This window comes from Hevea brasiliensis, chromosome 8 (assembly GCF_030052815.1).
Source record: "Hevea brasiliensis isolate MT/VB/25A 57/8 chromosome 8, ASM3005281v1, whole genome shotgun sequence".
In the NCBI taxonomy this organism is placed as follows: Eukaryota; Viridiplantae; Streptophyta; class Magnoliopsida; order Malpighiales; family Euphorbiaceae; genus Hevea; species Hevea brasiliensis.
In genome coordinates, this window is record NC_079500.1 from 69142711 (window position 1) to 69214799 (window position 72089).

The window sequence follows — 72089 nt, forward strand, 5'->3', positions numbered from 1 at the left end:
TTTCGAGTTTCGGTCAAAACTACAAACTTGTAGATCTATGTCTTATGGAACGCGGGCCAAAATTTTAGGTCATTCTGAGTTATGTAGACCAAGTTATGGTCATTTTACTATTGCTGGTCAAATGGCCTCAAATTAGGTCATTTTAGGTCAAATTTGGTCAACTTTGGTTCGGCTAGTTTTTGGACCCGAACTTGTGCAAGCTGTTTGACTTGCTTATGGTCATTTCTGGGCTTTGGTGTCTTCATAAGACTTGTAGGTATGGGTCTTAACTATTCATGGTTAAAATTTCAGGTCAATTGGACCTGTTTTGAGTGAGTTATGGCCTAAACACTAACTGCTGCCCAATTGGTCAATTTTCAGGTCTCAATTGTACTTAATCCGAATTGGTCATTTTTTCATGCTACCTTGCAAGCAGAATTTTGGTATGCTTTCTCAATGAAAGTTGGCACATTTTGTGCCTAGTTTCACCTCCAATTGGTCTCATACCAATTGGAGTTACATATTTAGAGTTATAGGCTAAAATGCAAACTGCCCTTAAATACATTGCATAAACATGTATCAATTACACATTTGCCTTGCTACAAATCCACCTCTCAACCCCATTTTGTTTTGGTACATTACCAAAACCATTTACCACTTCACATTAAAATCATTTCGGGTAGAATACAAACATCCTTAATACACCAAATAAAACTCTAATTCATAAAGTCCAAATACAACCACATATACACATAAACATTTCTAATTCTTACATACACTTTACACAACCAATTTACATACATAATCATCAATCCTCAATATCACAATTTATCCAATATCTCCATGAATTCAAACATTCATTAAGGAGTCCCAAAGCTGCCGAATTGCTCCACAATGCCAAATTGTCCATAATTTCGTCAACTTCATTTCAAGTGCACAATCACCATATACATGTGGGATTAACTTACTAGAACATTAAATCACCCTACTCAACATGAATCTACATTAAATATATGTAAGAATACTTCATCAAATATAGAACTCCATGGCTGTCCAAAATTGGACATATCAAGAACTCCTCAAAACTTAAAAATTCCTTCACAAAGCAAACACCCATAACATGTATACAAACATTATCAAAGAAATATTCAAAAACTCAAACTTACCTATTGTTGGGACTTGCTTAATCTTCACTAAAACTTCTTAATATTGGTATCTACTTCTTCCTTGTGATGTGGAGGTAATCTTTAATAAAGAAACCTAGATGATTGGAGGTAAATTGAAGGAGTTAATGGAGCTTCATGCAAACGGCAATGGAGGATTCCCATTCTTCATTTCGGCATGGATGGAGGACTTGAAGAAGATGATGTTTGAGTGGGAGTAATCTGCCCACTTATGATTATATTTAATCCATATTATAATTCTTAGTGGTCCACTCACATAATTTAAATCATTTTATAAGTTTAATGTGCTAATTACAAAATTTTCACTCCACTTTTGGCTATTTGCATTAGGTACCACCAAACTAATTTTTCATTTTATTTTCTAAGTGTAATATTATTTATTTTTAATGAAAATTTAGGTCAAAAGACAATTCGGGGTGTCAAATGACCACAATGCCCCTGTTCGGGTTGCATTCCCGATTTTTAGGTAACATTGGATTTTGTCTATTTTTCGATTTCTCACTTTTCCTTGTACTAATACTTTAATTTTTCTTTGATATTTCTAATGATATTTATACTTCAATTGATGTCTCTTTAAGTCCTAAAAATATTTTTCAGGGTTCCCCGCGGTCCAAGCCTAGTCAACGGTCCACGCCGTGACTTCCCGATGCGGTCACCCATCGCTAGGGTTCTCGACTCGCTTAACTTGGTTACATTTCTTTGCTATTATTTTTCCTTTGTTTTTCTTGTATTTTCTTTTCTTGTATTTTATTATTTTATGTCTCCTCACTCATAACGAAGTGTAGTTCTAGGCATCCTAGCTGTCCGGACAACACTGGTCACTAGAACAATAGAACGCACTACCGAACTTAGGGGTGTTACAGTGGTGCCAATATAATATAAAAATAAACCAAATAAATAAATATGCAAACATTATGTTGATATACTATGCAAACTGAAATTTTTGGTAATTATTAATAATATTATTAATTTAGTACTTTTTATGTTCATTAATTGGTAATAATCTATTAAGATTTATTTTAGTTGCCCAAGTAACCTATACTAATTGACTGGACTGGATAAATGGGTAAACTAGCACTGGGCACCAAGTACCTCAAGCTGTCACACTATCGGTCACAAAGTGTCTCCAGGTGTGCAACAAAACGGCTAATAAGCCATAATAATCATCGGGCACAAGGTCAAGTATGTCAAGTGTATCAAAATGGCCAAAAGCCATAATATCACAAAATGGCCATAAGAGTCATAAATCATGGAATGGCATGAAGCCATATACAGTGTTGCTATCGGAACCCTATTGGCATGCCAACCCATCCAAACCAATCATACTAGGCATACTAGGGCATGTTACAAAGTTAATTGTTTAATTCTTTGCATTTGAGGTTTGGTAGTTACTATTCACCTTAATATTCATGCAAATATATTGAATTTTTCATAATTAATAGGTATGCTAGTTCTCATTACACCAAAATACCATATTTTGGATTTTACATTTGTTGGCATTAGTTGCCAATTTCAATTCAAAGCTCATTGGAAGAAATTCGAAAAATTCATATTTGGTCACTTACGTTTATTATTCCATTGGACTAATCTACAGCAGTAATTTGGCTAAATTCTCTTCATTAAAGTTATTCCTTAATGTGTCTTCTTTAATTTCCTTTTTGAATCACTCCATTTGGAGATTTGTAGCTCAAGTTATGCCATTTTTACTAAGGCTGGCCGGATTGGTTATTGCCCGGAATTTCTGGGCAAATTTGGTTCTGGCAGTTTTAGTGTCCTGAATTTGACTAGAAATTCGGATAGGTTATGGTCAAAATTTGGGTTTCTATTCTGCATTAAAGTTGTTCTACATTGTTTAAGCTTTCCATGGCCACAAAAATCAGGTCATTTGGACTTCTCTAGAAAGAGTTATGGCCATATGAACAAATACTATTCATATGATCAATTTCCAAGTCTACATTTTTGGTTACCCAAATTTGGGCAGCTTTTAGGTCATCTTAAGTTGGTTTTCTGGGTAGAGTCCCACCATTAAAAATGTGGTTTAAGGTCTTAAATTTCACCTTCAATTGGCCTTCAACAATTGGAGTAACATAGCTCAAGTTATGGCCAATTGAACACTCTAGACATAAGCTGTCCATAATGAGTCTCATTGCACAACCTTACATACCTTTAATTGTTTTGTTATCTCAACAATATATATCAACAAACACATGCCAAATAGTCTTAATTTAGGCTTAAATACATCAATTAAATCATAAGACTTCAAATCCCCAAATTCAGAAAACCCTAACTCCATTTGCTAAAATTTCAGAATCCAAAAGATCTAATAGCACTAACCTTATTTTCTAGGTTCAATCAACCTCAAATCACCCTTCTAATCAACCAAAGCTTGAATCCCTTCTTGGTTCCTCTTTCAGCTGAATTCCTTGCTGCCCAAATGCTCCAAATTCCCTTCTTTTCTTGGCTGGATTCTTCAAATTGATGCTCAAAGTCAGTTTTTCTCTCAATTTCCTACAAGTTTGGTGGTGAAAGACTAGGGTTTTAGAGCTTGAATTGTGTAACAATGGAGGAAAGAAAATGAGTGAGGGAGAGAGAGAATTATGAACGGCTAGCTACTTGAAGAAGACCAAATTTTCTAATTTTTTTGCCTTTTAATGATATTTATATTATTTAATAACATAATGGCATACTTGTAATTAAAGAGAAATGACAATTTTATAATTACCTTGAATTTCCTAATCATTTTTGTTTGACTATTAATTTAATTATATTTAATTTTTTATAATCTTAATTAATTAAACTAATTTAGCTTTATGACATAATAAATTTCATTCTTGGTTAATGTGGGGCTTCAAAATTTCATTGACCAAATTTTCTCTCTTATCGAGTTGTCAGTTCGCCTTTTTCTTTAATATCAGATAAGTCTTTCTTTTAATTTTTTTACTTAGCTTTTCTTAGCATTCTATTATCATATAAGCCTCAACAATTCTTCACTGGAGTCTCAAAAATTATTTCACAGGGTTTCTCTTGGGTTTAAGGTCGGTAACTGTCTTCACAATCACTTCTCATTAGGGTTACCCATCGCTGTTGCCCTGGCTCGTTTAACCTTATTGCATTTCATTGCTTAATTTTTTTTTTAATTTTTCTTATTATTATTTGGGTTATTTATGACTCTTCACTATAGTTTAAATATAGTTCCAAACATTCTAGCTGTTTGGATAGATATTATTTACTGGAACAGTAAAATGTGCGAACTATCTAAAGTGAGGGCATTACAAAATAGGGAAGTAAGTTAGCAGATTTGTAAAACGAATTGAACTTATGTCTTTGATGATTTAAAGATGACATATGAAAGATGATATCACAACATATATACTGATTTTAAAAAGGGCATGTAAGACGACACCAAAGAGAAAGTGTTGCAGTGATGAAAAGGACACGTAAGACAACATCCGAAAGAAGATGTTGCAGTAGTAAAGAGGAAATATAAGACGACATTTAAAAGAAGGTATTGCATTAAAATCCCAGTATCAGATATAAGGAAAGTCATACTAGAAAGAAATTGGGATATTAAGTGGAAATAATGAAATGACTAATATTCAGGTCAAATGAGTTACTCTTTTACGAGTTTGTTTGGATCATACATTGGTTAATGGATAACTTGTTTCTATATGCATATGTCATGAGCAAGAAATGTTGATTACATTTAAATAGTTACTATAACGTCCTGAACTTCTAAGCTCTGAATAGTGCCATATTCAGTCAGTGAATAGTACTATTTAAAGCCAGGTTAAGGACTAAAAATGAGAGGAAAATAAAATGAAATAAGTAGTATAAAAATTAAAGGAACCATCGGGTTATGGACTTAATCGGTATTACAGAAAAAGATTGACTATAACCCGATGAGAGGCATTTTGGTCATTTGACACCCAGAGTTTACTTTTGACCTAAATGTCCACTGAAATGAGTGACATTAAAATTTTGAAAGTGCATTAAAAATATGAAGTATATATGGAAGAAGTAAAAGGATATAGGTAGAATTAATGAAAAAGGTTAAAATTAAAATTATTATAATTAATACTTATATTTTTAATATGGATAAATATGACTAAATGAAGACAAAACTCATTAAATAAGAGTCATCTTCTTCCTTGTTTTCCTTAATGGCTGAACCACATGGAGCTTCCCTTTCCACAATTTTCAATTCTTTTAGCTTGATTTCCCATGCCATTTCACCATAAAACCCATATTTCCCTTCACTAAAACTTGAACTTTCACCTTGGAGAAGTGTTTGAAGTTTACAAGCTTGGGAAACTTGAAGAGATTAGTGTAAGTACTACTCTTTTCCTTTCTTTAATCCTTGTAAGCATGTTGAAATGAGTTGGTATGACATGAAAATTAAAGAAAATGATGAATATATGAGGAGATGAATTTTCAGTAGCCATGGGAAAGGTTGGAGTTTAATGGTTTTGTTTGAATTAAATTTGTTTAGTAATGGTGATTGATGAGTATATAAGTAATAGAAGTTATATGGTATGAGTTTGCATGAGTTGAGAATTTGGAAGTTAGGGTTTTGCATGAGAAAATTGGGGATTTGATGATATGATGCTCAAATGATGATGTTGAGTTTTTTAATTGACCATTTGATGTGGATTGACCATGATTTGAAGTTGGTAGTTTGGTTAAATTGAGAAATTGGGAGTGTGATTTCTTGTGCAGGATTCTGGACCCTGAGTCCAGTATGATTAGATAGCCATAAGTAGAGCTACATTGCTCCAATTGGTGTGAGGCCAATTGGATATGAAACTTAGGATATAATGCCACATTTTTCATGAAGAGAGACCCTACCCAGAAACTAAACACAAAATGACCTAAAATTAGCTTGAATCCTGGTAACCACATGTTGGACTTGGAAAAATGACTATATGAACAGTAAATGTTCAAATGGGCATAATTCATTGTAGGAAGCTCCAATTGAGCTGATTTTTGAACCCATGAAAAGCTTACACATAGGAAAACATTTCATATAAAGAACTTAGAGCCAAATTCTATCCCTACCTCAACCAATTTGCTAGACTAATTTAGGTAAGCAAATCTAACCATAACTAGAACTTGACCAAAAAACCCTAGACATTGACCTATCAGACCAGTTGTGAAAAAAGCCCATAAACTCAGTTTACAAAACTACAAATGTAATTATTCAAAAGCCAAAGTATTCATAAGACCTAGAACTACAATTTTGGTGTTTTGACCAGAATCCAAAACCAAATGCAACTTGGAGAAATTGCTAGGACAAGTCAGTATTTCTAATCCTGGATTTCTTGAACCTGATCCAAGATGCCATTTGACCCTTGGATAGTAGTTATACCATAACTTTCACTAGGAAATTTTAATGAGGATGAACCAAACCGACTTGGAACCCTAAGAAATAGAGCTATAACTTTAGCGTGTTGACCAGAATTCAAATCTTAAGAAAACTTAGGGAAATTGTTAAGAGAAGTCAGAATTCCAAACTTGGAATTTCTGAATTTGAGGTATTTGGTCATTTGACCCCCGGATAGTTAAGAGACCATAATTTTCTGTAGAAAATTTCAATTGGCATGATTCAAAATGATATGAAAGCTAAGATGAAGGCTTAAAACTTTGTTTTAGGGACCTAGACCCAATTTTAAGCCTAAATGCTTGGAAATGTATGGCAAAAAAAATGGAAAATCTTGAAACTAGTAGACTTATAGGGTCTAGCACCTTGGATAGTCATTGATCAATTGACTATAACAAGAGTTATATCACTTCAAATTAAATGATTCAATAGGAAAATTAAAGTTAACACATAAAAAAACAACTTCCATAAAGGAAGTATGGCCAAATGGGCTATGCATCTTGGCCAAATTGCTAGAGGAAATTACGGTATAAAATTTGAAATCTATGAAATTTTCATGGATAACTTGGAATATGAATGGTACCCCATTTAAATGACTTAATGAACACCTAAATCATGTGAATAGGTAGTTGGGGCATTGCCAACATAATTTGAAATATAAATTGTAATCACCATAAATGAATTGTTGAATGTGTAAATGATGTGAAAATGTCATTTGGGACATATGTTCCCATTATGAGTAAAGATGAGAATGCTCAAACTTGAATGATATGTGAAATGGTATGATAAATTAGATAAGAAATTGTAAATTTTAAATATATGATGTGATTGGTAAATTATGATTCATATAAATGAAATCTATGAATACATGCATTATGTGAAAATGAGATTAGGCATTATGTTCCCACTAGGAATAGAATTAAAATGCCACAAAATATAAATAGAACATATATTGAAATAATGAAACATATGAACACTTAATGGTATTATTGTGCTCATGTATTGCCTAGACATGTGTGTCAGATTGGATAGATTGGCATGCCAATAGGGGATTGATTTAGCAATACCGCGTAAGGCTTTATGCCCGAATCTAGGGCTTTATGCCTGAATCTAGGGCTTTATGCCTGTATTTATAGCTTTATGCCTATTCATGGCTTGTATGCCCAATTATGTGTTACTATGGCTTCTTAGCCAAATTTATAACACCCCTATTTGCATAGCCTGGTATATCTCACTATTCCGTTGATCGGTGTTGGTCCAGAAAATTAAGAGAATTAGAACCACATCTAAGACACCTAGATAAGCCCTGAATACAAATAATTAGTAATTGCCAAATAGTTAAGTATAACGAAGAAAAACAAAGCATAAAAAGTTAAATGAGCCAGGAGTCACAGCGATGGGTGACCTTCTCGGGAAGTGACTGCGAGGTCAGTCTAAACTCAAATTTTGAACTGAAAAATTTGATGCCGCGGTCCTTAGGACTATTGCGAATACAATGGAAAAGAGAAAATCACAAAAAAGAGTTGTTAAGCAGGTCAAATAATTAGGTCAGGGATCCATAAGAAATATCGAATAACTTACAAACCGGATCAGATCGGCGAGGGGCAATTTGGTCAATTCACCCCTAGAGGTGATTCCTGACCAAATTGTCTAATAAAATTTGAGAAATGAAAATTTTGAAATATAGAATGAAATTAAAGAAGTGAGGAAAAAGAAAGGAAAAAGAAAAGAAAAGGAAAATTGAATTATGACATCACAAAGATGATGCCAAAAATGAGGTCATAAATAAATTTTCTATTTAATTAAATTGTTGACTAAGTGAATTAGAAAATAAAGAATTAAAAATTAAAAAGGGAACGGGGTCTTCTTCTCTTCATTTTTACCGTGGGTTTCTCTCACTAAACCTCCATTGGAGCTCAATTTTGAGCTTGAGTAATCCCAAATTTAACCCTAAAATCCCCCAAAATTTCCCATTAAACCTTGTTAACTTCACTTGAGAAGAAGATTGAGCAAGAAAGAAAGAAGGAAAGACAGAAGAAATTGGTTGAGTGAACTTCAAAGTTGAGGTAAGTTATTTAAAGTGAAATTCTTTAGTTAAAGCTTATGATTTAAGTTAACTTAGAAATTAACTTAAAATCAAAAGAAAACAATTGTTGGTGGACCAAACAAGAATTTTGGCCAGCCTTATATGAGGTGTTTGAATGGTTGTTTATGAAGGAACGGAACCGTGAAAAACACAGGTTTATATCATTGAATTCAAAAAATTTTACCTAGGGTCACATGCATCATGCAAGATTTATTTTTAACTATTTGATTTCAATGATAAACAACATATTAAAACTCTTTTAATATGTTTTTGGATCTGTATTTGCCATTTAAGATTTTAAAATTAATCAGATTAATTTTAGAACTCTAGATTAAATCAAGAATAAACACACTAACCTCTTGATGCACTACAATGTATTTGCGCCTGTGAGATTCATCTTCAGGACACCAAATGTTGTCCCTCTAGCTTGTCCATACCAAGAACACCTATGACAGCCCTTGAACAGCTTCTAAAGCTTTTTTTATTATTTAGAAAAATAAGTTCTGCTTTTTAAGAGATTAAAGATGTAAACAGGACACTAGAAACAATTTCTGGTATTCTTAATTCAAGAGATTGTTTGCTAATCTCTTGGATTGATTAAAGAAGAAGAAGAAAAGAAGAATGAGAGCTTCTAGGTGGCGGCACCAAGGGAGTGGCTGCTACTTGTACTAATTTTCTTTTTATAACAACACTTATATAGCTTGGTCAACACATTAAACCCTTGCCACATGTTACCCTTTGATTGGTTGTAGGTTTAATTGACCCAATCACATTGTGCCAAGTGTCAAACCTATATTTACTCTTAATTTTAATCATCTTACATGATTAAAAGACATTTGGCAAGCTTATGTGTAATGCCATGTGTCACCATCTCATGATGCCACATGTCATCCTGCGAAATGACCAAAATGCCCTTATGTCTTAATTTTGAGTTCTCAATCCAAAATAATTGTTTCTCTTCTTCTAATCAATTTATATGAAATATAAATTAATTAATTAATCTTTATTAATTAATTTCTCATTAATTAAATTCATATTTAAACACTTTAAATATAAATTTAACTTATACTGTACATCCAATAATCTAGATTTGGTTTCAAGTCATGCTAGGGACTTTGCAATCTAATTGCAAACCAAACCTATTTAATTAATCAATTAAACTCTTTAATTAATTTATTAAATCATATTTAATTAGGTGATAACTTGTGTATGTGTGTGACTTACTAGGCTCATCACTAATTGGCAATGAGACATGATATCAACTCTTAATATAATCAGAACTCTTTCTTACCATAAATGATTTCTCTAAATCATTTTATGCACCTCATAGACCATAGTTAACACCTAGCATAGTATGCCATGGCTACCCAATTAGTAATAAGGTTTACCTTAAATGAACCTATAATCATATGTTACCATGCACTAGAATCTCTCTGTTACATAATCCCAACTCAAGTTGGAGTCATGGTTTATGTCAAACTCCATTTGCTATGAATATTATATTCTCTTTTAATTCCAGTTCTTGATTAAAAAATTTTCTCATCAGAAACTTGAAACATCAAGAACAATTAAATGAACATAAGATTTTATCTCTATTTACTTAGAGGAATAGATTCCATCTTGATCAACACCTACTTCCATATATAACTAGTAGGAGCCGACACATGCCCATATACCCATACACAGTACAAATATGAAAGTAGTATCAAACTCAAACTACCTATATACAAGATAACTGTGCTATCTCAGGTATAAAGACTATATGAACTGATATGATTTATGACAAAACATTGACAAGAGTAAACTCCATGTGCTTGTCATAAGTGTCACTGGTTCGGCCCACTTATCATATATAAGTGCCTATCATGTTTGTCATATGGCATGAGACTCACCATTCCATCTTATTTATATCTCATATAAATAACTTGGGAACAAACATGAATACAATCTTATGTAAACGAAAAAATAGAAATGCCTTTTATTAATAAAAATATGTACAAGATACATACTAAATGATATGCTCTAGGGCATACTACTAACAGTTTAGGTTGAGTTGTGTATGTGAAGTATGGATATATGTTTTGAATGCATTGGATTTGAATTCTATGTAATTAGGGTTTTGAGCATTTTGAAAAATTAGAGAAAAAATTTTGAATTGGTCAATTGATGTAGTTGACCTTATTTGAGTTGAGATGATTGTGACCATTTGTGTGTGTGTGAATTGTTAGAACTAAGTTTCAATTCGGATTGGTTAGGGTCATTATGCAGACAGATTGACCTAGGTCCCTTTCAGGGATCAAAATTGAAAATTTACCAACCCAATTGGTGTGAGGCCAATTGGGAATGAAAATAGACACAAAATGGCACATTTTTCATTTGGGAATCATGCCCAGAAAGTGACAATAACTTAGTGAACAATTAGGCCAAATCCAGAATTGGGCATGCTGACTTGTACAAAAATGACCAAATGAACAGCAGTTACATAAATGACCATAATTTGCCCTAGGAGGGTTCAAATGATCTGAATTTTATACAGATAGAAAGCTGAGACATAGCCCTACAACTTTCATGAAGAAAATAAACCCAAATTTTGATCGTAACCTGTCCAAAAACTCACCTGTAATCAGTGTACAAAAATTGCCAAAATCCAGGAAATGCCCAGAATTCTAGGTAACACCAAATCCGGCCAGCCATGTTCAAATGGCCATAACTTGGGCTACAAAACTTCAAATTGAGTGATTCAAAAATAAAAATAAAGTTAAGACAATAAGGAACAACTTCTATGAAGAAACCTTAGCCAAATTACTACAACAACATAACCAATGGAACAGTGCAAAACAGGATACTAAATCTGAAATTTTGGAAATTTCACCTAAGAGACTTAAAATTTGAGGAACCAACCAAAACCAACAAATTAGGTAACCAAAATGTGGTATGTGGGTGAAATTAAAATTTCCATACCTATTAAGCATTAGAAAGTCAATAAATTGACTTGAATAATATTATGAATAGTAACCTCGAAATACAAATTTTAAAGAACGTCACGTTAAGCATATTAAAGTTAGATATAAATAGATTTTAATTTATTTTTAGACTTATGATAAATTATGATACTAAAACACTGTAAAACTGTGTGTTTCAGTTGAAAAGAATACCGAGAAAGAACCAGAAGCATCGAGTCAAGGCCACGAGGTGACTCGCATAAGGTTTGTGCACAACATAAATATTCTTTAAAATTCCTTTGCAAAATGCATGAAATGAATTGTGTTTTACTATTATTGCAAAATGGTGATTGAAATGTATATTATGCTTTTGACTTAAATTATTGAAAGTTTACTTATATGTGTTTGAATAGGCAATAAATGTTTAGTAAATTGCTAAGATAGTTTTGAAACCACAGTGTCATGACCATATATTTAAATGCCTCTCTTGCATGACTAGTGGGAGGAATTTTGATTCCCTCTCTAGCTAAAGTGTTGAGGTGTGGGCTAGTAGAGGAAGAAATTGAATGGGTACCCATAGTTTGAGCTAGCTAGCCTTGTGATTTCTCATAAGCCTTCGGCTATTGAGATGAATATTATTCTGAATGGCATGATATAATTGTGTGTTTTTATGAAATTCATTTTGAGATTTCCTAAATGAGATTGTTTGGACTAAAAATTTATAAATTATGTTTTGTATCTGTTTTTCATGTTTAGTACCATATTTGAATAAATGTGATTTGAATTATGCATAAAAGGTTATTTATAATATGTTGTGCACCACTGAGTCATAGTACTCAGTGATGGCTGTTATTGCTGTTGCAGATAGAGAGACTAGAGGAGTAGCAGAGTGAGCTACTGAGGATCCTGGAGCTACATCCCTGAGCTTTTGTCGGTATAATTTTATACTCTGATTGTAATATTTATATTTGCATATGTAACCTATGTACATGTATAAACTGGTCTTGAGCAGTTGTATAGAGTTTATAATAATATTATTTTGGATTTGCTAATGTAAAGTTTGGTTGATGAATGCAAATTGATTTTACTTTAATGAAATATAAATGAAATTATTTAGTATTATTTTGAAGACAATTGAATTGAGAATTATTTTGAAATATGGAATTGGGAGAAATGATATTGATTGTGTTGTGATAGTAGTTGATTTTGATGAAATAAATTATTGGAAGTGTTTTTACAGGTATTTGAAGAACTGTTTTTCCCAAATATAGACGGCACTCTGCCAAAATTTTTTCAAAATTTACGTGAAAATAAAATGGATAAAAATTTGAACTAGTTTTTAAACTTCAAGTAAATGTTTTTATCACCTGCTATAAAATGCTCACCACTTCCAAAAAGTAAGAAAATTGTTTCAAAATCCTTTGTAGTGTATTTAATGAGTTATCGGTAGACAAAGTCGATAATTCATTAGATATACTACGGGATCATATTATGCCTTACAGAGGGGTAAGGTGTGACAATATTGATTGCATATGTGGTTGACGTTATGCGTCACATGGTATGACGGCCCGAGGCACCACGGTGTTTAGTGCCATGGACCTGCGTATCCTATCCAGTCAACCTGTCATAGGTTACTTGGGCAGTGAAATAAGTTAAGAATATTAAAAATTAAATAAATTAGTGAGAAAGATCTGAAATGAACTAGATTAGTTCTAAAAATTTATTTATTATGAAATGATCCAAAGCACATAGAAAATGTTACGTAAAGCAATAAAAAGGCTAGCAAAATAAGTGTAACTTAAATGATTATTACAAATGCATCCTCTATAATAATATTAACATAAATTCAATATTTATATTTATTTTATATATTATATATTATTATTATAAACTTAAGAAATAAGCACTTTGAAAGAGCAACAGAAATAACAAAAGATATTTAATATTAAAAATTTTATATGGAATCAAAATAATTCTTGATTACACAAAATATGCTTCATTTTTATCTTTATTTGTATATATTATTTCTTTGTTATATTATTGCATCATTAAGCAGAAATGCTTTGTAACACCCCCGTACTAAGTAGTCTATACATTCTACTATTCCAGTGATTAGTGTCTGTCCAGACAGTCAGGATATTTAGAACCATATCTAAGTCATCCAGAAAAGCCATAAATAAAAATTAATAGAAATCGCATGAAGGTGAAATAGAAATAAGAAAAACAAAGCCTAATCGGTTAAATAAGCCAAGGTCCTGGCGATGGGTGATGGACTTGATAAGCAACTACGAGCTCAATTGTTACCCTAAATTCATGTGAGACCCTATGACACCCCAGGCCTAGGAATAATTGTGAAACTAATGGGAATGTGAAAACCACAGAAAAGAAAAGAGAACAAGTTCAAATAATTAAATTAGCATTCAATGAGTTCTTAAGCACTATTAGAAAATGGATTGAAACCGATGAATGGGATTTTGGTCAATTTACTCTTAGAGGAGACTTTTGACCTAAATGTCCAATAAAATGTGTGAAATTAAAATATTGAGAAAGACATTAAAAATGTGAAGGTGTAGGGAAAGAAGGAAAATGAAAGAAATAGAAAATTCAATAATTTAATTACTTTAATGACATGAGCAAGATATCACTATGAGATAATTAAAAATTTTAATTTCTATTTATTTTATTATGGGATAATTACAACATAAATAAGACTAAAAATTAAAAGAAGAAAAAATTGTCTTCTTCAACCAAAGTGCCCGGCTCCCTCATCTTCTCCCTCTCTCTCACCATTCCACCATTTTTACACTATTAAAGCTTGAAACACTCATCTTTTTCCCCATGATTTTTATAGTCCATTACTTAAGAACTTCTAATTAAACCTTAAATTGAAGAATTGGAGGAAGAAACTCAAGGAAAACTAGAAGGAAATTGAAGTTGGGAAATCATCAATTTGAGGTAAATTCTCTTTCTAGTTTAAATTAATTATAAATGCATGGCATGGAGTTGAATATGGGTAAATCATATGAAAAAGCATGAAAATCATGCATAAATCTTAAGGGAGCATTTTTGGCCAGGCTAGGGTATATTAGGATTTGATGATACTTAATAAGTGCATAATTTATTAATTTTACTCCCATCACATTTAGTGTTTCTAGTGTGTTTTTATACATAATTCAATTGATTAAAGTATATTTATCATTTAGGCATTTTTTAGATAGTTGTTGGAATAATTCTGTTAAATGAAGAAATTTTCAGCATTTGATATTTACTATATTTTTTAGGTGTTTCTAAAGTTGTGGATGTGACATCCCTTACCCATCTACAGTATAGCCGAGCAAGATATGCCACACTGTGTACCGGAACACCATATTTTATCTCAATTATTTTTATCCTTCCTTAATTTATTTCTTTATAATGATGAAATGCAATTTGGGAGATTTGACTCATTTAAGTCATTTATAGAAATTATAAATTCATTTGAGGTTCCGAAAATTTTATAGAAAATCCGGTAAAGTATCGGCTAAAAATGGAGAAAACAGTTCTTCGGAACCTGTGAAAAACACTTTCAATAATCATTTTATTCCGCAACTCTTAATTATCACATCAATTTTCAATAATTTCTCATCAATTTCTCAGACTTTCCAATCATTCAATTCACATCATATTTATACTCAAATCATAAATAAATACTCAATTTTCATTTATGAACACCATTTACAGATAATTTCGTTAATACATAATCACATAAGTTTCAATATACATGACAAAATAAAAGTTTAATTACAAAATATATAAAAATACAAATCACAAAATACAAAATATAGCCTAGCATCCTACCAATGCACTGTAGCTGAGAGGTGACACAGGACACTAGCAAATCTGACTCTCACCCTGACTGGGGTCTACTGGGATCGCGCTCCGTATCTCCAGTTCCTACGCGTAGCAAAAAGCAATGCGCTAAGCAATAATACTTAGTGGTGCCAATAAGAAAATAAAAAGAACTAAAAGAAAATAAATATGCAGTGTGTATATTGATGTCTCATGCAGACAAATTTTTGGTAATTATTTGTAGTCTTATTTATTTGGTACTTATTATATCCATTATTTTATTAAATTTATCAACTTTCATTTTAGTTGCCCAAGTAACCTATACTAGATGACTGGAAGGGATAAACGGGTAAACTAGCACTGGGTACCAAGTATCTCGGGCAGTCACACCATCGGTCATATAGTGTCTCCTGGTGTAGCCCTCACTTTACGTAGTCCGTACATTCGACTACTCCGGTGACCTAATGTCAGTCCAGACAAGTCAGGATATCTGAAACTACACTTCAGTGATAATAAACAGGCATAAAATGATGAAATAAATAAAAAGAAAATACAAGAAAAATTAAACAAAAATAAAAGAGAAATAGTGAAACTAAGTTAAACGAGCCGACATCGAAGCGATGGGTGACCACACCGGTGTCACACCCTACCCCTCCGTAAGGCATAACATGACCCCATAGTATACCTAATGAATTATCAAACTTCATCTACTGATATACCCATTAACCTTTTCTTATTTCTTTTTACAGTGGTGAGCACTTTTGACAAGTGTTAAATATATTTTTTTTTTTAACTGAAGTGAACCCAAATAATAAATATGAAGTATCAGTAATTTCTATAAAAATTTTGGCAGAGTGTCATCTGTATTTTGAGTAAAACAGTTCTTTAAAAACCTGTAAAAAGCACTTCCAATATATTTCTTCAATCCCAAACTCCAATAATAGTTCAACACAATAAATTTCTCAACATTTTTCAACTCAATTCAACATCAATTTTGCAGTGTTTCCAAAAGCTGAGATAAGAGAAATATGTCACAATATTTTTACAGGCCAAAATAATTTACAATTTTAGTTTACAACTGATCAAGACCAAGTACAATATATACATACAGTGCACATACATTACAACCAAAATTACAAAAATATGGTATACTCAATATACCCAACAGAATCTCAAAATGTAGCACAAGCAGTATGCTCTATCTGTCTGTCTACCTGTGACAGCAATGAAAAAGCTATCGCTGAGCCAATGTCTCAGTGGTGCACAACATTAAGAAAATGCAATTTAAAACCATAAACCATAAATCATATAAACTGTGGATACTTAAAATCATAGTTAAATTCAAAAGACAGAGAATGTTATAAAGAATTCAAACTCTATTTCACAATATCACACTAAATATCAAAAAATCACACACACAGCTTAATCATGATTCTATAGTCCAATTCATCCCAAAAGCCGATGGCTAGTGAGGAATAACATAGCTAGCTAGCAATTATATGAGTACTCATCCTATTCGTCCTCAACTGACACACATCTCATGTAACACCCCTATGTTCGGTAATGCATTCTACTGTTCCAGTGACCAATGTTGTCTAGACAGGTAGGATGCCTAGAACTACATTTAAATGTTAGTGAGGAGACATAAAATAATGAAATACAAGAAAGAAAAATACAAGAAAAATAAAAGAAAAATAATAGCAATGAAATGAAACTAAGTTAAACAAGCCAGCACCGCAGCGATGGGTGACCGCACGGGAAAGTTACTACGCAGGCAATAGCCGACCCCAGGACTATAGGGAACCCTCGAAATTTAGTTTTGAGACATAATTAAAGACTTATTGAAGTATAAATGTCATTAGAAATATCAAAGAAAAATTAATTACTTAGTACAAAGAAAAACGAGAAATCGAGAAAACGACAAAACTCGATGTTACTGAAAAATCGGGAATACAACTCGAAGAGGGGCATTTTGGTCATTGGACACCTAGAGTTGTCTTTTGACCTCAATGTCCATTAAAAATAAGTGGTATTAAACTTTGTAAATAATATGAAAAATGAACTTATGTATAAAATATAATAAGGGAAAAATAAGGGGTGATTAATGGAAATATTGAAACTTTATTCATTTAGTTAATTAAATAATGGTTAGTGGAGATAATGGGGTATAAAGACCCATAAGTGGACAACACTTGCCACTTCAGCACCTAATTTCTTCATTTCACCCTTCCATGGCCGATTCACACTTCACCATTCTTCCTCCATGGACGGTTGCAAGAAAGCTTCCAATCACCATCATTTTCAACTTTTAATTCAAGAATTCCTTCACTAAACTTTATCTACACATCTTGGGCAGCATATTGGAAGCAAGAGAGAAGAGTTTTGGTGGAGTTTTGAAGAAGTTCAAAAGAGGTAAGTGGTTATTTTCAATTCTTGTTTCATTAAAAGTGTAACTAAGGTTGTGGGTAGTTGAATTATGGAAGAAATTTGTGGTTTGATGAATTATTGGTGATGGAGCATTTGGCAGCCATGAAACCTCACCATGAACAGCTTTTCCTTGCATGTAAATAGTTGTTTGGATGTTGATTTAAATGTTTAATTGTATTGAAGTTGAATTCCATGTGTAAAGTTTGATTTGTAAGCTTGAAAAGTGAAAATGGAAGTTGATGGGTATGTGTAAACCTGTGGCAGCTCATGAAGAAGATTGAAGTGTTTAAATTCATAAAATATTGTTGAATTATGTTGCTTATGGTGGCAGCATGTGTATGTGAATAATTGTTTAGATTTAGACATGTAAATGAGGTATGTTTATGTGGTTAAATTGTTGTAATTGGACTTTGAAAATTCTGAGTTATAATGTGTATGTTGAGAGTGGTTACAAGCTGCCCAAAATGACCAAAATGTGATGTAAAGTGTGTTAATGTTATGGTACCAAATCAGAATTGGCATGAAAGGTAAACTTGGTAAGTATTAAATGTGTAATTGGTAAGTGTTGAATAATGTGTAACAGGGTAGTGTACACTTTAGCTTAGAACCTTAAGTGTGTGACTCCAATTGGCATGAGACCAATTGGAGGTGAAACTAGGCACAAAATGTGTCAACTTTCATGAAGGAAGCTTACCTAAATTCTGCCTAGAAGGTGACTTGAAAAATGACCAAATTCGGATTAGTGACTTGAAAGCCAGAAAATTTACCATTTGAGCAATAGTTAGTGTTTTGACCATAACTTACTCAAAACAGGTCCAATTGACCTGAAATTTTCACCATGAATAGTTTAGACATAGATCTACAATTCTTATGAGGACACCAAAGCCAAAAAATGGCCAGAACCAAGCCAAATAGCTTGCATAATTTCGGGTACCAAAACTGGCCGAACCAAAAGTGACCTAAAAATGACCTAAGCCTACCATTTTAGTGCATTCTGTCCAACTTTAGTAAATTGACCATATCTTGGTCTACATTACTTAGAAGGACCTGAAATTTTGCCCCGCATGCAATAAGACATAGACTTATAAATTTTTAGTTTGGACCAAAACCCGAAAACCAACAGAACTAGGTCGTCTGGCTAGGTCAAAATAGTACACCAAAATCCGGTAAATTGCAATAAAATGCAATACACTTGAAAATGAAATTGGTGACATATACCAACCCTAAAGGGCTCTAAAATGTGACATATTGGTAACATTGGAATTGACTCTCTTAGAGTGCATCAAGGGTCAACATTATAAGTTGACTAATAAAATAAATTAAAGGGAATAGTACCAAGAAAATTTAGATATTGGATTTTATGGTTGGAAACAAATTCATTGAGTACTGAAACACTTTAAATTGTGTGTTTCAGTTGATAAGGATATTGAGAAGCATAAAGAACATTGAGTCAAGGCCTAGGAGTGACTCAAATCAGGTTTGTGCACAACTAGTTTTTAACTGATTTTGTTCTGAATATTTCATATGTTTAAATGACATATTTTTCTTATGTATTATGTTTAACAAGCATTGGATTTAATTCAATGATTATTGAAATTGTTATAGTATGTATGAATTTAGCTTTGTGAAATGGTATTTCCACAAGTATTAAGCATTGTTGTGGATTGAATAAATTATGTTTTGGAAAATTGTGATAGAACATGTTTTGAATTGTGATGGGCAATTTGCATAGAAAAATGCAAATTTATGATTTGAATTGTGATGAGTATAAAAATTATTGGATATTGAAATTGACTTTGAATCGAATTGTATTGTGATTTATGATCACTAAAAGGATTGTGATATTGTTTTATATCTCACTATAGATGCTTGACTAAATTATTACCCGTCTCTCTCATTTGTTGAGAAGACAATGGAGTTAGTTGTGTTTTGATTACTAAGGCACGTGCACAGGCTTAGATTCTCCTCTTATTAGAGGTTAGACCTAAGTTTTTTATGTTATGTCCCTTTCGGAAGATTCATTATTGTGGTGTGTATTGTGCACGATGATTCGACCTCCCCAACCATAGGGAGTTAGAATCACCCCGAAGATAGCCCTTACGGATTAGTCTTGCATAGTTAGTGAGATAGAGAATGGTTTTTGAGATAAAGAATGGTTTTCGAGATAAAGAATGGTTTTTGATATAAAGAATGGTTATTGAATAGTAAAGAATTTCGATTTCAAATGGGATTTATGTATAATTGATTTTATTAGAATTAATCTTTATTTCCAATAAATTGTTGGAATTACCTTAAATGGTTAGTTATGATTTGATAAATTGAATTTCGTGATCAAAGTCATTTTATACAAATAATTTATATTATTGGCAATGAATATTTTGAGTTTTAGAATTTGATGAGTATTCAGATTTCCAAATTATTTGGTTTAATTTTTGTTAAGATATATTGTACTATGTTTTAAATTATAGTTGTGCACCACTGAGTTCACCACTTAGAGATAGCTTTGTATGCTGTCGCAGGTGAAAAGAGCATAGAGCAATTGAGTAAGCTTCTTTGAAGAGACATTCAGATCAGCTCCAGGTATACCTATGTACACAAGTTTTGATGTATGTATGTAATAATATGTAGGTAAATTATTTGAGCAGTTGTATAAAAACTCTTGTAAAATATTTTGGTATGTAATTAAATGAAAATCATTGTAATATAAATTTGAGATTTCATTTACCTGTATAGTTTTGTAATATTAATTTTTGAGTTTTGTAATTAATGAAATGTTCTTTATGATGAGATTGGTTTGAAAATGAATTGATTTGTTTATTGAGATTTGAATTGTGAGTTGAAATGAAGTTATTGGAGTTGCATTTGAGAAAACATATCTAGAGTGTTTTCCTTTTCAGGTTTGAAGAACTATTTTCTCAGAATACAGCCGGCACTTTGCCGAAATTTTGAAAATTTTTTATAACACTAGATTTTAAGAAATGATTTAAATTTCACGAAAATTGTTTTAAAATCCCTTGTAGTATATCTAATGTGTTATTAGTAGGCGAAGTGCGGTAATTCATTAGGTATACTACGGGATTATGTTACATCTTACGGAGGAGTAAGGTGTGACATCTCAACACTTCAGTCAGAGAGGGAATTCAAAGCCAATTCATCCCACTAGACAAGCTAGCGAGGAATTCAATTAAATATACATGATAGCTGTGGTTTCAAACCATTTGCAATATTTTTCAAGCAATAAGTATCCATCAAATTTCCATTCAAACAATTTTCCACAATTTAAAACAATAACATATAAATTGTCATAATTTATTTCAATTGAAAATTCAAAAGAAATAACTATTGTGCACAAACCTCTGAAGAGTAACCTCTTGGCCCTGACTTAGTGTTTCCTTCCCTTTCCCTGAGTCTTTGCTAACTGAAACACACAATTTAAAGTGTTTCAGTACTCATTTAAACTGTCTCTAATAATAAGGTTTAATAATTAATTTATTTAATACTATTGCTTTCATTAGTCAACCTATAATATTGACCTTTGATGCACTCTAGGGGAATAAATTTTAATTTTACCAATATGTCACATTTTATAGTCCTTTAGTGTTGGTGCATATTACCAAATTCATTTTCAAGTATATTGCATTTTATTGTAATTTATCGAATTTTGGTATGCTATTTTGACCTAGCCGGATGACCTAGTTTCCTTGATTTTCAAGTTCTGGTCCGAATTACAAATTTGTAGGTCTATGTCTTAGTGAACTTTTGCCACAAATTTTAGGTCATTTGGAGTTTACTAGACCAAGTTATGGTCATTTTACTATTGCCAGACAGATTGCACTAAAATGGCAAACTTAGGTCATTTTTAGGTCATTTCCGATTCTGGCAGTTTTTATACCCAAACTTTTGCGAGCATTTTGACTTGCTTATGGTCATTTTTGGGTTTTGGTGTCTTCATAAGAGTTGTAGCTCTATGTCTAAGCTATTTATGGTAAAAATTTCAGGTCATTTGGATCTGTTTTGAGTATATGGCCAAAACACTGACTGCTATCCAAATGATCAATTTTCAGGTTTGCAAAGTCACTAATCTGGATTTGGTCAATTCTCATGTCACTTTTTGGATAGAATTTAGGTAGGCTTTCTTCATAAAAGTTGGCACATTTTGTGCCTAGTTTCACCTCCAATTGGCCTCATACCAATTGGAGTCACACAATTCCATTTATGGCCTAAAACATATACTGCCCTTAACACATTTTAAAAGCATCAATCCAAATACACATTCAACAAATGCGTCTTTACTTCCCAAACCATTCTGCACTCGTGCCATACCATACTCATTTAATAGTTTACATTATAGCAACTTTGGGCAGAATACCATGAGCTTACATACACCAAATATAACTCCTAATTTATAATATCCAATTCTAAACAATTTTCCACATAATATTCCTAACCAATACATATAATTTACACTGCCAAATTACATACATTATCACCACTATTTCATATACATGTGCTGCCACTATTTGTACCATAACTCAACAACTTTTCATGAACTTAAATATTACCAATACTCACCATAAGGCTGCCAAAGTAATACACATACATTAAGCTTTTCATTTTAACTTTTTAAACTTATAAATCAAACTTTATACATGGAAATCAACTCCAATACATTTAAACACTTAATTCAACACCTCAAACTACCACTTACATGTAAAAACAAGTTACACTTATTGAACTGCCATGGCTGCCAAAATGTAATATCATCCTAACTCACCAAACTTCAACTTTTCTTCCATAAATCCATTCACCACAACAGCCACACAAGCTTTAATGAAGAAAGGATGAAGAAATGGACATGTACCTCAAGTGGAACTTGTCAAACCTCTTCAAATCTCTCCCTTCTTGCTCCCAAAATGCTGCCCAAGGTGTGGTGATTAACTTTAATGAAGAGAACTAGTGAAAACAATGGCTAAATGAGGAGTGCATGGGGGTTTGAAAGGCGGGTAGCCATGGATGACATTTTGAGAGTTTGGTTCGGCTTGGAGAAAAGGTAGAAGATGAAGATGGAGTTAGTGGAAGAAATCTGTCCCAAAATGGCTACATATGTGTCATATAACATGAGTTAGTGGAGCACTAACTATTATTTAAGAGTTAATAATCCCAAGTTTCACAATTCTCACATTTTATCTCATTTCTTTTACTTTTTCTATAATGCATCACAATTTTAATTTTCATGCTATTTTCAAAGTTTAATATCATTTATTTTTAATGGACATTTAGGTCAAAAGGAAACTCTAGGTTTCAAATGACCAAAATACCCCTATTCAGGTTGTATTCCCTATTTTTCGGTAACATCGATTTTTGTCGGTTTCTCAATTTTTTATTTTTCTTTGTACTAATTAATTAATTTTTCTTTAATATTTTTAATGTCATTTATACTTCAATAGATGTTTATTTAAGTCTTAAAAATATTTTTCAAGGTTTCCAGTGGTCCAGGGCAAGTCAACGGTCCTCGCCGCAACTTTCCGGTGCGGTCACCCATTGCTACTGTTTTCGGCTCATTTAACTTAGTTATATTTCATTGTTCTTATTTTTTTCTTTATTTTTCTTGTAGTTTTCTCTATTGTATTTCATTATTTTATATCTCCTCACTAATATTTAAGTATAATTCCAGGCATCCTAGCTGTCCAAACAGACACTGGTCACGGGAACAGTAGAACACACTACCGAACATAGGGGTGTTACAACCGGGAAGTTACGGTGCAGGCAAAAGCTGACCCCGGGATCATGGGGAATCCTCAGAATTAAGTTTCAGACATGATTAAAGACTTATTGAAATATAATTGACGTTCGAAATATCAAAGAAAATTAAAGAATTAGTACAAAGAAAAACGAAAAATCGAGAAATCGACAAAAATCGGTGTTACCGAAAAAATCAAAAATATAAATCGAGAAGGGGCATTTTGGTCAATTGACACCTAGAGTTGACTTTTGACCTCAATGTCCATTAAAAATAAGTGATAATACACTTTGGAAAAATCATGAAAAATAAAAATATGGTACATAATGTAAATAGTGGAAGTAATGAGGCAAATTTGCAAATTTAGTAACTTTAATTAAATAAGTCATTTCCTAAAGTTAGTGCTCCACTAACTCACATTGTGGGACACCTATATAAAGCATTTTGGACAGATTAAACATCATCTTCAACCTCACTTCAACACTAGTTGAAACCAATTCTCATGAAAGCTCCCATGGCCTCTCCATTTTCCACCTTCATCTACCCATGATCAAGCTTTGTTCTTCCTAAATTCCTTCACTAAAGTTGGACTATACAACTTGGCAAAGAGTGTGGCAGCAAAAAGGAAGGGATTTAAAGAAGTTTTAACAAGCTTAAAAAAAGGTAAGTACTTGTTTTTCCTTGCTTGCTTCATTAAAGTTGTAATTGAGGTTATGGTGAGTAGGAAAATGAAGGAAATAGAGGGATTTGATGAGTATGGACAAGGTATTATTTTCAGCAGCCATGACTTTTGAAGAAACTTGATGTTTTTTCACTTGAATTTGATGGGTAATGAGGTTAATTAGAGTGATTATATGTGTAAGAGCTTGATTTCTATGTATATGTGTGAATTGTGAATGTAAAGTGAGATTATGTATTGAAATTGGGAAGCTTGATGTATATGAGCAATTTGGGTAGCCTTGATGTGCTTAGGAAGACTTTGATTTCATTTTTATTTGATGGTAAATTAAGAGTAATGGATTGTATAATATTGATATTGATTAGGTTTGAATAATTGAATTGGTTATGGGACAATTGATTGATTTGCTTGAATTGATAGATAATTGCTTGAGTTAAATTGTATTTGGACATTGATTGAATTATTGGATAATGGATTACATATTTTTTGGCTAGATATTGGTTATATTAGATTGATAATTGACAATTAACCAAAGTACAATATCCACAATGTGAATGGTATTCAATAGAAATGCAAAAATTGGCAATGCAAGCAAGGTTAAGTAGGGCAATGTGCATTTTAGGTTTTAAATGGAAATGTGTGACTCTAATTGATATGAGGCTAATTGAGGTGAAATATGACTTATAGTAGACCAACTTTCATGTGTAGGTCATGCTTAAATTCTACCTAGAAAAATGACCTCAAAATTGACCAAATCCGGATTGCCTAAAATGTGAACCTAGAATTTGACCATATGAACAGTAATCAGTATTTTGGCCATAACTCACTCAAAACTGGTCCAAATGACCTAAAATTTATATTGTTGGAAATCTTAGACATAGGGCTACAACTTTCGTGAAGACCACCAAGCCCAGAAATGCCAATTACCAAGTCAAAATGATCGCCAAAGTTGGGTTACAAAAACTGGCCGAATTGACTTTGACCTAAAAATGACCTAAACTTTGCAATATAAGTGCAACTTGACTAGCAATAGTAAAATGACTATAACTTTGTCCATAGAACTCCAAATGACATGAAATCAATGCCAAACATTTAATAAGACATAGATCTACAAAATTGGTAATTGGACCAAAACCTATAAACTAAGAGAAATAGGTTAATTAGTTTGATCAAGTTGATGTATAAAATCTGGAATTGGCACATTTGACCATAAAATCCAGAAAATTCAAATAAGCATATCTCCCACAAGAAGTGTCCAATTTAAATGAGCCATACCAATTTGGAAAGCTAAGAAAGAGACCTAAAACTTTATTTTAGACGACATCCTCAAATTATAAATGTATAAGGCCAGAATATAAGGTCAAAGCCATTGACCTAATTGAGGACCATGCCAATATAGGATCTTTGAGTCTAAGTCAACAATTTGGCTATAATTAATTCTATAAGACTTGACAAATTACAAGTAAAATTTTCGATTGACCCTAAGACATAGGGTAACAATACTTATGAAGAATGCTAAACCTCAATGTGATTACAAACAGTCCAAATAAATTAGTAAATTCAGAACTGAAAATGCCTAATAAGGAAGTCAAAATTTAACTTTGACCTAGTTATGGTTAAATAACCATAACTTAAGTTATACAACTCCAAATGGAGTGATTCAAAAAGAAAATTAAAGAAGACACAATGAGAAAAAATTTAATGAAGAGAAATCTATTAAATTTACACTGTAGTTTGGTCCAATAGACAGTAAACATTGGCCATAAAATATGAATAATTGCAATAAAATGCAATAAGCTTTGAAATGAAATTGTCAACATATGTCAACATGTGAGGAATGAAAAATGGAAGATATTAGCGACATTAAAACTAATTCACCTAGTGTGCATTAAAGGTCAATAATATAGGTTGACTAATGAAAGGAATAGTATTAATAAAATTTAATTATTGAACCTTATTATTAGAAATAATTTAAATGAGTACTGAAACACTTTAAATTTTGTGTCTCAGTTAGAAAATACACTGGGAAGGGAAAAGACCCACTGAGTCATGACCAAGAGGTGACTCATTAGAGGTTTGCGCACAACTAGTTTTTAAATGATTTTGTTATGAATATGTCATATGATTAAATGACGTTATTTTCTTTATGTGTTATGCTTATCAAGTATTGGATTTAATTCAATGATTATTAAAATTTTATGGTATGTATGAATTTAGCTTTTAGAAATGTTATTTCAACAAGTATTAAGCATTGTTATGGATTAAATAAATTATGTTTTGGAAAATTATAATAGAATATATTTTGAATTGTAATGGGCAATTTGCATGGAAAAATACAAATTTATGTTTTGAATTGTGATGAGCATAAAATTATTGGATATTGGAATTGACATTGAATCGAATTGTGTTGTGATTTATGCTCACAAAAAGGACAAAGAGATTTATGATATTGTTTTATATCTCACTATAGATGCTTGACTAGGTTATTACCCGTCTCTCTTATTTGTTGAGGAGACAATGGAGTTAGCTTTGTTTTGATTACCATGGTACGTGCACAGGCTTAGATTCTCCTTTTATTAGAGGTTAGATCTAAGTTTTTTGTTATGGCCCTTTCGAAAGTTTCATTATTGTGTTGTGTACTGTCCACAATGATTCGACCTCCTCGACCATAGGGAGTTAGAATCCTATTCGACCTCCCCGATCATAGGGAGTTAGAATCACCCCGGAGATGGCCTTTTCGAATTAGTCTTGCATAGTTAGTGAGATAAAGAATGGTTTTTGAATAGTAAATGTCCAGTTGTGATTTGATAAATTGAATTTCTTGCTCAAAGTCATTGTAACCAATGATTTATATTATTGGCAATGAAGATTTTGACTTTTGGAATTTTATTGAATTTCGAGACTTTCAAATTAATTGTTATAATTTTGTCAATGTATATTGTACTATGTTTTAAATTATAGTTGTGCACCACTAAGTTCACCACTTAGCGATAGCTTTGTATGCTGTCGTAGGTGAAAAGAGCATAGAGCAGTTGAGTAAGCTTCCTTGAAGACACATTCAGATCAACTCCAGGTATATCATAGGTATACCCATGTACATAGGTTTGATGTATGCAGGTAATAATATGTATGTAAATTATTTGAGAAGTTGTATAAAAACTCTTGTAAAATAATTTGGTATGTAATTAAATGTAAATTATTGTAATGTAATTTGAGATTTCATTTACCTATATAATTCTGTAATATTAATTTTTGAGTCTTGTAATCAATGAAACTTTTATGATATGGTTGGTTTGAAAATGAATTGATTTGATTATTGAGATTCGAATTGTAAGATGAAATGAAGTTTATTGGAGTTGTATTTGAGAAATAATATTGGGAGTGTTTTCCTTTTTAGGTTTGAAGAACTGTTGTCACACCCTATCCCTTATAAGGCATGACATGTTCCCGTAGCATACCTAATAAATTACCAAACTCCACCTACAGATAACCCATTAGTTATGCTACAAAGGATTTTAAAACAAACCATAACTTTTTATCTTATCAATTCTTTTGCGGAAAACTGCATGAGAATAGTTAAAATTCCATGTAAACATTCATTGGAAATAATGATAGACTAAATATTACAAAAGTTACATTTTCATAAGTCTCAAAGTAAAATACAAAATAGTTACAAACTCAAAATGAGATAGCAATGCAATGCTTTTAAATACAAACTGCTCAATATCCGTACAACCATACATATAGGTACAAAATAAATCCTAAGGAATCACAAGGGTATACCTAACGTAAATACCCACAAACAATACCAAAATGCTGCTTTCAAGTCTCTCACTCGGCAGCCTTCTCCTTTCCCTTACCTGCGATAGCATAAAGAAGCTATCGCTGAGTATATCACTCAGTGGTGCACAACTAATAACTTTAAAACTTAAGATAAAACACAATTTTTCAAAGCATAATAAATCACATTTTTCTTAAGCATGAAAACTTCACAAGAGTTCTAAGTTCATCAGAGCCATTTATTTGAATAACATTGCAAATGAGAAATCATACTTCATAAATCACAATTCACAAAGCATTAGTGTTGCCAACACCAACACACAGTTTAGGCCATGACATAAAATTTCACGATCAGTGCTGTGTTGTACACCACGACAAAGCAATCTCAACCTCACTAACCGTTATTAATGAGGGAAGGGCTAGCTAGCTAATGAGTACTCATATAGTCTTTCCCCACTAACCGTTATTAATGGGAGACATAATCAATATAAATTACCAACCCCAAGTAGCCATTACTACTGGAGAGTTTCGAAAGGGACTGTCATGCTAACTGTGGTTTCAAAACAATTTCCAAAAATTTTCCATTCAACAATCACATTTATAAACCAATAAACACATTTAAATTCATCATAATATCCAAATAAATGTAGCAACACCTAAATTTCTTAAATGCAAGAGAAAAACCATATTTCAGTCAAAGGAAACTTGTTCAAAGCAAACTCATTCAATTTAACACATTCCATGCAATTTACAAATTTAAAAACGAAGAAAATGTTAGTTGTGAACAAACCTTCAATGCTCTCCTTTATTGTTACCTACTTCTCCTTGTCCGTTCCAACTTCTTTTTTTACTGAAAATACACAAATAGAATACCTCAATACCAATCTCAATTGCTGCCAAGAACTCATTATATGCATGTCTAATGCATCCCAAGTTAGCTTTGAAAATTTTAGAATATTTTGGTTTTGGGACAGCTTGGTGCCCCAATCTTTGAAACCAATTTTTACCTAGTTTCAATCATAATTTAGTGAGGTGTTCTTCATGAAAATTGTTCATTTAGGTCTTAAGTTTATTTTCATTTTTGAATCGCCTAATTCGGAGCTGTGTAGCTCAAGTTATGCCCAAAAAACCATTACTGTTCACGTTACTGTTTATGCTGCAGATTTTGTTCTGGCAGATTTATTGATCCAAATTCGTTCTGGCAGATTTACTGTTTAACTCCATAATTTGGTCTAATGTTCTTCATATGAAATGTTCTACAATGTCTTAGGTTTCCATCGGTTTAAGAATCGCCTAAATCGGAGTTTTCTAGAGAGAGTTATAGCCTTGCAAAGTTTACTATTTATTTGGTCAATTTTATGTGCCCAGATTCTGGCAGATTCGGTGACCCGAATTCGTTTCACAATTTGATTGAGTTAAGTTCATAATTTGGCCTAACATTCTTCATATGAAATATTCTACTATGTCTTAGGTTTCCATTGGTTCAAGAATCACCTAAATCAGAGTTTTCTAGAGAGAGTTATAGCCATTGAAACTTTACTACTCATATGGCAATTCTGTAGTTTTGTAGATTCAATAACTCAACTTTGCTCTATAATTTGATTGGGTTAATGGCATAACTTGGGTGTGTGTTCTTCATGAAAGTTTTAGGTCTATATCTCATCTAACTACTGGTAAAATTTTAGGTCATTTTGACCTGCCTAGCCGAGTTATGACCCAAAAACTATTACTATTTATGTGTACTATTCATACTGCAGTTTTTCAAGTTTGGTCAGTTTGTTCACTAGGTTTTGGTCACTTTTTGGGCATGCTTCCTAAATGAAAATTGTGTCATTTAGTGCCTATTTTCAGTCCCAATTGGTCCCATACCAATTGGACTTGTAAAATTTCATTTTTGTTCCCTCAAAGTTGACTTTTGGTTATGCTTCATACCCAATCCGAATTTGGCTTTGATTTAAACACTTCTAACACACTTAATTAGGTCATAAATGGCCATTTCTTTCCTTAAATTATGTGAAAGACATCATTTAGCACTTCTTCACATTTTTGGTCTCTAAACCCTAATGTTTAAAACCCTAATTTTTCTCCCATTTGGCCAAAACCCTAGTTTAGTTTCCATATATGTTTTGTTTCATTTTCTTATGAAATTTCATCACAAATTAACTTCATTCCAAGCTTTTACAACTAATCTAACATGAAAAGAAAGTTACCTCTTGTTGATTTCTTTCCAACTTCACTTTTCTTCCAATTCTTGTTCTCCTTGCTTTTAATCTCTCAATCAAATATCTATTTGATGTTTTCTTCTTTTAGTGGGCTATGGAATTTATGAAGGGAATTTAAGGGAATTAAAACTTGTGAGGGGAAATCAATAATTGTAAGAAGTGGAAGAAGAAGAGAAAAAGAGAGAGAGAGAGAAAGAGAGAGGAGAGGGTGGTGGCCTCTTACGAAAAAAAAAAATGAAGAAGACATTTGTCTTCTTATTTGTGTGTGTGTGTATATATATATATATATATTTATCCTCAAAATTAGCTTATTATAATTATAAATTTTAATTGTGTCATAAGGATAATTAAACTTAAATTTTTATTCCCTTTTTTTTTTTTACATTTACACTTAATTTTTCCTTTTAATTAAATAATTAAATTTAACTATCAAAAGCCCATAAGTCTTTCATTTTAATTTTGTCATAATGGAAATGAAAGTTTAAGTTTTCATTTCTTAAATTTTCCCTTATATATTTTTACTTGAATTTGTCTTCAATTTTTATCCCATAATTCAATTCATTAATTTCATTTAATTTAATTGACATTTTGGTCAAAAATCAACTCTTGAGGTGAATTGACCAAAATGCCCCTCATCGGGTCATAATCCTTCTTTTTATAATACCCGATGAGTCCTTAGTTTTTTTTTGTTCACTAGAATTTTTATTGTGTCTATCTCAATTAATTTTCTATTTATTTTTGGTCCTCAAGGTGTCTTTGAATCGTATTAGTCATGGACCAAAAATGGTACTATTCATAACTCGAAGGTTCGGGGTGTTACAATTCTCCCATCCTTAAAAATAAATTTCGTCCTCGAAATTTTCCTGGTCTTAGTCTCTGAATAGCTGTGGGTGCTGTCTCCTCATGTCCTCCTCACCCTCCCATGTAGCCTTCTGGCCTGAATGATGGTTCCACAGCACTTTGACTAGAGGTATCTGTTTGTTCCTCAGCTGCTTCACCTCATGTGCCAAGATCTTTATGGGCTCTTCATCATATGTCAGGTCTGGATTCACTTCAATCTCCTCTATTGGCAAAATGTGAGAGGGGTCTGATCTGTACCTCCTTAACATGGAGATATGGAAGACATTGTGAATCTGTTCCAACTCCGGAGGCAATGCAAGTCTATATGCCAATGGACCCACTCTTTCCAGAACCTCATACGGCCCAATGAAGCGAGGACTTAGTTTCCCCTTTCTACCAAACCTCATGATCCTCTTCCATGGGGAAACTTTTAGGAACACCTTGTCACCCACACTATACCAAATATCTCTTCTCTTTAGGTCAATGTAGGACTTCTTTCTATCCGTTGTAACTTTGAGTCGGTCTCTAATGAGCTTAACCTTTTCTTCTTTCTGTTGCACTAATTCTGGACCAATCAACTTCCTCTCGCCCACTTCATCCCAACACAAGGGAGTTCTACACTTCCTGCCATAAAGTGCTTCGTATGGAGGCATTTTGATGCTTGACTGATAACTGTTGTTGTAGGCAAATTCAATTAAAGGCAAGTGTGTGTCCCAACTCCCTTCAAACTCAATCACACAAGCTCGAAGCATATCCTCCAAAATCTGAATGATCCTTTTGGATTCACCGTTTGTCTGTGGATGGAATGCTATACTGAAGTTCAATCTAGTTCCTAGGGCTTTTTGGAGACTATCCCAGAATCTAGAAGTGAACCTTGGGTCTCTATCCGACATAATAGACACTGGCACTCCATGTAACCTCACAACATCATCAATGTACAGTTTGGCCAATCTTTACAGGCTGTAATCCATTCTCACTGGCAAAAAGTATGCAGACTTGGTCATTCTATCAACAATAACCCAAACTGCATCATGATTCTTTTATGTACGTGGAAGTCCTGTCACGAAATCCATAGTGATTCTTTCCCATTTCCACTCGGGAATTGGCAATGGCTGTAGCAACCCTGCAGGCACTTAGTGTTCTGCCTTTACTTGCTGATAAGTTAGGCATTTGGCAACATATTCTGCAATGTCTTTCCTCATTCCTCTCCACCAATAGTGCTCTTTCACACTTCTGTACATTTTGGTTCTACCAGGGTGCATTGCAAAAGGTGAATCATGTGCTTCCTTTAAAATGGTCTGCCTCAGTTCAACATTCTCAGGAATGCACATTCTGCCCTTATATAACAACAAGCTCTCATCATTTACTGATAATTCTGGTTTCTTGCCATCCCGAGCCTCTTCCATCAACTTCACATACTTATCATCCTTCTGTGCAACTACTTTAATTTGTTCTGCTAGCATTGGCTTCACTTGCCAAGTAGCTACCATCTGCCCATCTTCATTAATCTCCAAATTAGCATGCAATACCCTTAAGTCATGCACCATGGACAATGGAGAAACTCTCAAACCAGCCATAGTCTTGCGACTTAAAGAATCAGCTACAACATTAGCTTTTCCAAGCTGATAGTCTATCAAACAATCATAATCTTTTATCAGCTCTAACCATCTCCTTTGCCTTAAATTTAACTCCTTTTGTGTGCCCAAGTACTTCAAACTTTTATGATCTGTGTATATATGACATCTCTCCCCATACAAGTAATGTCTCTAGATCTTCAAGGCAAAGACAATGGCTGCTAGCTCCAAGTCATGTGTAGGATAATTCCTCTCATGCGATTTAAGCTGGCGTGAAGCATAGGCAATGACATTTCTATCTTGCATCAACACACAGCCTAATCCGTTATGAGAAGCATCACTGTATATGGTATACTCCTTACCCAAAGTGGGCAAGGTTAAAACTAGAGCTTCAGTTAAATGCTTTTTTAACTCATCAAAACTTTCCTGGCATCGATCAGTCCACTGAAATTTTACATCCTTCCTAAGTAGCTTGGTCAGTGGAGATGCTAGTATGGAAAATCCCTTCACAAACCTTTGATAATACCCAGCTAAACCTAGGAAACTCCGAACTTCTGTGACATTTCTAGGTGGCTTCCAATTAAGAATGGTTTCTACTTTGCTAGGATCCACTTGGATACCTTCTGTAGATACAATATGCCCCAAAAATGAAATCTCCTTTAGCCAAAACTCACATTTCGACAGTTTGGCATACAACTGCTTCTCCCTCAAAGTCTGCAATACTATCCTCAAGTGCTTGTCATGTTCCTATGCATTCTTTGAGTACACCAAAATATCATCAATGAACACCACAACAAACTGGTCCAAATATGGCCTGAAGATAGTGTTCATTAGGCCCATAAAAGCAGCTGGAGCATTAGTCAACCCGAATGGCATTAACAAGAACTCATAGTGGCCATATCGAATCCTAAAGGCAGTTTTAGGAATACTTTGCTCCTGCACCCTCAACTGGTAGTAGCCCGATCTCAAGTCAATTTTGGAGAATATAGTTGCATCCTTCAACTGATCAAATAAATCTTCAATCCGTGGCAGAGGATATCTATTCTTTATGGTCACCTTATTCAACTGTCTGTAGTTTATGCATAGGCGGAGAGTACCATCCTTCTTCTTCACAAATAATATTGGTGCTCCCCAAGGTGACACGCTAGGGCGGATGAAACCCTTATCTAACAATTCCTGCAATTATACCTTCAACTCTTTCAACTCAGTAGGTGCCATCCTATAAGGAGTGATAGAGATTGGCTCCACACCAGGCATAGTCTCAATTTCAAACTGCACCTCTCTTTCTGGAGGCAATCCCGGTAATTCTTCCGGAAAGACATCCGGAAAATCCCATACTGTAGGAATATCTTTAAGATCTGGACTCCCTACCTGGGTGTCTATCACATGAGCTAGATAAGCTTCACATCCCTTTCTAATCATCTTTCTAGCAAGTGCAGCTGAAATGATGTTGGATGGCAATAACTGCCTCTCCCCGTGTATCACTACATTTGCATACTCGGGAAGACCAAAAGTGACTGTCTTCAGTCTACAGTCGATCATGGCGTGATGCTTGGCTAACCAATCCATGCCCAAGATGATATCATAATCTCGGAAGGGCATGTCAATTAAGTCTGACAGGAATGTATGTCCTTGGATCACCAAAGGACAATCCTTATACAATTTGTTCACCCTAACCTCTTATCCTAAAGGACTAGTCACTAGCACATCATAATCCAATTTCACACAAGGAATAGCAACAGAGCATGCAATACTGGCACTAGCATAAGAATGTGTAGAACCAGGGTCAAACAACACATATACATCTCTATCAAAAATGGAGAAAGTACCAGCCACAACATCTGATTTCTCAGCTTCATCCTTCTGGCGCATGGTCAACACCCTGACTGGTGCACCACTCTGCTCTGGTTGGCTCACTATGCCCTGGCTGCCAGAAGTGTTACCTCTACCCTTGCCTCTACCTCTACTAGTTGTCTGTTGTCCTTTGGAAGCAGAACCTTGAACAGATCCCTGAGTGGTAGTAGGTGGTCCAGATCTGCGGGCACTAGTGCAATCTCTAGCAAAATGCCCACTTCCACCACAGTTGTAACAGGCTCCTATGCCCTTATAACATACTCCTCCATGAGTCCTGCCACAAGTTTCACAAGCACGGGTAGGAAAGGAACCCCTAGATGTCTGCTGTTCAGATCTAGGTGGCCTCTGCCTTGAGAATCTTCCCCTACTAGATCCTCTGTTACTTGGTCCCCCAAAGCTCTTCCTCTTACCCGAATTGTTACTTGGACTTTGACCTGTAGGCTTACTGCTCTTCTCTTTTTCAGTGATTACCTTCTCAAATGCCCCTTCTAATTCTATCCTTTCCAATTCAAGGGCCTGTGATATCAACCCAGAGAAGTTGTCATGTCGAAACCCAACCACTTGCAATCTCAAACTAGGCCTCAAACCGGCCTCAAATCGTTTGCATCGCTCTATCGGTAGTGAGTAGGCTTCCAAAGATAGTGGCCGAGGCGAGAAAGTCTCTCTCATACTGCCAGCTCTGATCTTGTTCCCTTGCTTCAAACTGAGAAACTCCTGTAGCTTCATATCCACATAGGTATCAGGAACATACTTCTATCTAAACTCCCTTAGAAAGTCATCCCATGTCAGCACTGGCGGCTCAGCCAAACTGTGGGGAATGGTCTTCCACCACTCATATGCATCTCCATGCAACAAGGAAATTGAATATTCATACTTCAACTCATCTGTGCAGTGCAATTTCTTAAAGACCCTCTCCATCTGTTCTAACCATTGCTCAGCTTCCAATGGGTCCATTGTACCCTTGAACTCTGTTGCCCCATACTTCATTAACTTGTCATATTGTCTGGCTGGGGATGGTGGTTGCACTGGTGGTGCTTGCACAGGAGCTTGGACTGGTATATTGCCAGCCATTTGCTGAAATAGTCGACCATCTATCGAGTGAATCGAGCAGAAAGCGCATGGGTGGGATGGGTGCAGCCGATCCACTGACATTCAGAGGAGCTGGGGCTTCCCCTTGTACCTCAGCTGCTATTGATTGCTCTACTGTGTGATCCCCCTCTTCCATATTGAATCACAAGTAATTCTACTCCCTGAGCAACCAACACAAGGAGATTTCCCTCAATTAGTCCATATTTATGATGTAATGCACTATATGTACCAATAATGACAAATGAGCAGTTGTACTTATCAAAAATTTTCAAACATGCAATTTCAAAACTTGTATAAAAACCAGGCTCTAATACCACTAAAACATGTCACACCCTAGCCTTTATAAGGCACGACATGTTCCCGTAGCATACCTAATGAATTACCAAACTCCACCTACAGATAACCCATTAGTTATGCTATAAAGGATTTTAAAACAAACCATAACTTTTTATCTTATCAATTCTTTTGCGAAAAACTGCATGAGAATAGTTAAAATTCCATGTAAACATTCATTGGAAATAATGATAGACTAAATATTACAAAAGTTACATTTTCATAAGTCTCAAAGTAAAATACAAAATAGTTACAAACTCAAAATGAGATAGCAATGCAATGCTTTTAAATACAAACTACTCAATATCCATACATCCATACATATAAGTACAAAATACATCCAAAGGAATCACAAGGGTATACCTAACATAAATACCCACAAACAATACCAAAATGCTGCTTTCAAGTCTCTCACTCGGCAGCCTTCTCCTTTTCCTTACGTGTGATCGCATAAAGAAGCTATCGCTGAGTATATCACTCAGTGGTGCACAACTAATAACTTTAAAACTTAAGATAAAACACAATTTGTCAAAGCATAATAAATCACATTTTTCTTAAACATGAAAACTTCATAAGAGTTCTAAGTTCATAAGAGCCATTTATTTGAATAACATTGCAAATGAGAAATCATACTTCATAAATCACAATTCACAAAGCATTAGTGTTGCCAACACCAACACACAGTTCAGGCCATGACACAAAATTTCACGATCAGTGCCGTGTTGTACACCACGACAAAGCAATCTCAACCTCACTAACTGTTATTAATGTGGGAAGGGCTAGCTAGCTAATGAGTACTCATATATTCATACCTCATTAACCGTTATTAATGGGAGACATAATCAATATAAATTACCAACCCCAAGTAGCCATTACTACTGGAGAGTTCTGAAAGGGACTGTCATGCTAACTGTGGTTTCAAAACAATTTCCAAAAATTTTCCATTCAACAATCACATTTATAAACCAATAAACACATTTAAATTCATCATAATATCCAAATAAAGGTAGCAACACCTAAATTTCTTAAATGCAAGAGAAAAACCATATTTCAGTCAAAGGAAACTTGTTCAAAGCAAACTCATTCAATTTAACACATTCCAAGCAATTTACAAATTTAAAAACGAAGAAAATGTTAGTTGTGCACAAACCTTCAATGCTCTCCTTTATTGTTACCTATTTCTCCTTGTTTGTTCCAACTTCTTTTTCTACTGAAAATACACAAATAGAATACCTCAATACCAATCTCAATTGCTACCAAGAACTCATTATATGCATGTCTAATGCATCCCAAGTTAGCTTTGAAAATTTTAGAATATTTTGGTTTTGGGACAACTTGGTGCCCCAATCTTTGAACCCAATTTTTACCTAGTTTTGATCATAATTTGGTGAGGTGTTCTTCATGAAAATTGTTTATTTAGGTCTTAACTTTATTTTCCTTTTTGAATCGCCTAATTCGGAGCTGTGTAGCTCAAGTTATGCCCAAAACACCATTACTGTTCACGTTACTGTTCATGCTGCAGATTTTGTTCTGGCAGATTTATTGATCCAACTTCGTTCTGCAATTTGACCAAGTTAACTCCACAATTTGGTCTAATTTTCCCCATATGAAATGTTCAACTATTTCATAGGTTTCCATCGGTTTAAGAATCGCCTAAATCGGAGTTTTCTAGAGAGAATTATAGCCTTGCAAAGTTTACTGTTCATTTGGTCAATTTTAGGTGCCCAGATTCTGGCAGATTCGGTGATCAGAATTTGTTTCGCAATTTGATTGAGTTAAGTTCATAATTTGGCCTATCATTCTTCACATGAAATATTCTACTATGTCTTAGGTTTCCATCGGTTCAAGAATCACCTAAATCAGAGTTTTCTAGAGAGAGTTATAGCCATTGAAACTTTACTGCTCATATGGCAATTCTGCATTTTTGTAGATTCAGTAACTCAAATTTGCTCAATAATTTGATTGGGTTAATAGCATAATTTGGGTTTATGTTCTTCATAAAAGTTTTAGGTCTATATCTCATCTAACTACTGGTAAAATTTCATGTCATTTTGACCTGCCTAGCTCGAGTTATGACCCAAACACGATTACTGTTCATGTGAACTATTCATACTGCAGTTTTTCAAGTTTGGTCAGTTTGTTCACTAGGTTTTGGTCACTTTTTGGGCATGCTTCCTGAATGAAAATTGTGTCATTTAGTGCCTATTTTCAGTCCTAATTAGTCCCATACCAATTGGACTTGTAAAATTTAATTTTTGGTCCCTCAAAGTTGACTTTTGGTTATGCTTCATACCCAATCCGAATTTGGCTTTGATTTAAACACTTCTAACACACTTAATTAGGTCACAAATGGCCATTTCTTTCCTTAAACTATGTGAAAGACATCATTTAGCACTTCTTCACATTTTTGGTCTCTAAACCCTAATGTTCAAAACCCTAATTTTTCTCCCATTTGGCCAAAACCCTAGTTTAGGTTCCATATATGTTTTCTTTCATTTTCTTATGAAATTTCATCATAAATGAACTTCATTCCAAGCTTATACAACTAATATAACATGAAAATAAAATTACCTCTTGTTGATTTCTTTCCAACTTCACTTTTCTTCCAATTATTGTTCTCCTTGCTTTGAATCTCTCAATCAAAGATCTCTTTGATGTTTTCTTTTAGTGGGCTATGGAATTTATGAAGGGAATTAAAACTTGGGAGGGGAAATCAATGAGGGGAAGAAGTGGAAGAAGAAGAGAAAAAGAGAGAGAGAGAGAAAGAGAGAGGAGAGGGTGGTGGCCTCTTACGAAAAAAAAGAAATGAAGAAGACATTTGTCTTCTTATTTGTGTGTGTGTATATATATATATATATATATATATATATATATATATATATATATATTTATTTATTTATTTATCCCCAAAATTAACTTATTATAATTATAAATTTTAATTGTGTCATAAGGATAATTAAACTTAAATTTTTATTCCCTTTTTTTTTTTACATTTACACTTAATTTTTCCTTTTAATTAAATAATTAAATTTAACTATCAAAAGCCCATAAGTCTTTTATTTTAATTTTGTCATAATGGAATGAAAGTTTAAGTTTACATTTTTTAAATTTTCCCTTATATATTTTTACTTGAATTTTTCTTCAATTTTTATCCCATAATTCAATTCATTAATTTAATTTAATTTAATTGACATTTTGGTCAAAAGTCAACTCTTGAGGTGAATTGACCAAAATGCCCCTCATCGGGTCATAATCCTTCTTTTTATAATACCCGATGAGTCCTTAGTTTTTTTTTGTTCACTAGAATTTTTATTGTGTCTATCTCAATTAATTTTCTATTTATTTTTGGTCCTCAAGGTGTCTTTGAATCATATTAGTCACGGACCAAAAAAGGTACTATTCATAACTTGGAGGTTCGGGGTGTTACAATTGTTTTCTCAAAATACAGCCGGCACTCTGCCGAAATTTTAAAAATTTTTTATAACACCAGATTTTAATCGATGATTTAAATTTAACGAAAATTGATGTAAAATCCCTTATAGTATATTTAATGAGTTACTGGTATGCGAAGTACGATAATTCATTAGGTGTACTATGGGATCATGTTACATCTTATGGAGGAGTAGGGTGTGACACTCCCGGTGTGCAACAGAACAGCTGATAAGCTGTAATAACATTAGGTACAAGGCCAAGTATCATCATAATATCAGAATGGCTAAAAGCCATAAAATCACAGAATGGCATAATGCCATGTGCAGTACTGCTAATTGAACCCTATTGGCATGCCAACCTATCCAAACCAATCTTACTAGGTGTACTATGGCACATTACCAAGTTATTGATTGAATTTTCATGCTTTACATGTAAGGTTACTATTCATTTTACTATTTAGGTCAAATTATTGACTTTGCTATGCATAATAGCTACATAAGTCCTAATCACATAAATTTACCACATTTTGGCTACCAAAAGTGTTGGCATTAGTTGTCAATCCATACTTCTAACCAATGGTGAATAAATCAAAAATTTTAGTTTTGGGTGCTAGAGTTCACTGTTTCATTAGGCCATTCTAAAGTGAGAATTTGGCCAAATGTTCTTCATCAAAGTTATCCCTTATTGTGTCTAGTTACATTTATTTTTTTAAATCACTTGATTTGCAGTTTTGTATCTCAAGTTATGACCTAAACACCATAACTAGTCAGATTGTAATTTTTCCAGAATTTCTGGGCAGATTCAATTCTACAGTTTTTGTACACTGACTGCAGGTCAGTTTTTGGACATGTTATGGTCAAAATTTGGGTTTATTTTCTTCATGAAAGTTGTAGGGCTATGTCTCAGATTTCTATTGGTAAAAATTTAGGTCAATTGGACCTTTCTACACTGAGTTATGACTAAATGAATGAACACTGTTTATTTGGTCATTTTGCCCAGGCAGAATGTAAGTCATCAGGATTTGGTCAATTTTTAAGGCATCCTATGTTTAGTTTTTGGATAGAGTTCCTTCACAAAAATTGTGCCATTATGTGTCTAACTTCATGTCCAATTGGTCTTGCACCAATTGAACTTACACAACCCAAGTTATAGCTGCCCAAACATGCTGGACTCACATCCGGACTTGAAGGGCACTTAAGGCAGCACACCCAACCTCAAATCCAAGGCAACAATTCACTTCAATTCCTCATCATACACAACCAAATGGTCACTAATTGACCATTAAAACATCAATCCCTCATTAATTACATAAACCCTTAATTTTTGAGTTCAAAACTATAACCATAAATTCTCAATTGCACATGTCACATGTTATTGATTTAATTCTTCCGTTCTAACTCATTTATATGCAATCTCCATCATCCATAACATGTTTAAGCTTATCAAACACATTAACCCAACCACACACCAGGGCTGGCCGAATTTAGGATTACAAACACATGAAGATTTAGTTCATTTTCTTGTAATTTCTAGCTTAAATCAAGTACCTAAACAAGAATTTAGAAGAAAAATAGAAGAATTTGGCACTAACCTGAATTTAACCAATCTCCAAGACTTGAAAAACTCCACTCTTCTCTTTCTAATAGCTGCCTAGAAATTGTTTAAGGTGTGTGGTAAAATTTTAATGAAGAGAGGTTAGGGTTTTATGGTGAAACAAAGTAAAAATCAAGCTTGGAAAGTGAGGTTTAATGGAGGTTGAGAGAGAGAGAGAAGCTGCCGACTGATGAAGGAAGAAGAATAGATTTTTTATTTCAATTTTGCCTCATTTTTCCTTTTTAATGAATTTTCTTGATTGTGATTGGTGGAAAGAAATTTTAATGACATCATATGATGTCAAAAGTCCCATTTTTTTCATTTTTCTTTTCTTTTCTTTTCTTTTCTTTTCTTTTTTTTTTCTTTTCTACTTAATTTCAATTCAATTTTTAGCAATATTTATTTACATTTTATGTTATACAAATTATTTATTTAACTAAAAAAGTTGGCCAAAAATCATTTCTGAAGACGAAATGACCAAAATGCCCTCCGTTTGGCTTATTGAGCCAAAATTGTCTGTACCGATTGATAAAATTCTAGAAGCATTTTCTTGGCATTCTAATGCCATCGAAACCTCAATGAACTCTTCTCTAGAGTTCCAAAAATTATTTCATGAATTTTCTCTCTGGTTTAGGGCTCCTAGCTGCGAAGACCGCAACTTCCCACTGAGTTACCCATCACTAAGGCACCGCCTAATTTAACTTGGCTGTATTTTATTTCTAAAATTTTTCCTAAATTTTTCTTATTAATATTGGAGTTAATTATGACTCCTCACTTTAGTTTAAATATTTTTCCAGACGTTCTAGCTGTCCGGACTGACACCGGTCACCTGAACAGTAGAATGTATGGAAACCAACAGCCTTTGTGTATTCAATACCCTGCTTTAAATGTTGCTTTTGAGTTAAAATCTGGACTAATCCATTTGTTGCCTAAATTTCATGGTCTTGTAGGTAAGGATCCACATAAGCATTTAAAGAAATTTCATATTGTGTGTTCCAGCATGAAACCTCAAGGAGTTTCCAAGGACCAGATTAAGCTTCGAGCTTTCCCTTTCTCACTGGAAGGAACAACTAAGGATTGGTTATATTATCTTCCTTCTGGATCCATCAACTAATGGAATGAGATGAAGCAGATATTTTGGAGAAGTATTTTCCTGCTTCCCATGCTGCTAACATAAGAAAAGAAAATTATGGCATCCAGCATTAAAATGGAGAGAGTTTGTATCAGTATTGGGAACGATTTAAGAAACTGTGTGCAAGCTTTCCCCATCATCAAATAAGTGAGCAGCTGTTGATTCAGTATTTCTATGAGGGACTTCTACCAATGGATCACAATATGATAGATGCTGCTAGTAGAGGACCTTTGGTTGATAAGACACCAGAAGAGGTAAGCAGGCTGATTGCTAACATCGCAGCAAATTCTCAGCAGTTTGGTATGAGAATAGATCACACACCTATGAAGGTTAACGAGGTAAGTACATCTAACCTTGAGAAATAGATTTCTAATTTAACCTCTTTGGTGAGGCAGTTGGTTGTAGGGAATATGCAAACTGTTAAGGTATGTGGAATTTGTTTGGGTTCGGGTCATGCCACGGACATGTGTTCTGCATTACAAGAGGACGAATCAATGCAACATGCTAATGCAGTAGGATATTATGGACAGCCACAACACAGGTATGATCCCTTTTCCAAAACTTATAATCTAGGATGGCGAGATCATCCTAATCTGAGTTATGGGAATCAACTAGTGTAAAACCAATACCAGCAGTAGAGACAAGTGAATCAACCACCTCCGCCTCCCTCAAATCAATGAATGTCACTTGATGAAATTTTTAAGGCTTTGGCTAGCAATACACAACAGTTTCAATAGGAGACCAGAAATAGCATTCACAACATAGAGAGGCAGATTGGTCAGTTAGCTTCATCTGTGAGTAAGCTTGAAGCTCAAGGTTCTAGAAAGCTTTCATCCTAAACAGTCATGAATCCCAAAGAAAATGCAAGTGCTATAATGTTACGGAGTGGGAAAGAAGTTGATAATCAGACTCCACATGAGCCATTGAAAAAGAAGAAGCAAGGAGCAAAAGAGTCTAAAGTTTCTAAAGTTCCTAAAGTTGAGGTAAATACTAAACCTAAACTGAATAAGGTTAATAATTATATTCTTCCTCCATTCCCCTGCAGGTTGGCTAAGACTAAGAAAGAAGAATAAGAGAAAGAAATTTGGGAAACTTTCAGGAATGTGGAGGTTAATAGACCTTTACTTGATGTGATCAAACAAGTTCCCAGGTATGCTAAATTCCTTAAGGAACTATGCACTACAAAGCGCAAGTTGAGGAATAATGAGAAGATCAGTGTAGGGGAAAATATGTCAGCATTAATTCAGTAAAAATTACCCCCTAAGTGTAAGGATCCAGGTTTGTTTTCTATTCTCTGCAAAATAGATGATTCTAAATTTGAACGTGCAATGGCAGATTTAGTAGAATGTTATGTCAAATTCAGTTTTCCAAACTTTGAATTTGGGTCCTTTGAAAGAAACTAGTGTTATTATCAATTAGCTGATCATTCTAATGCTTACCCATTGGGAGTAGTTGAGGATGTGTTGGTGCAGGTTAGAGAATTGATTTTTCCTGCAGATTTTTACATTCTGGATATGGAGGATAGTGTTCCCACATCAAAGTCAGCTTTGATTTTGTTTAGAAGACCTTTCCTAAAAACTGCCAAGACAAAAATTGATGTGGATGATGGTACCTTAACTATGGAGTTTGATAGAGAGACTGTCAAATTTAATATCTTTGATGCCATGAAGTATCCTGCTGATGAACATTCTATTTTTTCTATTGATGTTGTTAATACATTTGTGTAAGATTTTTTTGAGTTAAGTATGGAGGATGAGTTAGAAGTGGTGATTAGTCAAGGAATTCAAGAAATCAGTACCGATCAGCCATTAAGTGTAGAGGTTCAAGATGTAATAATGGCATTGCAGTCATTACTGAAGGAGCGGAAGCATGAAAAACACAAGTTTATACCATTGAATTCAAAAATTTTCACCTAGGGTCACATGCATCATGTAAGATTTATTTTTATCTATTTGATTTCAATGATAAACAACATATTAAAACACTTTTAATATGTTTTGGATCTGTATTTGCCATTTAAGATTTTAAAAATTAATCTGATTAATTTTAGAACCATAGATGAGATCAAAAACAAGTACACTAACCTCGTGATGCTCTACAGTGTATTTGTGCCTTTTGGATGCGTCTTCAGGACACCAGATGTTGTCCCTTTAGCTTGTCCACACCAAGAACACCTATGGTAGCCCTTGAACAGCTTCTAAAGCTTTTTCTATTAATTAGAAAATAATGTTTTGCCTTTTAAGAGATTAATGATGTAAACAGGACACTAGAAATAATTTCTAGTATTTTTAATTCAAGAGATCGTTTGCTAATCTCTTGGAATTGGTGAGAGATGAAGAAGAAGAGAAGGGGAAGTCTCTTGGGTGGCGGCACCAAGGTTATTTGCTGCTGGTTGTGTTGTTTTCTTTTCATAACAACACTTATATAGCTAGGTCAACACATTAAACCCTTACCACATGTCACCCTCTAATTGGTTCTAGGTTTAATTGACCCAATCACATTGTGTCAAGTGTTAAACCTATATTTAATCTTAATTTTAATCATCTTACATGATTAAAGGACATTTGGCAAGCTTATGTATAATGCCATGTGTCACCATCTCATAGTGCCACATGTCACCCTGTGAAATGACCAAAATGTCCCTGTGTCTTAATTTTGAGTTCTCAACCCAAAATAATTATTTCTCTTCTTCTAATTAATTTATATCAAATATAAATCAATTAATTAATCTTCATTAATTAATTTCTCATTAATTAAATTCATATTTAAACACTTTAAATATAAATTTAACTTATACTATAAATCCAATAATCTAGATTTGGTTTCAAGTCATGCTAGGGACTTTGCAATATAATTGCAAACTAGACCTATTTAATTAATCAATTAAACTCTTCAATTAATTAATTAAACCATATTTAATTAGGTGACAACTTGTGTATGTGTGTGACTTACTAGGCTCATCACTAATTGGCAATGAGATATGATATCAACTCATAATATCATTAGAACTCTTTGTTACCATAAATGATTTCTCTAAATCATTTTATACACCTCATAGACCATGGTTAACACCTAGCATAGCATGCCATGGCCACCCAATCAGTAATAAGGTTTACCTTAAATGAACTTATAATCATATGTTACCATGCACTAAAATCTCTCTGTTACAAAATCCCAACTCAAGCTGGAGTCATGGTTTATGTCAAACTCCATTTGCTATGAATATTATGTTCTCTTTTAATTCTAGTTCTTGATTAAAAAGATTTTCTCATCAGAAACTCTTTCTGAATAAATCTATCTATCCTAGCCAAGAACTTGAAACATCAAGAACAATTAAATGAATATAGGATTTTATCTATATTTACTTAGAGGAACAGATTCCATCTTAATCAATACCTACCTCCATATATAACTAGTAGGAGCCAACACATGCCCATATACCCATACACAGTACAAGTTTGAAAGCAGTATCAAACTTAAAACACCTATATACAAGATAACTATGCTATCTCAGGTCTAAAGATTATATGCACTGATATGATTTATGACAATGCAATGATAAGAGTAAACTCTATGTGCTTGTCATAAGTGTCACTGGTTCGGCCTACTTATCATGTATAAGTGCCTATCATGTTTGTTATATGGCATGAGACTCACCATTCCATCTTATCTATATCTCATATAAATAACTTGGGAACAAACATGAATACAATCTTTCTGGATAAGTCATGTCCTTATTATGAAGTATCATTGATTGTGAACCTATTTATGATACTTTGTACCAGAAATACTGTCACTCATATTCTTAACAACTTAAGAATAGAATTTCTAACAAAATATCAATGGACCTTTTCTATTACACAAAAATATATTATGTAAACAGAAAAGTGGAAATGCCTTTTATTAATAAAAATATGTATAAGATACATACTAAATGATATGCTCTAGGGCATATTACTAACAATCTTCCACTAGCACTAGAGCCATTCATTATAATATCTTAGACCCATATTCTCAAGATGTCTGTCTAGCTGAGTCTGTGACATAGGCTTAGTGAATGGATCAGCTGAATTTTCAGCTGATGCTATTTTCTGCATGGCTACATTGCCTCGTCCAACTATTTCTCTGATAATGTGGTAGCGCCTTTCTATGTGTTTGGATTTCTGGTGAGACTTGGGTTCCTTAGCCTGTATGACTGCTCCATTGTTGTGACAGTGTAGTGAAACTACTGACTCAATGGAAGGAACTACTATAAGTTCTAACATTAACTTTTTTATCCAAACAGCTTCCTTTGCAGGATCTGATGCAGCAATATACTCAGCTTCGGTAGCAAAATCTGCAGTCGTGCTCTGTTTGGAACTCTTCCAACTGATTGCACCTCCATTACAAATGAACACATATCCAGAGGTAGACTTTCTATTATCGATATCTGATTGGAATTCAGAATCAGTATAACCATCCAATTGCAAGTGTCCACCTCCATAGATCAAGAATAAATCCTTAGTTCTTCTCAAGTACTTAAGGATATTCTTGACAGCTATCTAGTGTTCCAAACCTGGATTGGATTGATACCTGCTAGTCAAACAAACAGCATATGTGATATTCAGCCTAGTACACAACATTGTAGGAACGGAAGCGTGAAAAACACAAAATTATACCATTGAATTCAAAAATTTTCACCTAGGGTCACATGCACCATGCAAGATTTATTTTTATCTATTTGATTTCAATAATAAACAACATATTAAAACTCTTTTAATATGTTTTTGGATCTGTATTTGCCATTTAAGATTTTAAAATTAATCAGATTAATTTTAGAACCCTAGATTAAATCAAGAACGATTACACTAACCTCTTGATGTCTTTGCAGTGTCTGCGCCTTTGAGATTCGTCTTGAGGACACGGATGTTGTCCCTCTAGCTTGTCCACACCAAGAACACCTATGGCAGCCCTTGAACAGCTTCTAAAGCCTTTTCTATTAATTAGAAATTCAAGTTCTGCCTTTTAAGAGATTAGAGATGCAAACAGGACACTAGAAACAATTTCTAGCGTTCTTAATTCAAGAGATTGATGGCTAATCTCTTTGAATTGATGAGAGATGAAGAGAAATAGCTGGAGAGGCTCAAAGTGGCGTGACATATGAGAGGAGAGGCTGCTGGTTATGTTTTCTTTTCATAACCACACTTAAATAGCTAGGTTAACACATTAAACCCTAGCCACATGTCACCTTTTGATTAGCTCTAGGTTTAAGTGACCCAATCACATTGTGCCAAGTGTCAAACCTATATTTAATCTTGATTTTAATCATCTTACATGATTAAAAACATTTGGCAATCTTATGTGTTATGCCATGTGTCACCATCTCATGGTGCCACGTGTCACACCGCAAAATGACCAAAATGCCTCGTGTCTTAATTTTGAGTTCTTAACCCAAAATAATTATTTTCTTCTTCTAATTAATTTATATCAAATATAAATTAATTAATTAATCTCTATTAATTAATTTCTCATCAATTAAATTCATATTTAAACACTTTAAATATAAATTTAATTTATACTACACATCCAATAATCTAGATTTGGTTTCAAGTCATGCTAGGGACTTTGCAATTTAATTGCAAACCAAATCTATTTAATTAATCAATTAAACTCTTTAATTAATTAATTAAATCATATTTAAATAGGTGATAACTTGTGTATGTGTGTGACTTACTAGGCTCATCACTAATTGGCAATGAGACATGATATCAACTCTTAATATCATCAGAACTCTTTCTTACCATAAATGATTTCTCTAAATCATTTTATGAACCTCATAGACCATGGTTAACACCTAGCATAGCATGCCATGGCCACCCAATTAGTAATAAGATTTACCTTAAATGAACCTATAATCATATGTTACCATGCACTAAAATCTCTCTGTTACAAAATCCCAACTCAAGCTGGAGTCATGGTTTATGTCAAACTCCATTTTCTATGAATATTATGTTCTCTTTTAATTCCAGTTCTTGATTAAAAAGATTTTCTCATCAGAAACTCTTTTCTGAATAAATCTATCTGTCCTGGCCAGGAACTTGAAACATCAAGAACAATTAAATGAACATAGGATTTTAACTCTATTTACTTAGAGGAACAGATTCCATCTTGATCAACACCTACCTCCATATATAACTAGCAGGAGCCAACACATGCCCATATACCCATACATAGTACAAGTATGAAAGCAGTATCAAACTCAAACTACCTATATACAAGATAACTGTGCTATCTCAGGTCTAGAGATTATATGCACTGATATGATTTATGACAAAACATTGACAAGAGTAAACTCCATGTGCTTGTCATAAATGTCACGGATTTGGCCTACTTATCATTTATAAGTGTCTATCATGTTTATTATATGGCATGAGACTCACCATTCTATCTTATTTATATCTCATATAAATAACTTGGGAACAAATACGAATACAATCTTTCTGGATAAGTCATGTCCTTATTATGAAGTATCCTCGATTGTGAACCTATTTATGATACTTTGTGCTAGAAATATTGTTACTCATATTCTTAACAACTTAAGAATAATATTTCTAACAAAATATCAATGTACCTTTTCTATTACACATAAATATATTATGTAAACGGAAAAGTGGAAATGCCTTTTATTAATAAAATTATGTACAAGATACATACTAAATGATATGCTCTAGGGCATACTACTAACAATCTCCCACTAGCACTAGAGCCATTCATTACAATACCTTAGACCCATCTTCTCAAGATGCCGGTCTAAGCGAACTTGTGACAAAAGCTTAGTGAATGGATCACTGGATTTTCGTGATGCTATTTTCTGCATGGCTAAATCGCCTTGCCCAACTATATCTCGATAATGTGGTAGTGCCTTTCTATGTGTTTGGATTTTGGTGAGACCTTAGTTCCTTAGCTTTGTATGATCGCTCCATTATTGTCACGGTGTAGTGGGCTGGCGACTCAATGGAAGGAACTACTGTAAGTTACATCACGAACTTCTTTATCCAAACGACTTCCTTTGCAAAGATCGATGCAACAATATACTCGACCTCTGTAGTGGAATCTGCGATCGTGCTCGCTTGGAACTCTTCCAACCGATCGCACCTCCATTACAAATGAACACATATCCAGAGGTAGACTTTCTATCATCGATATCGATTGGAAATCGAATCGTATAACCATCCAATTGCAAGTCTCCACCTCCATAAATCAAGAATAAATCCTTAGTTCTTCTCAAGTACTTAAGGATATTCTTGTGACTATCGATGTTCCAAACTGGATTGGATTGATACCTGCTAGTCAAACTAACAGCATATGCGATATCCGGCCTAGTACACAACATCGCATACATTAAACTTCCAATAGCCGAAGCATATGGAATCCTGGCCATCTTATCTCTTTCTTCAGGTGTCTTTGGAGACATCTCTTTAGAAAGGTGGATACCATGTCTCACTGGTAACAATCCTCTCTTGGAATCAAGCATGTTAAACCTCTTTAACACCTTTTCCAAGTATAGACTTTGGGATAAACCAATTATTCTTTTCGCTCTATCTCTATAGATGCGAATCCCAAGAATATAGGTTGCCTCCCCTAAGTCTTTCATGGAGAATGTATTTGACAACCATACCTTTATAGTCGTCAACATACCTGTGTCATTACCCATCAACAGTATGTCATCCACATATAAGACAAGGAAAGTGATAGCACTGTCACTAACCTTCTTATATACACATGGCTCATCCTCATTTTTGATAAAACCAAAAGATTTAATGGCTTCATCAAAACGGATGTTCCAACACCTCGAAGCTTGTATCAACCCATAAATGGATCGCTTTAGCTTGCATACCTTGGAACCATCTTGGGAATCAAATCCCCTAGGTTGTTCCATGAAAATGTTTTCTTCAATGTATCCATTGAGAAAAGCTGTTTTGACATCCATCTGCCAAATCTCATAATCATAGTATGAAGGTATTGCTAATAAAATCCTAATTGATTTAAGCATGGCAACAGGCGAGAAAATCTCCTCATAGTCTATTCCTTGCCTTTGGCGAAGCCCTTTCGCTACTAGCCTTGCCTTATAGGTCTCTACCTTTCCATCAGAACCAATTTTCTTCTTGAAAACCCATTTGTTCCCTATAGGTACAATACCTTCAGGTGGGTCAATAAGATCCCAAACTTGATTCTTATACATGGAATCAATCTCGGATTTCATAGCATCAATCCATTTTGAAGAGTCTATATCTGATATAGCTTCTTCATAGGTAAGTGGATCATCTCCATGATCTACTTCTTCATGAGTAGACAACTCTTGTTCTTCTTCATGAAAAAAACCATATCTCACTGGTGGGTGAGATACCCTGGTTGTTCTACGAGGAACAGCTGTAGATGTTTCATCAATGGGTATAGGTTGACTAGATGGATCTATATCCATCTGATGCTGGTTGGTCAGAATTCTCCAATTCTAACTCTATTTGCCTTCCTTTGCCTCCTTCTTGAACAAACTGTTGTTCAAGAAATGTGGCATCTCTACTTATCACAACCTTTTGTGAAGTAGGCAAATAAAAATAATATCCAAAACTATCTTTTGGATATCCAACAAATCGACCTCTTTCTGATCTGGTCTCCAATTTATCAGTGTTCAGCTTTTTGATATAAGCTGGACAACCCCAAATCTTAACATGCTTAAGACTTGGTTTTCTTCCATGCCATATCTCATAAGGTGTGGAAGAAACTGATTTTGATGGAATCCTATTCAGAATATATAAAGCTGATTCTAATGCAAATCCCCAAAAGGAGATTGGCATATCAGTATAGCTCATCATACTACGTACCATATCCAATAGGGTACGATTTCTCCTTTCAGATACACCATTTAGCTGTGGCGTTCCTGGAGGAGTCAGATGAGAAACAATGCCATGCTCTCTCAAGTATTCATCAAATTCAGTACTCAAATATTCACCTCCACGATCTGATCGAAGAGCTTTAATACTCTTTCTTGTTTGATTTTTTACTTCAGATTTAAATTCCTTAAACTTTTCAAAGGATTCATGTTTGTATTTCATCAAATACAAATACCCAAACCTTGATTTATCATCAGTAAAGGTAATAAAATAATGAAAACCCCTTCTAGCCATTTCTTTAAATGGACCACATACATCACTATGTATTAGTTCCAAAATATTTTCAGCTCTTAGCCCTTGTCCAACAAAGGGTGATCTAGTCATTTTGCCTTGAAGGCAAGATTCACAAGTTGGAGTAGGCTTAGAGCCCAATGAGGATAGAATCCCCATTTTCTCCAATTTTGCAATCCTATCTTCTGCAACATGACATAACCTTAAGTGCCAAATATATTTTGAACTTGAGTTAGTTTTCACCATGGCATTGCATTCATTTAGATTGCTATACTCTAGCCAGTGGAAACACTTTCTTACTGGCAATGGAAACACTTTCCTGTTGGCTGTGGAGACATTTTCCTTTGCCTTTATCAGCTTTAGTCTTCCTTTTCTGTTTAGCTATTTTCTTAGAAGGACCAGGAATCTGAGGTTTCTTTTTCTTATTGCCCTTCTTCTTGTTGGACTTTCCAGTAGAAAAAGATGCAACCTAAGCTACCTCTTTTCCTTTATTGCCTGGCATATTCTTTTGGGCAATAACCAGCATGTTGAGTAAACCAGCTAAGGTGCATTCCTGTTGAGTCATATGGAAATTTGTCACAAAATTCCCAAAAGACTCAGGAAGGGACTGAAGGATCAAATCCGTTTGTAGTTGGAAATCCATGTTGAAGTCAAGATGTTCCAACTGCTCAATCAGCCGAATCATCTTGTGGACATGATCCCCAACATTCTGTCCCTCAGACATCCTCATGCGGAGCAATTTGCCTAGATATCTCATACCTAGCATTGCTACTGTGCTCACCATACAACTCTTGTAGGTGAAGGAGGATCTCACTTGCACTCTGCAAGTTTTCATGCTGCTTCTGTAACTCATTACTCGTGGAAGCAAACATGTAACACTTAGCTCTCATATCATGCTCCTTCCACTTGTCCAAAGTTTCATGTTCCTCTTGTGTGGCCTCTGGAGGTAAGGGACCAGGAACATTTGAATCTAGAACATATCCTATATGTTCAAGGTTCAAGACAAGTTTCAAATTTCTTAGCCAATCGCATGATTAGGTCCTGTCAACCTATTGCGATCAAGTATGCTTGCAAGGATATTGGATGGTAGTGGTTGTTCTGTGCTCATTATTATCAGAAAATTAATTGCAGAAAATAACCAGATTAATTAGTAAATGTATCAAGTAATTAACCAAAATGATTATGGTCTTTTAATCAAATTGGTCCTCCCACTAACTTAGCGAATCCTACACTTCCAAAGTAGAAAACGGAAATCCTAGTTGGATGGATTTCTAGTGGGTGATTGAATTCTTATAATTCTATTGATCATCCTCAGGTACATCCATTATTGGAATTACAATAAACTATAAGTGAGCAACTCCTTGCCCATCACATCTCATGTGAGGTTCAATCCTTTTACTAGCCCCTAATGCTCAAAATCTCAGGTACATCCAATATTGACTTATCTTGCATTAGTTAAGTTGATCCCATTGAGCCAGTAATTATGCAAATAATTTTAATGTCCTCAGGTACATCCAATATTGGCCACCAAACCATTTACATATTTACAACATCTCATGCTTAACAATTATTCTTAAGAAAATCTCTTAAATTAATTGCATCTCATGCAACTATTTAAAATTTCTTAAAATAATTGCCCCAATGGAGGGCTTATGTTATAATTACTTTAATTATAGCATTTCCAACTTAATCATTTGTTTGGAAGATTTTATAGCCATCCTAATTACTATTAAGGTCTCACTTTGCACATTATCCATTTAACATGCATATATCATATAATTGCATACATTCCCATACATCTCATGCATTCATGGATAAGCAGTAAATATGGTATGATCATGGACTTTCTAAGGGATTCAATTCTGAGCCACCAAGAATTGAATCAGGGCATTCCTAGGTGCATTTCATTCATTCATTTTACAAGAGTTGCTGAAGGAGTACATAATCAACACTTGATATTGAATTCCTCCCACTGGTCCCACCAATGCTCTTGACCTCCTTGAACTTCTTGCAATCCAATATTACATAGTAATCCTTGGCATACCAAGGCGAATTTACAAGAACTTAAATAAATGAAATTACAACCCAAAAATATTACAAACTTAATAATACATGCCCAAAATAAATTAAAATAAATTAATTAATTTACAATCCCAAAGAAACATAAAAGAAATAAACCCAATCACATTGGTCTTTTATAGTCCATGATCATCCATCATGCATATCACTATTTAACAATTAAATAAAACATACATACTTATATTAAATTGAATATCTCATATTCAACTTAAAAATCCAGATTTGAATATGATTCAAATAAATTTAAAAATTCAGATTTGAATCTCATTCAAACAAATTTAAAAATTCAGATTTGAATCACATTCAAACAACTTCAAAAATTCAGATTTGAATCACATTCGAATATTTTTTAAAAAATCAGATTTGAATCACATTCAAATATTTTTTAAAAAATCAGATCTGAATTTTATTGAATCAATTTTAAAAAATCAGATTTAAATATGATTCAAACAACTTTAAAAATTCAGATTTGAATCACATTCAAACAACTTTTAAAATTCAGATTTGAATCACATTCAAACAATTTTTAAAATTCTGATTTGAATCATAATTTAATTGTGTGATTAAAACAACTAATTAAACTCTTTAATTAGTCAAAGAATAGGCCTTAGATCATACAACAATTGCAGAATTAAAAGCCAAACCTTGAACCACCCATGGAACCATTGTTGCCGCCACCAATGGTGGCTTCACCATGTGTGCCGCCACACCTCATGATCCAACCAGCAATGAATCTCTTGATCTCATGATCAAACACACAATTAAATTATATAATCAACAATCTAAATGGCAAATATAGTGGCTCGATACCAATTGCAGAGCAGGCGTGAAAAACACAAAATTATACCATTGAATTCAAAAATTTTCACCTAGGGTCACATGCACCATGCAAGATTTATTTTTATCTATTTGATTTCAATAATAAACAACATATTAAAACTCTTTTAATATGTTTTTGGATCTGTATTTTCCATTTAAGATTTTAAAATTAATCAGATTAATTTTAGAACCCTAGATTAAATCAAGAACGATTACACTAACCTCTTGATGTGCTGCAGCGTGTCTGCGCCTTTGAGATTCGTCTTAAGGACACCAGATGTTGTCCCTCTAGCTTGTCCACACCAAGAACACCTATGGCAGCCCTTGAACAGCTTCTAAAGCCTTTTCTATTAATTAGAAATTCAAGTTCTGCCTTTTAAGAGATTAGAGATGCAAACAGGACACTAGAAACAATTTCTAGCGTTCTTAATTCAAGAGATTGATGGCTAATCTCTTTGAATTGATGAGAGATGAAGAGAAATAGCTGGAGGCTCAAAGTGGCGTGACATATGAGAGGAGAGGCTGCTGGTTATGTTTTCTTTTCATAACCACACTTAAATAGCTAGGTTAACACATTAAACCCTAGCCACATGTCACCTTTTGATTAGCTCTAGGTTTAAGTGACCCAATCACATTGTGCCAAGTGTCAAACCTATATTTAATCTTGATTTTAATCATCTTACATGATTAAAAACATTTGGCAAGCTTATGTGTTATGCCATGTGTCACCATCTCATGGTGCCACGTGTCACACTGCAAAATGACCAAAATGCCTCGTGTCTTAATTTTGAGTTCTTAACCCAAAATAATTATTTTCTTCTTCTAATTAATTTATATCAAATATAAATTAATTAATTAATCTCTATTAATTAATTTCTCATCAATTAAATTCATATTAAACACTTTAAATATAAATTTAATTTATACTACACATCCAATAATCTAGATTTGGTTTCAAGTCATGCTAGGGACTTTGCAATTTAATTGCAAACCAAATCTATTTAATTAATCAATTAAACTCTTTAATTAATTAATTAAATCATATTTAAATAGGTGATAACTTGTGTATGTGTGTGACTTACTAGGCTCATCACTAATTGGCAATGAGACATGATATCAACTCTTAATATCATCAGAACTCTTTCTTACCATAAATGATTTCTCTAAATCATTTTATGAACCTCATAGACCATGGTTAACACCTAGCATAGCATGCCATGGCCACCCAATTAGTAATAAGATTTACCTTAAATGAACCTATAATCATATGTTACCATGCACTAAAATCTCTCTGTTACAAAATCCCAACTCAAGCTGGAGTCATGGTTTATGTCAAACTCCATTTGCTATGAATATTATGTTCTCTTTTAATTCCAGTTCTTGATTAAAAAGATTTTCTCATCAGAAACTCTTTTCTGAATAAATCTATCTGTCCTGGCTAGGAACTTGAAACATCAAGAACAATTAAATGAACATAGGATTTTAACTCTATTTACTTAGAGGAACAGATTCCATCTTGATCAACACCTACCTCCATATATAACTAGCAGGAGCCAACACATGCCCATATACCCATACATAGTACAAGTATGAAAGCAGTATCAAACTCAAACTACCTATATACAAGATAACTGTGCTATCTCAGGTCTAAAGATTATATGCACTGATATGATTTATGACAAAACATTGACAAGAGTAAACTCCATGTGCTTGTCATAAGTGTCACTGGTTCGGCCTACTTATCATTTATAAGTGCCTATCATGTTTGTTATATGGCATGAGACTCACCATTCCATCTTATTTATATCTCATATAAATAACTTGGGAACAAACATGAATACAATCTTTCTGGATAAGTCATGTCCTTATTATGAAGTATCCTCGATTGTGAACCTATTTATGATACTTTGTGCTAGAAATATTGTCACTCATATTCTTAACAACTTAAGAATAATATTTCTAACAAAATATCAATGGACCTTTTCTATTACACATAAATATATTATGTAAACGGAAAAGTGGAAATGCCTTTTATTAATAAAATTATGTACAAGATACATACTAAATGATATGCTCTAGGGCATACTACTAACAAACATTGCATACATTAAACTTCCAATAGCCGAAGCATATGGAATCCTGGCCATTTTATGTCTTTCTTCAGGTGTCTTTGGAGACATCTCTTTAGAAAGATGGATACCATGTCTCACTGGTAATAATGCTCTCTTGGAATCAAGCATGTTAAACCTCTTTAACACCTTTTCCAAGTATAGACTTTGGGATAAACCAATTATTCTTTTCGCTCTATCTCTATAGGTGCGAATCCCAATAATACAGGTTGCCTCCCCTAAGTCTTTCATGGAGAATGTATTTGACAACCATACCTTTATAGTTGTCAACATACTTGTGTCATTACCTATCAATAGTATATCATCCACATATAAGACAAGGAAAGTGATAGCACTGTCAATACATATAGCTCATCCTCATTTTTGATAAAACCAAATGATTTAATGGCTTCATCAAAACGGATGTTCCAACTCCTTGAAGCTTGCTTCAACCCATAAATGGATCGCTTTAGCTTGCATACTTTGGAACCATCTTGGGATTCAAAACTCATAGGTTGTTCCATGAAAATGTTTTCTTCAATGTATCCATTGAGAAAAGCTGTTTTGACATCCATCTGCAAAATCTTATAATCACAGTATGCAGCTATTGCTAATAGAATCCTAAATGATTTAAGCATGGCAACAGGCGAGAAAGTCTCCTCATAGTCGATTCCTTGCCTTTGGTGAAACCCTTTCGCTACTAGCCTTTCCTTATAGGTCTCTACCTTTCCATCAAAACTAATTTTCTTCTTGAAAACCCATTTGTTCCCTATAGGTACAATACCTTCAAGTGGGTCAACAAGATCCCAAACTTGATTCTTATACATGGAATCAATTTCGAATTTCATAACATCAATCCATTTTAAAGAGTCTATATCTGATATAGCTTCTTCATAGGTAAGTGGATCATCTCCATGATCTACTTCTTCATGAGTAGACAACTCTTGTTCTTCTTCATGAAGGAAATCATATCTCACTGGTGGGTGAGATACCCTGGTTGTTCTATGAGGAATAGCTCTAGATGTTTCATCAATGGGTATAGGTTAACTAGATGGATCTATATCCATATGATCTGTTGGTTGGTCAGAATTCTCCAATTCCAACTCTATTTGCCTTCCTTTGCCTCCTTCTTAAACAAACTGTTGTTCAATTAATGTGGCATCTCTACTTATCACAACCTTTTGTGAAGTAGGCAAATAAAAATAATATCTAAAACTATCTTTTGGATATCCAACAAATCGACCTTGTTCTAATCAGGTTTCCAATTTATCAATGTTCAACCTTTTGATTTAAGCTGGACAACCCCAAATCTTAATATGCTTAAGACTTGGTTTTCTTCCATGCCATATCTCATAAGGTGTGGAAGAAACTGATTTTGATGGAATCCTATTCAGAATATACAAAGCTGATTCTAATGCAAATCCCCAAAAGGAGATTGGCATATCAGTATAGCTTATTGTACTATGTACCATATCCAATATGATACGATTTCTCCTTTCAGATACACCATTTAGCTGTGGTGTTCCTGGAGGAGTCAGCTAGGAAACAATGCCGTGCTCTCTCAAGTATTCATCAAATTCAGTACTTAAATATTTACCTCCACGATCTGATCGAAGAGCTTTAATACTCTTTCTTGTTTAATTTTCTACTTCAGATTTAAATTCCTTGAACTTTTCAAAGGATTCATGTTTGTATTTCATCAAATACAAATACCCAAACCTTGATTTATCATTAGCAAAGGTAATAAAGTAATGAAAACCGCCTCTAGCCATTTCCTTAAATGGACCACATACATCACTACGTATTAACTCCAAAATATTTTCAGCCCTTAGCCCTTGTCCAACAAAGGGTGATTTAATAATTTTGTCCTGAAGGCAAGATTTATAAATTGGAGTAGGCTCAGAGCCCAATGAGGATAGAATCCCCATTTTCTCCAATTTTGCAATCCTATCTTCTGCAATATGACATAACCTTAAGTGCCAAATATATTTTGAACTTGAGTTGGTTTTTAGCATGGCATTACATTCATTTAGATCACTTGCATTCATTTTGCGTTTGTTATTATTATCCAAATAATAAAGACCATCATTCATATAACCCGAATCAACATATTTATTTCCAAAATAAATATTGCAAACATTATCTGTGAACTGAAATTCATAGCCATTTCTAGTCAAACTAGATATCAAAATGATGTTCTTAAAAGCATCAGGTACATATAAAATATTATCCAAACACAAAACATGTCCAGATAGGTAAAAAGGTTTAGATCCTATGGCTAAAGCTTCAACAGTTGAGCCATTGCTAATCCAGACTCTAACATCTTGAAAACGCAAGCTGCTACTATTTGCTAGTTCCTGCATATGATTAGAAATGTGAAAACTGGCACCAATATCTAAAACCCAAGCTGTAGATGAACTATGAGTATCATCAGAATCTAAATAACAAGATATGGACATACCTTTCAAAGGTGTATCTTTCTCTTCCTTCAGAGAAGTAAGATACTCTGGGCAGTTCCTTTTTCAGTGCCCATCCTTCTGACAGTGGAAACACTTTCCTTTGCCTCCATCAGCTTTAGTCTTCCCTTTCTGTTTAGCTATTTTCTTGGAAGGACCAGGAATCTGAGGTTTCTTTTCTTATTTCCCTTCTTCTTATTGGACTTTCCAGCAGAAAAAGATGCAATCAAAGCTACTTTATTTCCTTTATTGCCCGGCATATTCTTTTGGGCAATAACCAGCATGTGGAGTAAACCAGCTAAGGTGCATTTCTGTTTAGTCATATGAAAATTTGTCACAAAATTCCCAAAAGACTCAGGAAGGGACTGAAGGATCAAATCCGTCTGTAGTTGGAAATCCATGTTGAAGTCAAGATGTTCCAACTGCTCAATCAGCCAAATAATCTTGTGGACATGATCCCCAACATTCTGTCCCTCAGACATCCTTATTTAGAATAGCTGCCTAGATATCTCATACCTAGGATTCTTGCTGTGCTCACCATACAACTCTTGTAGGTGAAGGAGGATCTCACTCGCACTTTGCATGTTCTCATGCTGCTTCTGTAACTCATTACTCATGGAAGCAAACATGTAACACTTAGCTCTCATATCATGCTCCTTCCACTTGTCCAAAGTTTCATGTTTCTCTTGAGTGGCCTCTGGAGGTAAGGGACCAGGAACATTTGAGTTTAGAACATATCTTATATGTTCAAGGTTCAGGACAAGTTTTAAATTTCTTAGCCAATCAGAGAGATTAGGTCCTGTCAACCTATTGCGATCAAGTCTGCTTGCAAGGATATTGGATGGTGGTGGTTGTTCTATGCTCATTATTATCAGAAAATTAACTACAGAAAATAACTAGATTAATTAGTAAATGTATTATGTAATTAACCAAAATGATTATGGTCTTTTAATCAAATTGGTCCTCCCACTAACTTAGCAAATCCTACACTTCCAAAGTAGAAAACGGAAATCCTAGTTGGATAGATTTCTAGTGGCTGATTGAATTCTTATAATTCTATTGACCATCCTTAAGTACATCCATTATTGGAATTACAATAAACTATAAGTGAGCAACTCCTTGCCCATCACATCTCATGTGAGGTTCAATCCTTTACCTAGCCCCTAATGCTCAAAATCTCAGGTACATCTATTATTGACTTATCTTGCATTAGTTAAGTTGATCCCATTGAGCCAATAATTATGCAAATAATTTTAATGTCCTCAGGTACATCCAATATTGGCCACCAAACCATTTACATATTTACAACATCTCATGCTTAATAATTATTCTTAAGAAAATCTCTTAAATTAATTGCATCTTATACAACTATTTAAAATTTCTTAAAATAATTGCCCCAATGGAGGGCCCATGTTATAATTACTTTAATTATAGCATTTCCAACTTAATCATTTGTTTGGAAGATTTTATGGTCATCCTAATTGCTATTAAGGTCTCACTTTGCACATTATCCATTTAACATGCATATATCATATAATTGCATACATTTCCATACATCTCATGCATTCATGGATAAGCAGTAAATATGGTATGATCATGGACTTTCTAAGGGATTCAATTCTGAGCCACTAAGAATTGAATCAGGGCATTCCTAGGTGCATTTCATTCATTCATTTTACAAGAGTTGCTAAAGAAGTACATAATCAACACTTGATATTGAATTCCTCCCGCTGGTCCAATCAATGCTCTTGACCTCCTTGATCTTCTTACAATCCAATATTACATAGTAATCCTTAGCATACCAAGGCGAATTTATAAGAACTAAATAAATGAAATTACAACCCAAAAATTATTACAACCTTAATAATACATGCCTAAAATAAATTAAAATAAATAAATTAATTTACAATCCCAAAGAAACATAAAAGAAATAATCCAATCACATTGATCTTTTATAGTTCATGATCATCCATCATGCATATCACTATTTAACAATTAAATAAAACATACATACTTAAATGAAAATTGAATATCTCATATTTAACTAAAAAATCTAGATTTGAATATGATTCAAATAAATTTAAAAATTCATATTTGAATTACATTCAAACAACCTTAAAAATTCAGATTTGAATCACATTCAAACAATTTTTAAAAATTCAGATCTGAATATTATTCAAACAACTTTAAAAACTCAAATTTAAATATGATTCAAACAACTTTAAAAATTTAGATTTAAATATGATTTAAACAACTTTAAAAATTCAGTTTTGAATCACATTCAAACAACTTTTAAAATTCAGATTTGAATCACATTCAAACAATTTTTAAAATTCTGATTTGAATCAAAATTTAATTGTGATTAAAATTCTAATTAAGCAATTTAATTAGACATAGCATGAGCTTTTAGATCATACAACAATTGCAAATTAAAAAGCCAAACCTTGAGCCACCCTTGGAAGCCAAAATTGGCGCACCAAATATGGTGTTCCTTAAGCATGCCGCCACACATCCATTGCAACCAGCAATGGATAAATCATCTCATGATCAAAACACAAAATTAAATCATATAATCAACAATCTAAATGGCAAATAGAGTGGCTCTAATACCAATTGAAGGAGCAGAAGCATGAAAAACACAAGTTTATACCATTGAATTCAAAATTTTTCATTTAGGGTCACATGCATCATGCAAGATTTATTTTTATCTATTTGATTTCAATGATAAACAACATATTAAAACACTTTTAATATGTTTTGGATCTGTATTTTCCATTTAAGATTTTAAAAATTAATCAGATTAATTTTAGAACCCTAGATGAGATCAAGAACAAATACACTAACCTCTTGATGCACTGCAGTGTATTTGTGCCTTTCGGATGCGTCTTCAGGACACCAAATGTTGTCCCTCTAGCTTGTCCACACCAAGAACACCTATGGAAGCCCTTGAACAGCTTCTAAAACTTTTTCTATTAATTAAAAAATCAAATTTTGCCTTTTAAGAGATTAAAGATGTAAACAGGACACTAGAAATAATTTCTAGTATTTTTAATTCAAGAGATTGTTTGCTAATCTCTTATAATTGGTGAGAGATGAAGAAGAAGAGAAAGGGAAGTCTCTTGGGTGGTGGCACCAAAGTTATTTGCTGCTGGTTGTATTGTTTTCTTTTCACAACAACACTTATATAGCTAGGTCAACACATTAAACCCTTGCCACATGTCACCCTCTGATTGGTTCTAGGTTTAATTGACCCAATCGCATTGTGCCAAGTGTCAAACCTATATTTAATCTTAATTTTAATCATCTTACATAATTAAAAGACATTTGGAAAGTTTATGTATAATGCCATGTGTCACCATCTCATGGTGCAACATGTCACCCTGTGAAATGACCAAAATGCCCCTGTGTTTTAATTTTGAGTTCTCAACCCAAAATAATTATTTCTCTTCTTCTAATCAATTTATATCAAATATAAATCAATTAATTAATCTTCATTAATTAATTTCTCATTAATTAATTTCATATTTAAACACTTTAAATATAAATTTAACTTATACTATACATCTAATAATCTAGATTTGGTTTCAAGTCATGCTAGGGACTTTGCAATATAATTGCAAACCAAACCTATTTAATTAATCAATTAAACTCTTCAATTAATTAATTAAATCATATTTAATTAGGTGATAACTTGTGTATGTGTGTGATTTACTAGGCTCATCACTAATTGGCAATGAGATGTGATATCAACTCTTAATATTATCAGAACTCTTTCTTACCATAAATGATTTGTCTAAATTATTTTATGCACCTCATAGACCATGGTTAACACCTAGCATAGTATGCCATAGCCACCCAATCAGTAATAAGGTTTACCTTAAATGAACCTATAATCATATGTTACCATGCACTAAAATCTCTCTGTTACAAAATCCCAACTCAAGCTGGAGCCATGGTTTATGTCAAACTCCATTTGCTATGAATATTATGTTCTCTTTTAATTCCAGTTCTTGATTAAAAAGATTTTCTCATCAGAAACTCTTTTTGAATAAATCTATCTGTCCTGGCCAGGAACTTGAAATATCAAGAACAATTGAATGAACATAGGATTTTATCTCTATTTACTGAGAGGAACAGATTCCATCTTGATCAACACCTACCTCCATATATAACTAGTAGGACCCAACACATGCCCATATACCCATACACAGTACAATTATGAAAGTAGTATCAAACTCAAACCACCTATATACAAGATAACTGTGCTATCTCAGGTCTAAAGATTATATGCACTGATATGATTTATGACAATGCATTGACAAGAGTAAACTCTAAGTGCTTGTCATAAGTGTCACTGGTTCGGCCTACTTATCATGTATAAGTGCCTATCATGTTTGTTATATGGCATGAGACTCACCATTTCATCTTATCTATATCTCATATAAATAACTTGGGAACAAACATGAATACAATCTTTCTGGATAAGTTATGTCCTTATTATGAAGTATCCTTAATTGTGAACCTATTTATGATACTTTGTACCATAAATACTGTCACTCATATTCTTAACAACTTAAGAATAGAATTTCTAATAAATTATCAATGGACCTTTTCTATTACACATAAATATATTATGTAAACAGAAAAGTGGAAATGCCTTTTATTAATAAAAACATGTACAAGATACGTACTAAATGATATGCTCTAGGGTATACTACTAACAATTACCTCATGTTCCAAAAAGGTATGGAGTATCAAAGATTGACTTACCTATATCTCACACAAAATTATTACCTTTTGTGGTGCAGGCACCAGTTTTTGAACTCAAGCCTTTACCTGAGCATTTGAAGTATGTTTACTTGGGAGACAGTGAGACACTTCCTATTATCATCTCAAGCAATTTGATAAAGATTCAAGAAGAAAGATTGACTAGGGTTCTGAGGGTACACAAAGAAGCAATTGGATGGACAATAGCTGACATCAAAGGTATAAGTCCATCGGTGTGCATGCATAGGATTTTACTAGAAGATGATGCTAAACTAAGTAGAGAAGCTCAAAGGAGGTTGAACCCATAGATGATGGAGGTTGAGAAGAAGGAGATTTTAAAGCTATTGGATGTAGGAGTTATTTACCCAATTTCAGATAGTAAATGGGTAAGTCCAGTCCAAGTAGTGTAAAAAAAATTAGGAGTCACTGTGGTAGCAAATCAAGATAATGAGCTTGTTCCATCAAGGATTCAGAGTGGATGGTGAATGTGCATAGACTACTGCAAGCTGAATTCAACAATAAGGAAGGACCACTTCCCACTGCCACTTATTGATTAGATGCTTGAGCGGTTAGTAGGTAAGTCTTTTTTCTGCTTTCTTGATGGCTTTTCTGGATATAATCAAATTGTGATTGCACCAGAGGATCAAGAGAAGACTACCTTCACTTTCCCTTTTGGAACTTTTGCTTTTAGAAGGATGCCCGTCAGGCTTTGTAATGCACCTGCTATATTTCAGAGATGCATAATGAGCATATTTTCAGATTACATTGATAATCGCATTGAGGTGTTCATAGATGATTTTACTGTGTATGGTGCTTCATTTGATGCATGTTTACATCATTTGACTTTTGTTCTTGAGAGATGCATTGAGAAAAATCTTATTTTAAATTATGAGAAGTGTCATTTTATGGTGGAACAGGGGATTGTTTTGGGTCATGTTGTCTCTAATAGGGGTATTGAGGTGGATAAATCTAAAACTGACTTAATTGTGAACTTACCCTACCCCAAAACTGTGAGGGAAATACACTTTTTTCTTGGTCATGCAGGTTTCTATCGCAGGTTCATTAAGGATTTCTCTAAGATAGCATTGCCTTTGTCTAGACTCTTGCAAAAAGATGTTTCTTTTGAGTTGAGTGAAGAGTGCAAAGAGGCTTTTGACAAATTGAAATCAGCATTGACATCACCCCCTATTATCCAGGCTCCTTATTGGACTATACCATCTAAAATTATGTGTGACGTGACTAATTATGCAGTAGGAGCAATTTTAGGGCAGCATGTTGGGAAGCTTTTTCATGTGATTTATCATGCATCCAGAACACTCAATTCAGCTCAGCGTAATTATTCTACAATCGAAAAAGAGTTTTTGTCCATAGTTTTTGCTTTAGATAAATTTCGATCATATTTGCTTGGTTCTAAAATAATTTTCTTTTCTGATCATGCAACATTAAAGTATCTCTTGGCAAAGAAGGAAGCAAAACCAAGGTTGATTAGATGGATCCTTCTGCTGTAAGAATTTGATCTTCAAATCAAGGATAAGAAAAGAGCTGAGAACCTAGTAGCAGATCATTTGAGCAGGTTAGTGACACAAAAAGAGCCAGTTCCTTTACATAAACTTTTTCCTGATGAGCAGTTATTTAAATTGCAAGGTATGATCCCTTGGTGTGCTGATTTGGTGAATTATTTGGTTACTAAGGTTGTGCCTTTTGATTTGAGTAGAGCTAAGAAAGAGAAATTGAAAAGTGAGGCTAAGTATTATGTGTGGGATGACCCGTATTTGTGGAAATTTTGTTCAAATCAAATTATTAGGAAATGTGTTCTTGATAATGAGATTCAATCTATTCTTGCTTTTTGTCATGCCTATGCATGTGGAGGTCATTTTGGACCCAAGAGAACAGGTAGAAAATATTAGACAGTAGTTTTTATGGGCCCACTATATTTTGTGATTCATATTTAATTTGCAAAAATTGTGAATAATGTCAAAGAACAGGAAGTTTATCCCGTAGGAATGAGATAATTCAGAATCCAATACTTGTTTGTGAGATTTTTGATGTGTGGGGTATTGATTTTATGGGTCCATTTCCTTCTTCTTTTGGCTTTGTTTATATATTACTTGTTGTTGATTATGTTTAGAAATGGTTGGAAGCCAAAGCCACTAGGACTGATGATTCTAAAGTTATTGTAGGTTTTATCAAGTCAAGCATTTTTAGCAGGTTTGGAGTCCTAGAGCTTTGATCAGTGACCGGGGCACACATTTTTATAATAGAACTATTGAGGTATTGTTGAGGAGATACAGTGTTTTCCATAGAGTATCTACAGCTCATCATCCTCAAACAAGTGGGCAAGTAGAGGTGTCTAACAGAGAGATCAAGTCTATTTTGGAAAAAACAGTGAAGGCAAATAGAAAAGATTGGAGCCTTAGACTTGATGATGCTTTGTGGGCTTACAAGACTACTTATAAGACACCCATAGGTATGTCCCCCTACAAATTGGTATTTGATAAGTTGTGTCACCTTCCTGTTGAGTTAGAACATAAGGCTTATTTAGACATTGTAATTTGGATTTGGATACTGCTGGTGTGGAAAGAAAATTACAATTGTAGGAATTAGAGGAAATTCAACTTGAAGCTTATGATAATTCTAGGATCTATAAAGAAAAGACCAAGACATTCCATGACAAACTAATTCTAAGGAAGCAGTTTGTGATTGGGCAAAATGTTTTATTGTATAATTCCAAATTGAAGCTGATGCCTGGTAAGTTGTGTTCTCATTGGATTGGACCCTTTGTTGTTACTAATGTGTTTCCTTATGGTGCAGTTGAAATTCAAAGTTTAGGAATTAACAAGGTGTTCAAGGTGAATGGTCATAGACTCAAGCCATTTTATAGGGGGTTTCAGAAGCATACAGTGGAGGAGCTCAAATTGAGTAACCCAATTTATGTGGATTAAGGAGCTTTGCCATGTTGAGTTAACGACGATAAACAAAAGCACTTCTTGGGAGGCAATCCATGGGTGGTTTGTTAGCCACAATCAGATTTGTTTTCTTTCCCTTATCTTATTTTATTTTCTAAGCATTCTTTTTTCCTTTTGCATTTGGGCTTTACATTGGGGACATTGTAAATTTTAAGTGTGGGGAGGAGAAATTTATTGCTGCACTTTTTGAAAATAAATAAATAAATAAATCATTCTCATAAGCTTGATTCATGATTCTATATTAACTCTCGAAGAGAAGTGCTTTATCCTTGAAATGACTTTTCTACTTTAGGTTGAATTTTTGAGATTTTAGGCAAGGTAATAGTAACTTTAATGATGGATTTTCTCTCTTTTCCATTCCATAGAGCAAATTTTTTTCCTACATAAATCATTTAGGCTTAATTTAATGGTGAAATGATTAGTTATGTGTGCTTTAAAATTAGTGTCATGCATATTTCATAACTTTGTTAATCTATCAGAGCACTTTATAATATGTAGATGCATAGATTGGGAAAAATAAAAGGCTGAACTTGAAAATTACTCCACTATTTAGTTAAGCAAAGTAACCATTGGTCTTCATGAACCCCATGTCAATTCTCAGGCCAAAAGCTAGCTAGGCTATGAGCACGGTACTTTTTTGAAGGTGACGGTTAAAATAAAGAAAAAAAAAAGTAACTGTGACGAGAGAGAAGTACCAATTTCAAATAAAAAAAAAGCCCATTTCTATCTCCCCTAAGATTTGGAAAGAGCTATAATTGTTGTGCCTTGATAAATTAGCCTTGTGTTTTGGTATGTATTGATTTAAAATTTTATGGAACTTTAATTGTGTGAGCTTAATTGATTTCAAGCCTTTTGTTTTGTATTGGAGAATTGTTGATATATTAGTATGGTATTGATGGAATTTGTTGTGATGGTTATTACCTTACTTGTCTCTTCTTTCAAACTTTTAATCTTTTGTTAGAGAATGTTATGATAAGGTGAAGTTAAGTGAACTTCTAAATGGAGTTGATTGAGAGTTTAAGTCATGCTTGAGGACAAGTATGGGAAAAGTGTGGGGGAATTTGATAAGTGCATAATTTATTAATTTTACTCTCATCACATTTAGTGTTTTTAGTGTGTTTTTATGCATAATTCAGTTGATTAAAATATATTTATCATTTAGGCATATTTTTAGATAGTTGTTGGAATAATTGTGTTAAATGGAGAAATTTTCAGTATTTGATCTTTGCTGTATTTTTCAGGTGTTTCTAAAGTTATGGGCCTCCAAATTGAGTACTGTTTAATTCATTGAAAAGCTAAGTCAGAGCGCTACAAATGACTAAGAAGGACCAAAGGCCAAATCAGTTCCCAAAGTTGTCAGAATGGGCTATAAATCTAATATAAAAGCTCAGACTTGATGTGTCATCACCAGTTTCAGTATTTATTTTGTATATGGAGTTCTAGAAGTCCAAATGAAGCAAGCCCAAGCCCAATTGAACCTTAAGAGCCACCTCTACAACTTCTATGGAGGGCTGGAAGTGAGATGAGGCCGTTTTAATTGTCAAAAGCGGCAATGAAGTCGTCATTATGGACTGGACACTTTGTCAGAACTAGTTTCAGTTTTTAGCCCATAACATGGGCTATAGACCTCAGATTTGGGCAAGTGAGTACCTGGTGGAAAGCTAAGAAATAGGGCTACAACTTTCATGAAGATGGCATAGACAGATTTGAAAGGGAAGTGGCTAAAAAATGGCCTTGATTGCAGAGATGTGAGTACAGGCTGAAAATCTGTCTTTTGAATTTCAAAACTTTTCCTAGTTTGGTTCCTATCTTTGGGATTAGGTTTTTGATTATAAAGGCATCATTGGGCAGCAACATATAGACACAACCATTCAGACCTTCGAAACAGCTTAGAGACCTTCACAACGCCTTCATTCTCCATTCACATCCATCGTTTTAGATTTCTTCATTATTTCTTTATTTTTCTGTAAGCCATGAGCGGCTAAGTTTTTAAATTTAGTTTAAGGGATTCAAGTTCTTTTGTATGATTTGTGAGACTAGGTTCTTAATTTAAATTTATGTCTTTTTGAATATCTATTATTTCTTGATTTTATTGTCTTCGATCTATTGAATGATTTGCTAAAAAGGCCTATTAGTTAATTGTTTGATGTGATCAATTGCTAGTTCATCTTCACAATCTATAATTGTTGTGTAAGATTGAATGTAAGTAGCAATTAGGTTTTATTGATTATGATCCAAGTTTTCGATAATAACCTAAGGAAATAATAGGGTGAATTAAATGATTTATGCTTCATAAATTGTTGTTCAGCTTAACTACTCCCTTTTCTTAAAGCAATTATTAATTTAGTGAGGATTGGTTAATACCAATTCAGTTAATAATTAAAGTCAATAATAGTGCTAGGCTCAAATTGATGAGTATAGGGAAGTTAGGGGTTTACCTCGCTATTTGGTAAATCTACGTTAAGTATTCAATAAGAGATAATTGTATTTCCTTTTATCTATGATCAAGTTATGCATTGGAATGAGAATTACCCTGGGCTAAATTTTGTTTAAATTGAGAGTTTCATATTTAGTTCTTTAATTTCGGATTTCTTCTGATTTAGTGTTACAACCCCCCCCCCCCCCCCAACTTTTGTTTCTTTCTTTTTTCATTACACAAGTGCATGAAATTTTTATAATTCAGTCTCCAAGGTTCGACCTGGATTTACCACTTACTGCAGAAAATATTTTATAACTGGTAATTTCAGTTAATTTAATTTCTAGTGGAATCGACAACCATCAATACTTAATTGAATTGAACATGAAATTGAACCTAAATAAAGTTGTATGGGTGATTAGTGAAGTGAAGTTTACATGAATTGGCATGAATTGTGAAAATTGGGAGAATTAGGGTTTACGAAAATTAGGGTTTTGTGGCATGTTGACCAATTGAGACTTATAAGACCTAATTATCATTTGGCAAACTTTGGTTAGGAATTGATGCTGAATTGAGGGTTGGAAATGATGAATTGGTAGTGTGACCTAAGTTGGAATTCTTGACAGCTTGAGCCCAATCCACTTAGGTGGTTATAAGTTGAATTGTATGGCTCCAATTGGTGTAAATACAATTGGAGGTGAAACTTAAGACCTAAAGCCACATTTTTCATGTGGAGAACCTACCCAAAAACTAAACCTATCATGACCTAAAAATTGCTTGAATCTAGGTAACTATATGCTAGACTTGGAAAAAATGATCATATGAATAGTAAGTGTTCAAATGGCCATAACTTACTCTAGGAAGGTCAGAATAACCTGAATATTCAACCATTGGAAAGGTTAGACATAGAAGCACATTTCTCATGGAGACCATGAGTCCAAATTCTGACTCTAACCCAATTAATTTGCTAGAATAAATTAGGTCAACAATTCTAGCCAGAACCAAAACTGACCTGAAATCCTGGACCAATGGCCATCCGACCAGTTTTGGCAAAAATGCCATAACTTGGTCCACAAAATTGCAAATTCAGTGATTCGAAAACCAAAATCTTCATAAGACCTAGAACTACAACGTTGATGTTTCGACCATAACCCAAAACCAAATGCAACTTAGAGAAATTGCTAGGAAAATTTAGGGATTCCAATTCTAGAAATTCCTGCACCTGGTCAGATTGACCACTTGATGCCCGAATGGTAAATTGACCATAACTAGAGCTACACAACTCAAAATTAAGTGATTCAAATCGGAAACAAAACTTAACACATAAAAGAACAACTTTCATTAAGATCATATCATTCAAATTGGGTTTCAAAGTCATGGCATAAATCTGTCTATAACCCAAATCTTTGAAATTGCTTAAGTAACTTAGGCATTCATTAGGTATTTAATTAAATAACTATTAGTGGTAATTGAATTAAGTATTAAGACATCTCCATTGTGTATTTTCAGTGGAGAAAGAAATCTCAAAGGACAAGGAGAAGTTGAACTAAGTAAGAAGAAGATAAAGAGGATTGTGCACAACAACCATTATCTTTTTATTTTTCAAATTGAATTTGTTTTGAATGAGTTGTGTGAATGGTTTATGACTTTTATTGCATTGAAAATTTTAATTGGGAAATTATGTGTTGCTAACCCATTTTGGGTAATTGTTTTGAATGGAATATGATTGTGAGTTAACAAATGCATTTGATGAATGGAAAATTGTTGAAATGGTTTGAAATCACAGTTAACATGACTATGTGTTTTGTATTCCTCACTAGCTTGCCTAGTGAGATGAATTGGATTTATTTTCCCTCTCTGGCTAAAGTGTTGAGGTGTGTGCTAGTTGAGGATAAATTGAATGAGTACTCATATATATTTGCTAGCTATCCCTTGTATTCCCCATTAGCCTTTGGTTATTGGGATGTATTGGATAATTGTGTCTTACTCTAAACTGTGTGATTTTCTGAAAATTGTGTTTTATGATTATTGGAATAAAATTTGCTTTTGTTACAGATTCTTTCATTTTAGAAATATTGTAATATTTTATATATGTTTGACATTGTAATTGATTAAGTTTGGAAAATTATGATTTGAATTGAGCTTTAAATTTTTAAGTTATGCACTGTTGAGTGTTTGCTCAGCGATAGCTGTTTCATGCTGTTGCAGGTAAGGAAAAGGAAGGAGTTGCAGAGTGAGCAGCATTGATCAAGATAGGACATAATTTCGGGTATACATCTTAGGTATACCCTTGTATATTTATTTTGATGCACATGTATCTATATGTATGTATGTATAAGACCTGAGCAATTGTATAAAAATTTTTATAATGTAATTTTGGTCACTTCAATTAATGTAAATTTTGTAATATCAACTTTGATATCACAATGAATGCAAATATTTAAATTTCTTTTTGGAATTCTGTAAATTATGAAATATATTTTATGATGAAATTATTGAGACTGGAATGAGATGTTTCAATGTTGAATTGAGTTGAAATGTGAAATATATATCGTTATAAATTGTTTCATGAGTTTTGAAGAGTTGTTTTCTTAATTTTTAACGGTTACTCTACCGAAATTTTATAGAATTTTAGAAATACCAAATTAATTAAAATTACAATTTGTGGTAAAAACTTCATTTAAAGGCTCTTCAGTAATTCTTTATCAATACTTTAAACTTTAAAATGATTTGAATTTGTTTAAAATCCCTTGTAATATATTTAATTGGTTATCGATAGGCGAAGCTCGGTAATTCATCATATATATTATGAGATCATGTCATGCCTTATGTAGGGATAAGGTGTGACATGTTTTAGTGGTATCAGAGCTAAATTTTTAAGCATGTTTTGAATTGTGATTTTGAAATATTTTCTTGATAAATACAACTGCTCAATGTCATTAATTGGTACATAGAGTGCATTACATCATGAATATGAACTAATAGAGGGAAATCTCCATGTGATGTTTGTTCAGGAGATAGAATACCCTTTGATTGACATGGAAGAAGGTGATCGCTCGGTAGAGTAGTCAGTTGTGGCTAAGGCATAGGGGGAAGCCCCAGCTCCTCAGAATGCCGGTGGGTCAGCTACACTAGCTCCACCAGCACAGCAATTCCTTGCACAATTTGCCCAAGAAATGGCTACTTTGTTTCAACAAATGGCTAGAAATATGCTAGTCCAAGCTCT